General features: G+C 46.3%; 1 protein-coding gene across 1 annotated transcript; it reads left to right on the forward strand.

Annotated features, from left to right (window-relative positions):
- The first annotated feature begins 14,816 nt into the window (after positions 1 to 14,816).
- On the forward strand, positions 14,817 to 44,356 carry LOC143765024 (uncharacterized). The gene is made up of 7 exons (XM_077251251.1): positions 14,817 to 14,986; positions 28,377 to 28,526; positions 28,656 to 28,835; positions 28,914 to 29,037; positions 29,121 to 29,218; positions 31,285 to 31,375; positions 42,776 to 44,356. Exons 1-7 carry the CDS (start codon positions 14,903 to 14,905, stop codon positions 44,128 to 44,130), a joined length of 2,082 nt encoding a protein of 693 aa, XP_077107366.1. The 5' UTR covers positions 14,817 to 14,902; the 3' UTR covers positions 44,131 to 44,356.
- The last annotated feature ends 27,733 nt before the right edge of the window (positions 44,357 to 72,089 follow it).

Here is a 72,089-nt window from a genome sequence, read left to right on the forward strand (position 1 = left end):
AATACGGCAAATGTTCATGTTTTCCTTCCACATTGCTTCAATTCTAGTGAAGCAGCTGAAGGGTTAATAAACTTCTTGAATGTGCTTTGGAACACCTTCAGGGGTGCAGTTTTTAGAATGGTGTCACTTTTGGGTATTTTCTGTCATATAGGCAACCAAAGTCACTTCAAATGCCAGGTGGTCCCTAAAAAAATGATTTTGTAAGTTTGCAGGAAAAATGATAAATCACTGGTCAACTTTTAACCGTTATAACTTCCTAACAAAAAAATTATGTTTCAAACATTGTGCTTATGTAAAGTAGACATGCGGGAAATGATATTTATTAACTATTTTGTGTGATCTAACGCTCTGATTTAGGGGCATAAAAATGAAAAGTTTGAAAATTGTGAAATTTTCACATTTTTTACAAAATTTACATTTTTTTTCACAAATAAACACAAAAATGTTGAAGTAATTTTACCACTACCATAAAGTACAATATGTCATGAAAAAACATTCTCAGAATCTATTCTGACTCATGGGTATGTAGAACGCAGTGGTGCCTGGATAGGCCAATTCTTTTGGGCGCTTCCGTATTGACCTGTACTCACGTTCATACCGATTTATCAGATAGCTTAACTCAGCCACGTTCTCATGTAAGAAGACTCCAGGAAAAGAGGATTGCTTTAACTGAAATTCTTGTATTATGATGAAAGCAGCAGGTAAAAAGGAATATTCAACAGAGGACATGTAATAGGATGCATACAGATATGGGGATGATGACAAAATGGAGAATAAGGGCGTGAACAAACATACATCACAGGACTACAGTGAGAGAGTTGGGACAAAATAAAGGGAAAGGCAAACTTCTGCCTAGAAAGAAAGGATGGAACACAAACAATGCAAACATTAAATGATTTCTCAAGTCGTGGGACATGACACTCCCCGTCTGAAATCCTTGGATTTCACGATGTCCGTAATTTTTCGAAGTCGTTCGAACCTGAAAAAACAAGAGGAAGAAAACATGCATGCAATAATAAACATAAAAGATTTTTAAGTCCAACTCGTTGTTGTTGACCCGTAGATCACACCGAAAGATAAGTTCAAGTATATAAAACCCATCTTCAGATTGGGGAAGCCGCAAACATGCAAACTCTTCCACCAACCCAGAATCCAATGGGAATGTTAAGGGTTCAATCCAATGGAAAATGTCAACATTCAATAAACTGGGGAATGAGGAGGAATGCTCCCCGCCGTGAACAACGTCCAGGAGCATGTTCAGTTCATGTGATGTCCTCCTTTCGTAGAAGCAGCACGAGTTCAGTGACCGGGCGGAAGAAGGTTCGGGTAGAGCCCCCTTTTGTCACCTTAACTTCTACCTTACGAGTCTTTCCGTCCTCACTGGGTAGGACCTTGGTGATAAGTCCCATTGGCCAGTCATTACGATGAGCCTCTGTATCCTTTAAGAGAACAAGGTCTCCTTCTTGGAGATTCGGACTGGGCGTCTGCCATTTGTGACGGTTTTGAAGCAAGTGTAAATATTTGGTCTTCCATCGATGCCAAAACTCGTTAGCCAGGTGTTGTACTTGCCTCCACTGACGTCTGTAAATGTCCTTATTATCGAAGTTCGCAGGCGGAACTGTAGCAGCTCCAATCTTCTGTGTGAGAAGTGTGGCTGGAGAAACATCAGAACCCAAGTTGAGGTCCTTTAGGTTTGTGGCGTGGTCCTCAGATGGAAACGCGTTCATTACGTCTTGTACAACTTCAGCAATTTCTACTGCCAATACCGCAGCGCAAAGCTCAAGTCTGGGTACAGAGTGTGCAGGCTTTGGAGTTAACTTGGCTTTACCCAGGATGAAACCACAGTGTACCTTGTTAGCTCCTAAGGTCATCAGATAAGCTACTGTGGCTATGGCTTCTGTAGATGCGTCAGAGAAAATATGAACTTCTCTTCTGATTGCAGTCAAAGGTGATCTTGGAGAATAACAACGTGGGACTTGGAGTTGCTCTAAGAACTTCAGAGACTTCTTCCACGCCTCCCACCTTTGCTGTTTCTGAGTTGGGAGCGGGGTGTCCCAATCCGTGTTCTCGGCCGTAAGCTGTCTTAACAGTATCTTGCCTTGAATAGTGATGGGTGCTACAAACCCGAGAGGATCATAGATGCTATTTATGACAGATAGGACTCCTCGTTTGGTAAAGGGTTTGTCATAGGGTGACACTTGGAAAGTGAAGGTGTCCCGTTTGATATCCCACAGTAGACCAAGGCTGCGCTGAGTTGGAGGAACATCGGAACCCAAGTTGAGGTCCTTTAGGTTTGTGGCATGGTCCTCAGATGGAAACGCGTTCATTACCTCTTGACTGTTAGAGATAATCTTGTGGAGTCTGAGGTTTGATGTGGATAGCATTTCCTGTGTTCTGGAGAGTAGGTCAATTGCATCTTCGCTTGTGGGCAAGGACTTGAGCCCATCGTCCACGTAGAAGTTCTTCTCTACAAATTGCCGAGCATCGGAACCGTACTCTCTCTCACCTTCCTGGGCTGTCCGTCTCAGTCCATAGATCGCCACAGCGGGTGAGGGACTGTTGCCGAAGACATGGACCTTCATCCGGTAGTCTATGACCTGATTGTTGACGTTGTTGTCCTTGTGCCATAGGAACCTAAGATAGTTTCTGTTGTCTTCTTTCACAATGAAGCAATGAAACATCTGCTGAATGTCGGCCATTATGGCAACAGGTTCTTGTCTGAAGCGGATCAATACTCCAAGGAGGCTGTTGTTCAGGTTGGGCCCAGTTAGGAGCAGGTTATTGAGAGAGAGGCCTTCAAACTGAGCACTGGAGTCAAACACCACTCTGATCTGATTAGGCTTGCGAGGGTGATAGACACCAAAGGATGGAAGATACCAACATTCTTCTCCCTCCCTCAGTGGTGGCGCAGGTTCAGCATGATTTCTGTCAAAGATGTTCTGCATAAAGTCAATGAAATGCTTCTCCATCTCTGGTTTCCTCTTTAGGGTACGCTTTAAGGATGAGAACCTTGCAGTTGCTTGCTGCAGGTTGTTCGGCAACCTCACTCTTGGGAAACGAAAGGGTAAAGGAGCTACCCAACTGTTGGAGTCATCTTGAACAAATTCTTTATCCATAACCTTTATAAATTCTTTATCTTCCCTTGTGGGTGCCAACTTGTTGTCATTACTTGTGGAATCGAACACTGATGACCCGAGGTTTTCTTCCCAGGACTGGAGTGTGTTCATGTTGTTGAAGGATTCCTGTTGCCACTTGGTGTTGCTCACTTTCTCTTTCACCCAGTAGTGATGTGGGCATGGTTGGAAATGGGTGCTGCGACCATTTGACAAAATGTGTGTCTTGTAAGAGGAGATGTTGTTAGGTCTCTTCATCTTGTGTATGCAAACATTGCCTATGATTACCCAGCCTAGATCTAAGCGTTGGGCAAATGGTGCATCGTGTGGTCCATTAATTTGCTGACGCACCTTGTGCAGCCGGAGGATGTCTCTGCCTAGCAGAATCAGGATATCTGCACTGTTGTTGAGGGCTGGTATCTTGTTTGCTATCCCCTTGAGATGTTGGTGATGAAGAGCAGCCTCTGGCGTTGGGATCTCTTCTCGATTGGATGGAATCTGGTTGCACTCGACCAGTGTAGGTAACGGTATCTCGACGGTGTTCTCGAGAGATGTCGCTGTAAGACCACTGGCCCTTCTCCCATAAACCTCTGTAACACCACTGCAGGTACCTAAGGTGTAAGGGTAGGCATTTCCCTTTAAGTTAAACATATCAAAGAGTTCTGACCTTGCAAGTGATCGGTTGCTCTGATCATCCAGAAGGACGTACACCTTCACGGCTTTCTCTGGGTGACCGTTGGGATATACGTTCACCAGGCAAATCTTCGCACAGGACTTGTCCCAGAGGTCTTCTCCGCAGACTTCTGTGCATGAAGAAGATATTGTGGTATGGCTTGCAGTTTGAGCTGCGTCCTCCCCGCCATGGCTCGTGGTGGGGGAAGGAGTAAGTGTAGAGTCAGGACGGAATGGGTGGAGTGCTTGTACGTGGTCCTCACTGTCACACTCCATGCACTTAATTGTAGTTTTACAGTCTTTAGCAAGGTGTTCAGTAGAAGCACAACATCTGTAGCATACCCCGAACCTCTTTAGAAGCTCCTTGCGTTCCTGGAGCGGTTTCTTCCTGAAGCCGATGCACTTTTTTAAGGGATGTGGCTTCTTGTGGATGGGACATTCACGATTTGGGTTCTCTATCTTTTCACCTTTGTTACTCTTGTCTGGGGCTGGTGTTGGTAAGGGAAGAATATCCGTCTTCTTCACTGACACTGGACCTCTGCGGTTTCTGTCGTTCGAGCGTGCGCTGACGTATTTAGAAGGAGGTGAAGCTGGGCCACTGGATTCTTGGTAAGAAAAGCTTGGGTCGTTCTTGCGCTCTGCCACGTCTTTTATAAACTCACAGAAGTAGGAGAATGGAGGAAATGACACTTGATGGTCTTTCTTGTATTTTGACCCTAGTGTAGTCCACCTTTCTTGCACGTTGTACGGTAGCTTGGAGATAATGGGATTTACTCCACGAGCAGTGTCCAGGTAGCTGAGGCCAGGTAGGTGGGTGTCTGCCTTGGCCAGCTGGAGCTCTAACAGCAAGTCACTGAGCTCTAGGAACTTTGAACTGTCCTTGCTTGATATCTTTGGAAAACTCTGTAATCGCTTGAACAGTGCGTCCTCTATGGCTTCTGGACTGCCAAAGTTTTTCTCTAGTCTTTCCCATGCAGCCATGAGACCAGCCGTTGGATTACTGATATGTACAGACCTGAGTCTCTTGACACGCTCGGTGGATTGTGGTCCTAGCCATCTGATTAGCAGGTCCAGCTCTTCGGCAGCAGTGATGCCGAGGTCACTAGTTACGGTTCTAAAGGCATTTTTCCAACCTCTGTAATTTTCAGGTTGGTCGTCAAACCTTGTGAGACCGGTTTTAGTAAGTTTGCGGCGAATCATGTACCTTGCGAAGTCGGACATGTCTGTTCTTTCTGACTTAGGATGCACGAATGTGGGCTGAGCGGTGTTGTACATAGGAGTGGAGACGTCTTGGACTTGAAACGTGGGTAAGTATGGAGTGGCATATGCATTTAGTCCAGCAACCGGTTTGGTGGGTATAGTCTCTGCTACATGCGGAGCTGGCACTGTGCGGTTGTCGAGAGTATAATGACCTGCCGGTATATTGGGTTGCGTGTAGATAATAGCCTGTGGAGTTTGATGAGATGCAGGGTCTTGGCGCATACTGGAATACGAAGGAAGTTCAAGTTTGGGAGCATTGTACTGACCTTGAGTGTAGGGTTCTGTAAGTTGATCGGCATCCTGGTGTCCTGGAGAAGCATGAACGCCATCAGAAGTGTTAGTGATGATCTGCGGTTCGCCATTTTGGCTTAGCACGTAGTCTCTTGTGCGTTCAATAGGGTCCTCCGCCTCCACTTCACACAAACTGATGCTGTCTCTTTGACTCCCACTGATAGCTCGCTCCAGGATCCTTAACTCCGCCATGGCTGTTGCGTGCTCACATTCCTTCTCCAGAGCTTCCTTGCGTGCTGCATCCGCATCCATTTCTGCTCTCTTTTGTGCTGTGGCTGCATCCATTTCTGCTCTGGCTGCTTCTATTTCTGCTCTCTTTTGTGCTGTGGCTGCATCCATTTCTGCTCTGGCTGCTTCTATTTCTGCTCTCTTTTGTGCTGTGGCTGCATCCATTTCTGCTCTCTTTTGTGCTGTGGCTGCGTCCATATCTGCTCTCCTTTGCGCAAAGGCTGCTTGTATCTTAGACGTTTCTGCCTTAGCACGTGCCCTTATAAGCTGCTGGCTGAGAGTGGAATATTTTGATGAACTTGACCTAGATGAGCGTTTTGAGTGCTTAGACGATTTGGATGAGCGAGATGATGCATCTGGTGTCCGTGCAATTTTAGCCTCTATCTTTGTCTTAATGTCGCGTACGGTGCAGTCCCTTTCAGAATTAAGCTGCTGGAAACTTTGCAATTCTTTTAAAGTCTCTGGCAAATTCAGTTTCTTCAGGAGAATAATGTATTGGTCAGTCTTCTCCATATACCTTTGGTATGCTGTGCATAATTGTTCTAGGGCTCCCTCAAGTGGTAACTCATGAGAAGCAGGCCTTGATACAGTGTCTATGTGACTCAGCACTTTCTCCCACAGTGAAGACACATCACTATATACAACACATTTTTCAGTCTCTAAATTCTCCATGACTTTCCATGTAGGTTTAACTGTACGTTTTCCTCTTTCACTAGCTGGTGGATGGGGATCTGGGTCTCTGTCCTGTGTTTGTAAGTCTGGTAGGGACATTGTATTCCTTGCTTCAGACATGATTTGCTTGCAGGCAGGAAGAGTGGATGATGAGGGTTATACTTCTCACTGTTTATCTGCAGTGTGTGCTTCTATGCACACTGGGGTCTGGCTGGGAACTGGGTTACTGTGTATCTGGGAAATGTCCTTTTCCACTGAGGTTCAGCACAGACCTTGAGTTACTGTCTCTGAAGGCAGGCTATTCCTTTTTACTATTCTGACTCATGGGTATGTAGAACGCAGTGGTGCCTGGATAGGCCAATTCTTTTGGGCGCTTCCGTATTGACCTGTACTCACGTTCATACCGATTTATCAGATAGCTTAACTCAGCCACGTTCTCATGTAAGAAGACTCCAGGAAAAGAGGATTGCTTTAACTGAAATTCTTGTATTATGATGAAAGCAGCAGGTAAAAAGGAATATTCAACAGAGGACATGTAATAGGATGCATACAGATATGGGGATGATGACAAAATGGAGAATAAGGGCGTGAACAAACATACATCACAGGACTACAGTGAGAGAGTTGGGACAAAATAAAGGGAAAGGCAAACTTCTGCCTAGAAAGAAAGGATGGAACACAAACAATGCAAACATTAAATGATTTCTCAAGTCGTGGGACATGACAGAATCAGTGGGATCCATTGAAACGTTCCAGAGTTATAAATATATAAAGTGACAGTGGTCAGATTTCAAAATTAAGGCCTGGTCATTAACCTACAAAGTGGCTTGTTCCTTAAGGGGTTAAAACAGAGAATTATGTGACACAAAAAAAGATAGTAAATAACAAATATTTTTTGGTTAAAAGAGTTAAAAGTTAAATTTACAGAACCATTTTTTAAAGGGACACTGTCACCCCCTCCAGCCGTTATAAACTAAAAGAGCCACCTTGTGCAGCAGCAATGCTGCAGTCTAACAAGGTGGCTCTTTTAGTTTTTGTTGCTGATATTCCCACAATAAAGGTATTTATAATTTTGCTCAAATACCTATCTTTGTACCTGGAGGCAGGTCTGAAGCCTCCTCTTTGAAGCGCCCAACTGACGTCAGTCATCTCTTCTGGGGCGATTGTCGCCGCCCCCTCAGCGCTGTTTTCGTCCGAAATCTGGCGCCTGCGCTCTGCTCTTCTGCCTGGAGCAGGCGCAAAGAGCATTGGCCGTCCTAGCGCTGATGCCGGGTTCCGGTGCCTGCGCTGTGTACTACTGTGCTGCGCAGGCGCAGTAAGCTCTGGCCGTCTGATGTCCCAGCCAGGCTTGCAGACTGCGCCTGTGCGGGCAGTGCGGCCACCCACCTTTGGAATCCCAGCCCCGCACAGTATTATGCACTATGCAGAGTGCGGGGCTGGGATTCACAAGCAGGGCGGCCGCACAGGCGCAGTCTGCAAGCCTGGCTGTGACGTCAAATGGCCAGAGCTCACTGCGCCTGCGCAGCACAGTAGTACACAGCGCAGGCGCCGGTTTTGAAGCGTAAACAGCGCTGAGGGGGCGGCGACGAAAGCCCCTGAAGATTGGAGTGACGGCAGAGTAGCGGTTCAAGCTGGGGAGTGAGGACCCGCCTACCTGGCTAGAGACAGGTATTTTGGCTAAGTATCAAAACGCTTTATTTTGGGAATACTTGAACCAAAAACTAAAAGAGCCACCTTGTTAGAATGCAGCATTACTGCTGCACAAGGTGGCTCTTTTAGTTTATAACGGCTGGAGGGGGGTGACAGTGGCCCTTTAAGCTTTGTAAATTAAATCTTATCATTTTTTTTCACTAAAATGTTGATTGGCCCCAAGTTTGTTATTTTCAAAAAGAGCAATGGGAAAAAACAAACAGTACAGTTTGTTATGCAATATCTCCTGAGTACGCTAATACAGCAGCAGAACCCCCTATAAGTGATCCTATTTTACAAACGACACCTCTCAATTAATTCATATAGGGGTACAGTCATAATATTGACACCACAGGTGTGTCACAGAATTTTATACTATTGGGTGTGAAGAAACCATAATTACATTTTTACCACAAAATTATTGTTTTAGCCCCAGAGTTTACATTTTCACTAGGGGAAATGGGTAAAAATAGCACCAAAATTTGTCCACAATTTCAACTGGATGTGGGAATACCCCATATGTGGATTTACAGTACTGCTTAGCCACACAGCGAGACTCGGGAGGGACAGAGTGCTATTTGACTCTTGAAGAGCAAATTTGATGACTCCATATACAGAGCCCCTAAGTTACAGATTCCCCCCCTCAAGTGACCCATGGGTAACTCCATGGGTGTTTTCCAGAAACAAGCAACAATCGATGTTGCATAGTGAAAATTGCAAACTGCCATTGTACTGTCCTTACATTGTGCGCAGCTCATGCTTCTGGAGATGCACCCGTAAATAAGTGCTACAGAAATGCCAAACAAGTGGACGCTAAATGTGATTTAGGCACACTGGGGCTCAGAAGGAGGTGGGGGAAGACCTATGGCACTTTTCCAGAACCTTTGTACTACTATTAATGTGAAAGCCTCCTATATTTCCATTGACATATGATGCGCCAGAGTGGTGGCTTTTTTTGTTAAAGCTTTTATTGTGAACATTTTACATAACATTTGGCATCACATGTATTCGGCGCTCTACGCTGAGCATTATATTGGGGTTTCCATCTAAATCTCTGAGTGATGTGACTCAGATGAAACCTCTGGGATCGTCCATTCATTATAATGAGACAGCAGAGCTAGTTTGGACTTTGTTTGGCTTCTGTTAAGCGGTGTCCTTCTTTTCAGAAGTGCACAAAATTGTGGTCAGCCGCACTATTATGCACTCCTAATAAAAAGACGGACTCCTCCAGATCATAGGCCAGACAGAATCCACTCTGTCTCCATCTACTTCATTGTATTTCAGAGATTTACACGGAAACCGCGGTGTAAGCGTTCATTGAATTGTGCAGGATAAATGTGCACCGAGCATTACTGCTATCTTTAGGAGGCAGAATGAACAAATCAACAGTAGGTGAAGAATTGGTTTTATTTTTTTTTTACATTCTTCCTCATGTGGTATCAGTGATTAGACGACTTCATTCTTTGGGTCGGTGTGATTACATCGATAACTGTTTTTTACGTTAGGCTGCTGTCACACACTAAAAAACGCTTTTTTTTATACAGCTATAATTTTTCAGTATTTTGGCCAACAGTCATGGAAGGGCTTGTTTTTCACATGAAGAGTTGACATTTTTATTTGGTATAGTTTTCAGTCACATGACATTTTTTGATCAATTTCTATTCTGATTTTTGGGAGGCAGAATGAACAAAAACCAACAATTCAGGAATTGTTTGGAGTTTTTTTTAATGTCGTTCACTGTCTGATAAAAGTGATAAGGCAGCTTTATTCTTTGGGTCAGTACAGTTACAGCGATACCACATTTTTTAATCAGTTTTTTTATGTTTTGCCAGTTTTATACAATAAAAACAATTTTATAGAAAAAAAAAGAATTGTTTTTGCAATGCTATATTTTGACAGCTGGAGCTTTTTTTGCTGATGGAGCTGTATGTAAGATGACGTTTTCAGCTATACCATTTTGATTTACATTAAACTTTTGAATTAAATTTTATTATACTTTTTCTTGGCAGTATGATGAAAAATCATAGGTTTATTCCACTTTTCTTTTTTTTTAAGGTGTTCACTGAAGTGGTTCACTAGTGTGACAGTGTTATAGAGGAGATCATTCCAGACGCAGAGATACCAAATATGAACTTTGTTTATTTTTGTTTTAACATAAAAGATATGTATTTATCGGTATAATGTTTTTTCCCTTATTTAATTACAGTGTTATTTTGTGATTTTTTTTTTTAATTTTTACTATTTTTTTTTCATACTTTTTTACTTAGACTCTCTGTGGGATGGGTTGCCATGACAATCATCAGGCCCTCGTGATGATGTCACAGGGCACTGATCAGATAGGAGAGAGAACCCACTCCCTCTCCTAGCCTCCTAAATGTTGCGATTGTTAGAGATCGTGGTCTTTCATGGGTTAAACAGCCGGGACAGTCCAGACACCGCTCCTGGTTGTTAGATCTGGGACGCGGCTATCATGTAGCCGAGCTCCCAGAGATGGTCACGCTGGCACAGCTCCTGTGCCATGCACGATAACCATTATGTACCTGTCAGGACTCTGAACATTTTTTATTGCCTTTTGTGCATTACTGCCCTTTTCCAAGATGGCGTCTTTGGTCTCATGTGCACTGTGTCTTCCTGCTATAAAACTCCACCCCAGCCTTCAGTCTGTGCTAGAGTATTCTGCCTTGCATCCAGCTCCTGACTCTGGTGACTCCCTGGCTATATACCTGCTCCTGTGAACCTGTGTGGTGATCCTGCTACTCTGCTCTGAGTTCCTGCTGCATACACCAGTTTCCAGTAATCCTCCTTCATCTGCTGCTCGTGTTTACTTCTATCTGCATTTGCTGGACATGTAAGCTGTTGCTGCTCTGCAAAAACCTGAGACTTTTACCCAGGCCTCCCTGGTTGAGCTAATATATTATTTGAACTGCCTTATATGCATATCTATCTGTGTTTGGACTAAAACAAGGACTTATTCGTGTCAAGTATCCTCAAGAATAATTGTGCTTCATAGACTTTCTGCGTGATTGCCTTTTCCTCTGAAGTTTCCTATAGACTGCTAAGCTGCGTTTAATATTTACACCAAGTGTTGTAGACTTGAGTTTCTCTCTGCACCTGTTTGAATCACCGTGTTATAATATAGACTTTACCACTTATAAAACTGTGTCCTGTAGTTGTCTTGTTCCACGCAAAAAGTCTCCTGAGTTATCTCCTATAATTATTACAGTACCTATACATCATCGGTCGGGAACCCCATCTGACCATGATGTATAGGTAAGTCAAATGTTGCAATGGGGTTAATGATCACACGCCCCTTGAAGAAGCTGGTTGCGAAACGTGCTTTGGGGTGAGGTGGGACGCTGGGTCTGCTGCAGGTAGTTATCATTGTTGTTTCTGGTTACACGTGTATATGTAATACTATTGTACTCTATGCATGCTGAGGCAGCTAGTAGTTCACCAGGCAATATATAGGAATACATTTACTACTCTGCAGTGTGTTTTACTTTTGTTGTATTTATACTATACATTATCACTCAGCCTCCCACCTTATGTTAGGGTGCTTGTGCACTTTTTTGCACTATTATTTATATCTTCACAATAAAGCTTTTTGGAATTGTATTCATTTCTGGATCTCTTCAGTTCGGCTCCCTATTAGGGGTACACCGAATAAGGTTATCGGGGTTAATGATCAGTAGATGTCTAATAGCAGCTTTCAGACTAGGTCTTTGTTCTTTTTATGCATGGGGTGATATAGCGTTCAAATATGCCAAAACAATAAAACTGACTATTTTACATTATCTTCATTAAAGGGTTCTCTGGGAATGTGACAAAATGACCTTTGTCACATATTTCAAAGTGCAGCACATCCGAGTCACATGTCAGGGTGGGTTGCAGACTGAAGAAACGCACCTTGACAAGTGTCTCAACTGTCAGAGAAGCAGCATCATGAACAAACAAACCTCACTCAGCTGCAGAGCAGGGCTGTAACATGAGAAAAAAATAAATCCCCTTGCTTTCTGAGCAACAGGGTTGTTTTCTCCTCCTTCCGCCTCATCTACGCTTAATTGTATTCCCGTTCTGTTCAGTCAGCCTGACGACGTTACAACAGGAATGGTGACGGACAGAGCACACAGGACTGAGGCTGGAGAGAAAAAAACCCTGTTGTGCTCAGTCAGCAGGGAGATTACATTATTTCTCATGTCACAGCCCTGCCCAGTGGCTGAGTGACATATGATTGTTTACAATGCTGCTCAGGGTCGGTGTCGTAACCCGGCGCACCCGGGAAAGTACTGGGGCCTTGAGCAAGCGGGGAGTCCAAGTCGCCTCAGTGACACCAGCACGTTATGGTTCACGCCCCCCTCATCGTGCTTTAAAATGTTTGAAATACCTCCCCTTGTTCTCCGCTGCCCGGTCTCTTTCGTGTCATCTGACTCTCTGACGTCTCAGGTCAAAGGGCGTGATTTTGTCACTACAGCGCGCCCTCTGCTGAGCAGCGCAGAGAGAAGACGGTGATGAGACAGGAGTAGTGGCATAAGGGAACAAGGATAGGTAAGTATTTCATTATTTATTTTTTATGTATGGAGCATTATATGAGGCCCATTATTCTGTATGGCGCATTATATGAGGCCCATTATTCTGTATGGAGCAATATATGGGGCCCATTATTCTGTATGGAGCAATATATGGGGTCCATTATTCTGTATGGCGCAATATATAGGGTCCATTATTCTCTATTGAGCGCTATATGGGGCCCGTTATTCTGTATGGAACAATATACAGGTCCTTCTCAAAAAATTAGCATATAGTGTTAAATTTCATTATTTACCATAATGTAATGATTACAATTAAACTTTCATATATTATAGATTCATTATCCACCAACTGAAATTTGTCAGGTCTTTTATTGTTTTAATACTGATGATTTTGGCATACAACTCCTGATAACCCAAAAAACCTGTCTCAATAAATTAGCATATCAAGAAAAGGTTCTCTAAACGACCTATTACCCTAATCTTCTGAATCAACTAATTAACTCTAAACACATGCAAAAGATACCTGAGGCTTTTAAAAACTCCCTGCCTGGTTCATTACTCAAAACCCCCATCATGGGTAAGACTAGCGACCTGACAGATGTCAAGAAGGCCATCATTGACACCCTCAAGCAAGAGGGTAAGACCCAGAAAGAAATTTCTCAACAAATAGGCTGTTCCCAGAGTGCTGTATCAAGGCACCTCAATGGTAAGTCTGTTGGAAGGAAACAATGTGGCAGAAAACACTGTACAACGAGAAGAGGTGACCGGACCCTGAGGAAGATTGTGGAGAAGGACCGATTCCAGACCTTGGGGAACCTGAGGAAGCAGTGGACTGAGTCTGGTGTGGAAACATCCAGAGCCACCGTGCACAGGCGTGTGCAGGAAATGGGCTACAGGTGCCGCATTCCCCAGGTAAAGCCACTTTTGAACCATAAACAGCGGCAGAAGCGCCTGACCTGCGCTACAGAGAAGCAGCACTGGACTGTTGCTAAGTGGTCCCAAGTACTTTTTTCTGATGAAAGCAAATTTTGCATGTCATTCGGAAATCAAGGTGCCGGAGTCTGGAGGAAGACTGGGGAGAAGGAAATGCCAAAATGCCTGAAGTCCAGTGTCAAGTACCCACAGTCAGTGATGGTGTGGGGTGCCATGTCAGCTGCTGGTGTTGGTCCACTGTGTTTCATCAAGGGCAGGGTCAATGCAGCTAGCTATCAGGAGATTTTGGAGCACTTCATGCTTCCATCGGCTGAAATGCTTTATGGAGATGAAGATTTCATTTTTCAGCACGACCTGGCACCTGCTCACAGTGCCAAAACCACTGGTAAATGGTTTACTGACCATGGTATTACTGTGCTCAATTGGCCTGCCAACTCTCCTGACCTGAACCCCATAGAGAATCTGTGGGATATTGTGAAGAGAAAGTTGAGAGACGCAAGACCCAACACTCTGGATGAGCTTAAGGCCGCTATTGAAGCATCCTGGGCCTCCATAACATCTCAGCAGTGTCACAGGCTGATTGCCTCCATGCCACGCCGCATTGAAGCAGTCATTTCTGCCAAAGGATTCCCGACCAAGTATTGAGTGCATAACTGAACATTATTATTTGATGGTTTTTTTGTTTGTTATTAAAAAGCACTTTTATTTGATTGGACGGGTGAAATATGCTAATTTATTGAGACAGGTTTTTTGGGTTATCAGGAGTTGTATGCCAAAATCATCAGTATTAAAACAATAAAAGACCTGACAAATTTCAGTTGGTGGATAATGAATCTATAATATATGAAAGTTTAATTGTAATCATTACATTATGGTAAATAATGAAATTTAACACTATATGCTAATTTTTTGAGAAGGACCTGTATGGGTCTCGTGCTGTATGGAGCATTATATGGAGCCCATTATTCTGTATGGAGCAATATATGGGGTCCATTATTCTGTATGGAGCGCCATATGGAGCTCATTATTCTATACGGAGCAATATATGGGACTCATACTGTATGGAGCAATATATGGGGCTCATTATACTGTATGATGCAATATATGGGGCTCAGTATACTGTAGGCATAATGTATGGAGCTCATTATACTGAATGGAGCAATATATGGGGTTCATTATACTGTATGTAGGATTATGTGGTGCTCATAATACTGTATGGAGGACTATGTGGTGCCCATAATACTATATGGATTCGCTGGTTTCTGAGCTATTGTATAATTTACAATAGAAGTCACTCATGTAATGTAAGAAGTACGGTAAGTGAAATCTTTGGCATTGCAAGATACCTATATTTCTCTGACGTATCTGTGAATCGTGGTATGTGTTAAAGGTGCTCACTGAGGCTCTTTTGCCCGGGGCACTTGAAAACCTGGAGCAGACCCTGATGCTTCTCCTCTGACAATTGTTACATTTCTTGAGCTGTGTTTATTAAGTCTGGTTGCATAAGCGAATATCATGTTTTGTTTTGTTTTTTTAAAGATGCTGCTGAAGACAGAAAAATTGTCAGCAAGATCTGAACGACTTAGTGCTGGTCTACTGGTGAGGACTTTGCTGCATCATTTCCACAACAGATCACAATGTGTGAACATACCCAGATACAGATCCAACTGGCAGTTACTGTTCATTAATGTCACTCCATTGATAGCAATAGGGGACGCAGGACTGTGGGACGTTCCACAGCAGTCCCAATGGGTAGAAAAAATAACAGCCAACCATGCATCCTAAGATGGCATTGGCAAAAGCTGTGGAGCGGATTTTATAAACATTTATTGTCATTATGATTTAAAAAGAGAAAACACAGTAGTTTGACAATAAATGGCTTCACCCAACCACTAACCATGAGTGGAGAAAAATTTTTGGTGCTATCGTTCATATTCTCTGAAAAAAGGCCAAGAAAGCAAAAATTATTTTGGGGTATGTAAACTTTTGAGCACAACTGTATATGGCAATTGGAGCACTCGATAGGACCATGGGGTACTCGGGCTGGGTCCGGCGGTACTTAAATGGGTTGTCACGGAGGAGGTGACCCGGTCGGTGGCCCTGGGCATCCAACACAGGATAAGGAGACACAGGACTGGATCTCAGGAGAGCAAGGAAAACAACCAAGTCAGGAAGCAAGGTAACAACAAGGTAAACGTGCGGCCAAGAACACTTGGAATCACAAATGATCATCAGGCACAAGGGAGAGGAAGGAGCCGATTAATAAAGGAGCGCTGCGCGGTACTTCCGGGTGGGAGTCCTCCAAGGTGATAGAGAGGACAGGAAGAAAGTGCCAGAAGAGAGTTTAGAAGTGGGCGCGCGCAGTACTGAACCTGGCGTGCGCGCGCACCTGACAAGCAACAGAAGCCGGGAGCGAGCGCAGAGGAAAATTTTCTGCAGCTGAGGAGATGCGCCGGGACGCCGAGGACACGTGAGTATGACAGGGCGCGGGAAGTGGCAGCGGCATGACAGTATCCGCGTCTTTACGCCCCCCTTTTTTAAGGCTAGAAAGGAACCTAGCTAAAGTTCGAGGAGCCTGAATGTTTGCCAGAGGCTCCCAGTACCTCTCCTCAGGACCGAAACCCTTCCAGTCGACCAAAAACAAAGTTCCTCCTCTAAGTTTTTTCGTGGCCAGAATGTCCTTAACCTCAAAGACATCATCCGCAGAAATAGGCGAGGGCGAACAGAAAGTCGAGGTATGAAACTGATTAAAAACCACTGGCTTAAGAAGAGACACATGAAAGGAATTAGGAATATGAAGAGAGGCAGGTAACTTAAGCTTGTAAGAAACATTATTAATGCGAGTCAAATCCTCAAAAGGACCAATGTAGCGAGGACCCAGCTTATTCGAAGGAATTTTAAGATGGATAAATTTAGAAGAAAGCCAGACCTTATCCCCAGGATGATATACAGGAGAATCGAGACACCTTTTATCCGCAAGTCTTTTCATCCTCTGCTGAGCTAATTCGAGAGCGGACTTGGTCTCCTGCCAGACCCTGGAGAACTCTGTAGACAGAAGATCAGCCGCTGGCACAGCAGAGACAGGAGGAACCGGTAGAGGAAAACCAGGATGGTGACCATAGACGATAAAAAATGGAGACTTGGTAGAAGCTTCGCTGGTATGGTTATTATAGGCAAATTCGGCCCACGGTAGTAAGTCAGACCAATCATCATGATGAGCATTGGTGAAATGACGGAGATAAGTCACCAAAATCTGATTAGTATGCTCCACTTGGCCGTTGGTCTGCGGATGGTAGGCCGAAGAGAAGTCAAGCGAGATGTTCATCGACTTACAAAGAGATCTCCAGAATCGAGCGGTGAACTGGACTCCTCGATCAGAAACAATATGTTGAGGTAGACCATGAATACGAAAAATATGATGGACAAAAATTTTCCCCAATTCAGGAGCTGAAGGTAAACCAGGTAGGGCAATGAAATGAGAAGGACCTGGAGAGAGCGTCGGCCTTGAAGTTTTTATTATCAGGCTGGAAGTGAAGCTCAAAGTCGAACCGAGCGAAGAACAAGGCCCACCTGGCCTGACGGGGATTTAGTCTGTGCGCAGAACGAATGTATGCCAAATTTTTATGGTCCGTATAGATTACAAAGGGATGTAAAGCTCCCACCAACAAATACCTCCATTCCTCCAGTGCCAATCTGATGGCCAAAAGTTCTCTGTCGCCGATAGAATACTTCTTTTCAGAAGAGGAGAAGATCTTGGAGAAGGAGCCACAGGGAGCAAGGCGACCAGAAGAGGACCTCTGAGAAAGCACAGCTCCGGCTCCGATAGCAGAGGCATCAAATTCAAGGACGAAGGGTTTATTAGCTTCAGGGCGGTGGAGTATAGGAGCAGAAGTAAATGCTTGTTTGAGAGACTGGAAGCCTCTTTGGCCTCTGCTGGCCAATGGTGAGGGTTAGCACCCTTTGGTATCAAAGAGGAGATGGGAGCAGACAACGAAGAAAAGTGAGGAATAAACTGCCGATAGTAATTCGCGAATCCTAGAAATCGCTGAATTGCCTTCACCCCAAACGGACGCGGCCAGTTGAGCACGGCAGAAACCTTTCCCGGATCCATACGTAAACTAGCATCAGAGATGACAAAACCCAAGAATGGCAGAGACGACTGTTCAAAGGCGCACTTCTCAAGTTTTGCGTACAGACGATTCTCTCTTAGACGCAGAAGTAATTGCCGAACATCTCTCCTATGAGAAGGCAGATCTGGTGAAAACAAAATAATATCGTCCAAGTACACCACTACACAGGTGTAGAGTAGATCCCGAAAAATATCATTCACCAACTCTTGCAAGACTGCGGGTGCATTGCAAAAACCGAAGGGCATAACAAAATACTCGTAATGACCCTCTCTGGTGTTAAAGGCAGTCTTCCACTCGTCTCCCGAGGGGATACGGATCAAATTATCGGCCCCTCTGAGATCCAGTTTAGTGAAGATTCGTGCTCCTCGCAGATGATCGAAGAGTTCAGGAATGAGAGGAAGTGGATACTTGTTTTTATTTGTGATATTATTGAGGCCACGGTAGTCAATGCAGGGACGAAGAGAACCATCCTTCTTCTTGACGAAGAAAAAGCCAGCTCCTGCAGGTGAGGAGGATTTCCGAATAAAGCCTCTGGCCAAGTTCTCTTGGACATATTCTGACATGGCTTGAGTGTCGGTAGGAGACAGAGGGTAGATACGACCTCTGGGAGGAGTAGAACCAGGAACAAGGTCAATCGGACAATCATGGGCGATGCGGTGGTAGAATCTCCTCCTCCTTCTTGTCAAAGTCGTCCAAAAAAGAGTAATAAGCCGAAGGTAGGTTCGCTGATTCCGGAGCTGGCTGAGAGGGACTTGCAGGCTTGACGGAAAGCAGGCACCTATTCAGACAAGACTGTCCCCAACGTAGAACGTCTCCAGTACGCCAGTCCAGAGTAGGCTCGTGATTCCTTAGCCAGGGAAGTCCCAAAAGAAACGAATGAGACAGAGAGGGCAGAACATAAAAAGCCAACTTCTCTCGATGTAGAGCTCCAATTTGAAGTTCAACTTCCTCTGTGACCAAGTTGATGGACTCCCGCAAAGGCTGACCATCGACAGAAGCTATTTACCTAGGAGTCTCCAAGGGTCTGACAGGAATCCCAAGTCTACTAGCAAGCTCTAGTTGAACAAAATTCCCAGCCGCACCCGAATCAACATAAGCCTCCAGAGAGAAGCGACTGGAACCCAAGTGCAATAAAACAGACAGAATCAGAGGTGGAGAGGAATCATAGCTACCTAGGGTGGCCTCTCTTACCTGTCCTAGGCGGAGGTGTTTCCCGGCTTCTGGGGACAGGAGTGCAGAAGATGAGAGGCACTGCCGCAATAAAAGCAAAGACCATGTGCGAGTCTCTCCTTGTGGCATTGTTCGGCGGACTTGAGGCGATCTACCTGCATGGGCTCAGGAGGAGAAGGAGAAGAAACTGAAGCGGTTTGGGAGAAAGAAGCACCACGTGTAGCAGAGGACAAACGAAGAGGTCTTCTCTCTCTGACCAATTCGCGAGAACGCTCCTGGAAGCGCAAATCTATGCGAGTCGCCAAGGAAATAACATCATCCAAAGAAGTGGGCGTGTCTCGCCCTGCCAGCTCATCCTTAATCCGGGACGATAGACCTCGCCAAAACGCTCCAACCAAAGCCTCATTGTTCCAACCTAGATCTGAGGACAGCGTACGGAAACGGATAGCGTACTGACCTACGGAAAGAGTACCCTGGTGGAGGTTGAAGAGGGACTCTGTGGTAGAGACCAGACGGCCGGGTTCATCAAATACCTTGCGGAAGGTATCTAAGAAGGGAATGAGTTGGGAGACCAAAGGATCGTCTCGCTCCCAGAGGGGATTCACCCAGGCCAAAGCCTCACCCTCCAAATGGGAAACCACAAAAGCTACCTTAGCTCGATCGGTAGGGTATAGTAGCGGAGACAATTCAAAATGTAATTGACACTGGTTAAGAAACCTGCGATATAATTTAGGATCCCCACCATACCAAGGGGGCCTGGCTAGATGGGGCGAGGGTTACAGAGCGGGCGCCTGGATAGGAGTAGAGGCGGCATTCTGGAGAGAGAGAAGCCGGTTATCCACAGAGGCCATATAATTCAAAATATGAGACTGAGTGTCCCGCTGTTGGCTAAGCTCCTGCTGAAGGGTAGCCAACTGAGAAGTGTTACCAGGATCAGTAGACTGCGAGACGAGACTCCATGTTTTTTAGAAAGGACAAGATCTTAGTCTGGTTCTCCCGTAAACAAAGTAATTCCTTTTGAGTAGCAGAGACACCAGCGGGGTCCATGGCCTGATGATACTGTGAGGATTCTATAGAAAAAACGAAAGCGGCAGCGGTATGACAGAAGGGAAGTGGAAAATAAAGTCTATGGGGGACAATTCATGATGCCACCTGTGGTTTTCAACCAGAATGGCCGACGCTGCTTAAAGGGACCGCTGGGGCAGATGGTAACGCAGCAAGGATGGCTCTGCTCCCCACAGGTGGAGCGGGGCCCCAGGGCTACCGGTGCAGTTGGTAAGGGATCATAATTGGTGGGGTGCAGAACTGAGGGTACAGGAAATAATTGGAGGACACAGGGATTGCAGTTTCCTTTACCTTTTACTGGTGAATTGCAGGTGCAGTCTGGGGCACAAGTTACAGGTGTGGATGGGGTTCGGGTGGCCTGGGAGTAACTTGGGATCCACCTAGGCACCCCAGGAGTTCAGGTACCATAGTGGTATTGCCTTCCTCTCTGGGAGGGTAATGCCATGCCTGGAGACAGGAGGAATCCCTTTGGCAGGTAACCTTACATGCAACACATTCTGACTCCAGGCCAGAAGGGGGAGCTCTACATCCGACTTGAGGGGAGCTGCGTTCTCTGGTCGGGAGGAGGAGTCAGTTGCTAGGCAGTTGCTAGACAGTTGACAGTTGGTAGCTGACAGTGAAGGAGCACAGAAGGACTTAGGAGCTATAAAAGGGCTGCGACTGGGCCTTTCTAAGCTGAGCACAGAAACCGGGCACCGGGAGCCTGAGGATGTGAGGAACTACAGGTCCCACGGCAGAACCGGAGGGCAGGAAACTAAAAGGGACTTGCCCACATAATACTTGAGGTACAGCAGCAATCAGAGTCCGGAGTCAACGTGGACAGAGACCCCAAAGAGATGGCTCAAGTTGCCTGCCGTGCAGGTACTGTCCCTGGACAGGGGAAGAAAGAGAACCTTGTTAGACAGCAACAGGCAGCAAGGGACTACAGACCAGCGCATAGTGGAAGGCTCCCAAACTGACCTGTCAAGGGGATTTCTACTTGTTTTCAGGCTGCCTGGACTCCATCCACACCTGTTGCCGGTACCCTGGAATGAGGCTGCTTAACATTAGTAAACCAGGTAAAGATTGCAACCCTGTGTCCTCCATTTATTTGCCGGAATTCACCATCCCTGCCAAATACACCGGGAGCCCTGGGGACACCGCTTCACCAGTGGGAAGTGACACCATCTTTACTGGAACACCATCGCCCACAGAGGACCACTTTAAGCAATGTCGGTCACCTCTGACTGAGAACCACAGGTGGCATCACGAACTCTCACTATTTTCACAACCCCTTTAAAGACCGTGCCTTTTACTTGGGCGCCTATGGCCACAGACCGGGTCACTTCCACCATGACCACCCCTTTAATTGAGACCGGAACCGGTACAGAGTACCCCACTGCCCTGACGGGCGACTCACCAGGTGGGTTCGGAGGCCTTCCTTTTGCGCTGTATTCACTGTCCCTTGCTGCCGGAAGCTTTACACAAGTTCCTCTCAGTATCTGTTACTCCTAACCTGTATGGTTGACAGCATGAGCCTTTCATGGGCACTGTATTCTCACTGGCAGCCCCAGGCTCCTGACCTGCTCTGGTGCCTCCAGGTGTCAGATGGGCCAGGAGACCTACAATCTCCTGACCTCCGGATCTAGTTACTGGGCCTTTAGCAACCACGGACTCCTGTGTCCAGTTCCTTTTGCGCTTTATCCTGGGAAGAGCTCAGTCACAGCTCCACTCCCAGTCTCTCTCCTCACATCCTTCCTCTCCCTTCACTATCTCACACTTCACTCACTAACCACGTCTCCAGACCAGAACTTATAGGGAAATTCCCCAGAAACAGGGTTTAGAGCTCCCCCTTCTGGTCTGGAGTCAGGAAGGTGTTGTATGATTGTGTTACCTGCCAAGGGGATCCCTCCTTATTTCCAGGCATAACATCACCTCCCCCCCCCCCCCCCCCCCGTGAGGAAGGCAATGCCATTGTGGCAACCGGACTCCAGGGGTGCCACACAATGACCATAGAGGGAGCCCGGCTGAACATATGACAGACATTTGTCACAGCGCGACAAAACAAAATAACTAACCAGAGCAACAGGAGGCCAGCTACAGCATATTGTTTTCACAGTACCGCCATACCTCCAATGCACAGTATAATGATCCCACAGTAGCATCATCCCCCCACACAGGACAGTGTTCCCACAGGACTGCTATCCCCCACTATCTAATGTTCCCACAGTACTGTCCCCTACACACACAATATGGTACCTTCTACCACGCCAACTACCCCATGGCTAATTAATAAATACTCACTTAGCCCATTCTTGGTGCAAATACTAATGATCCCATGATCCCAGGACTTATGAGATATTTTCCACACAATAGTTGGATAGACAGGGGCATATCATCCATAGCGGCAGCCCACGTGGAGACACAGTGTTCACACCATGCAGAATAGGATGGACCATTATTTTGGTCAATAAAAAGTAAAAACTAATGACACCAGTCTTGTTTTGCTCTGGCATCGACATGAACTTAAATCTGTGGTGACACTATATATGAAAAAAAAAAAAGCTCAGAAAATCTATCAGCCAGAGGCAGTCAGTTTTAGAAGGGGAGGCAGATGAGTTTATGAAAAATCTTCAGAGTATTATTGAGCAAATTCAAACGATTTTCAACTAATTTTCATCCATTGTAGATTGTAAGCTTGCGAGCAGGGACCTCACCCCTAATGTCACTGTTTAAATTGTCTTAACTTGTATTGAATTTATTGTCTGTACATGTCCCCGCTTAATTGTAAAGTGCTGTGGAATATGTTGGCGCAATATAAATAAACATTATTATTATTATTATACTGGCCTCTTCTTCCCCATCAACACAATTTCAGCGATATCCACATTCCCATAATGGTGAAACCATTGCTTATAATAGTGAATGAGGTAGGCGAAAGCTCCTGATCCACCAATCAGCCTTTGCTCGTGAGTCTGAGACACTGTGCACTGCAGGTACAATGACGTCACTACATCACACCTGTAGTATGGAGCCTCAGTACTCACACTGTACAGACTGGAGCAGCGCAACTCGGGAATGGGGTTGGTTGAGTAGTATCTCTCAGGGGCTGTAGCGACACATCTTGACTCTTATGGTCCCCATAGGGAATCATGGGCCTTCCCATAATGATTTTCTGGAGTGTTGCAGCTTGTAATAACAGTTATGTACTGCCACATGTAACCGGAAAGTTCCTGACTCTGCATAATGCAGAAGCAGCATTCATAAAGTGTTGTGCCTGCTATCTTATATACTTCTCATCAAGTTTTTGTTAAGTAAAGAAAAGTTTATTTTCGGACTTTGTTCTCCCTCATTCATCTCCATACAATCTTGTCTGGGCCTGCCAAGTACAGCGGCAGGGTGCGGTCTGGGGATTCTGGAGATTTGACTATTTTGTTTTTCCTTTTGAGGTCAGGAGACCCTGTTACAGCTATTACTGTGGGACCTGTGATTTCTATCTACACCACTGTTTATAGGATAATAGAGTATAATAAAGTTGTTATGGACGTGACCTAACTGTAACTCTGTTTTCCATATAGTGACGGATATTTCTTGTTGCTAAAACTGTGATATTTTTTTTCACTTTACATTTTTTTTTTAAACTTTTTTAAACACCTCTGATTAGTGGGATCATAAAACATACATGCCTGATTGCTTCGGAGATGCACTGTACTACTGTAGTGCCGTGTATCATCACTGCCTGTCAGTGTAACACTAACGGCCCCATACACATGAGATAAGTGTTTCCCTGAACGATCATTTGGCAGACTGCTATCTCTCCCGACTCCCCTATACACACAAATATTCCAGCTCTCCTGTGGTCTATATGAGACCGTTGCTTCCAGACTCCTCTAGTGGAGGATTATCTACAGCAGGGGTAGGGCCATTTATGGCCCTCGATAACCTTTTATCAGGCCCCCGAGCAGATTCTAAGGGACCACATTCTTGGGCTGGGAAGTGTATTTTGATTACAACCAGCTCATTAATTTCTTCTTGCTCTGTTAGCACTCACATGCAGTGTTCACTACTGAACACTGAAGGGCATGCAATGAAAGATTACGTCCTTACACCAGTGCCAGAGTCAGGATGTACTTTGTGGGCAGAGTTTCTATGGCCCCTGAAGGATGGTATAAATATCCAAATGGCCCTTGGCAGAAAAAAAGAGTCCCCACCCCTGATCTACAGGAAGGACAAACGGATTAGCCTCTGAAATTCAGGATGCCAGATCTTTCTCTGCCCTGATATCATCTGTCGGGGGCCGCCAAATATATTATATAGTCGACCAAACCCTCAAATTCAGTGCGTTGATGTAACTTTAGTCTAATGTGTATGGTGGCGTTAAAAGGTAATTTATTGTCTGTCTGTCTGCTATCTCATCCTTCTTTGCTAGATTTCTAAAACTTAACATGGACAAAGCAGAATTCATCATTTTTTCCTCATCTCACTCAACCCCCTCAACAGACCTATCAATCAAAGTCAGTGGCTGCTCACTCTCCCCAGTCTCACATACTCGCTTCTTCAGGGGGTTAATCCTTGACTCTGATCTCTCATTCAAATCATATGTCCAAGTCGTTTCCACTTGCTGCCAACTCCAGCTCAAAAATATTTCCCGTATACGCACATTCCTTAATCAAGAATCTGCAAAAACAATAGTGTGTATCTCCCGCCTTGACTACTGCAGCCTCCTGCTTTCTGGACTCGATTCTAACACTCTCACACCCCTCCAATCTATCCTAAACTCTGCTGCCCAACCAATCAGCCTGTCCCCCTGCTATTCTTCGGCCTCTCCTCTCTGTCAGTCCCTTCACTGGATCCCCATTGCCCAGAAACTCCAGTTCAAAACCATAACCATGGCATACAAAGCCATTCATAACATGCCTCCATACATCTGTGACCTCGTCTCCTGATACTTACCTGCACGTAACCTCCAATCCTCAAAAGATCTCCTTCTCTACTCCCCTCTTATCTCCTCTTCCCACAATTGCATACAATATTTTTCCCGTGCATCCCCCCTACTCTGGAACTCCCTACCACAACATATCAGACTCTTGTCTACCATCGAAACCTTCAAAAGGAATCTGAAGACCTACCGCTACTGACAATTGTAGAACCTGCAGTAACCCTCGCTCCACCAAACCGCTGTACAATCAGCTCTACCCTCACCTACTGTATCCTCACCCATCCCTTGTAGACTGTGAGCCACCTAGTGCAGGGTCCTCTCTCCTCCTGTACCAGTTTCACATGTAAAGCACAATGGAATCAATGGCGCTATAATAATAAATAATAATAATTGGACACTGCATATGGCCCGGACTAATAGACCTTCTTATATTGCAGGCCCAGACACCATTATTAGGCATGTAAGTATCGTAGTAACTAGGCCGCCCTATACTATCGAGTACTTGGGGGAGGAGGGCATGCAGCCGAACTCTGTCACACCTTCTTAGGCTACTTTCACACTAGCGTCGTGCACTGCACGTCGCTATGCGTCGTTTTGTAGAAAAAACGCATCCTGCAAAAGTGCTTGCAGGATGCGTTTTTTCTCCATAGACTTGCATTAGCAACGCAGTGCTACGCATTGCCACACGTCGCAACCGTCGTGCGACGGTTGCATCGTGTTGCGTCGGTCCGTCGCCACCAAAAAACGTTGCATGTAACGTTTTTTGGTGCATCGTGACCGTCTTTTCCGCCCCCGCCTCCCCGCACATCACAATGGGGCAGCGAATGCGTTGAAAAACAGCTTCCGCTGCCCCCGTTGTGCGGCGCTTTCACTGCTTGCGTCGGTACGTCGCAACGACGCAATTCGTCGTGCGTCGTACGACGCTAGTGTGAAAAGTAGCCTTAGTCCTCTTTCACACTTCCGTCTTTCAGCTCCCATCACAATCCGTCGATGCAGAGATCCTGCATTTTCTCATAGACTTTTATTAGTGACGGATTGTGACGGATGGCCGTTATAGTTTTCATCGCCTCAGTTGCATGATTTACGGCTTCCAGAAAAGGTGAATACATACCGTGTTTCCCCGATAGTAAGACAGCGTCTTACTTTCTTTTACCACTCAAAAGTCCCACTATGTCTTACTATCGGGGGGGTGTCTTACATTGAAAAAAAAACCTGTGTGGTCGCTGGAGAGCTGTCACACAGACAGCTCTCCAGCGACCAACTATGCAAAGTCCCCTGGTAACCAGGGTAAACATCGGGTTACTAAGCGCAGGGCCGCGCTTAGTAACCCGATGTTTACCCTGGTTACCAGTGTAAATGTAAAAAACAAAAAGTGAGGTGTCATATCTTGTTTTTTCCAGAGGTGATTTTGGAGTTTTTGGGCTGTCAGAAAGATACTGTTGACTTCCATCTCCGAGGGCGCTCCAGTGCAGGCTGCAGTAGGCCGGCTCTGGCGGCGGGTCCATGCGGGGTGGAGTAGATGAAGCTGGCCGCTGCTTGCTGCTCCGGAGCGCACAGTCCGTGCGGGGGATGGTGCACCGGGCCGGGGGAGGACAGGACGTGCAGGTATCCGCCGCCCCCTGCGCCAACCACAGCGCCGCCCCCGGCCACGAACCCCCCGGAGAAGCTGGAGCATTTGTCGGGGAGCAGCAGCTGGTCGTGCCCGAGGTGGCTTCCCTTTCTCATGGTACGGAGCCGCCGCCTTCTCCGCTCTCCTCCTTGTGACCCCAGTAATCCGCACTGCCCGGCCTGCACCCTACAAATAGCCGGGGCTGCAGTTAGAGCAGGTGCTGAGGTGAGCTCGTCGGAGGGCTATCGAGCACCGGGGGAGGCGGATTGTACGGATGTGTGTGCTCGGGCCCCAGCTCCGACCTCCCTGCCACCGCCGCGGCTGAAAAATGGCTCCAGGAAGCTGACAATGAATGAAGGGATGTGGTTTACGCGCGAAGGTCGGAGCTGGGGCCCGAGCACACACAGCCGTACAATCCGCCTCACAAGGAGGAGAGCGGAGAAGGCGGCGGCTCCGTACCATGAGAAAGGGAAGCCACCTCGGGCATGACCAGCTGCTGCTCTCCGACAAATGCTCCAGCTTCTCCGGGGGGTTCGTGGCCGGGGGCGGCGCTGTGGTTGGCGCAGGGGGCGGTGAATACCTGCACGTCCTGTCCTCCCCTGGCCCGGTGCACCATCCCCCGCACGGACTGTGCGCTCCGGAGTAGCAAGCAGCGGCCAGCTTCATCTACTCCACCCCGCATGGACCCGCCGCCAGAGCCGGCCTACTGCAGCCTGCACTGGAGCGCCCTCGGAGATGGAAGTCAACAGTATCTTTCTGACAGCCCAAAAACTCCAAAATCACCTCTGGAAAAAACAAGATATGACACCTCACTTTTTTTTTTTTTTTTTACATTTACACTGGTAACCAGGGTAAACATCGGGTAACTAAACGCGGCCCTGCGCTTAGTAACCCGATGTTTACCCTGGTTACCAGTGAAGCCTTAGCTGAATTGTCTGCATCCCGCAGTTAATGCAGCAAAAGGTATCGGTACGGCTTATATTTTTCCAACATGCAGTACTATGTCTTACTTTTGGGGGTGCGTCTTACATTAGCCGACCCCGCTAAAACCCCCACTACGTCTTACTATCGGGGGTGTCTTACTATCGGGGAAACACGGTAGGTGGAATGCCTGTTTGTTAGGGAATTCCCACATGTATTCAGCGTATCTGGAAGCCGTAAATCATGCAACTGAGGCGATGAAAACTAAATCTCCAAGCAATAACAAATACTCGGAGGTCACCCGAGCATGCTCGGGAAAACCCGAGCAACGAGTACACTCGCTCATCACTAATTTTAATCTCGGTTTTTTTTTCTGGTGTTTTTCTTGTAATGTAGGAAAGTCTAAGGCCAGAAATAAACCCCATAAAACACTGTACATGGAGACTTTAGGATCAGATCATTTCTGTCCTCGGTGTTTGTGGAAACAAAAAATCTTTTATAAAAGCCTCAAACTTCTGTGTGTGAATCAGACATGAGATCTAACGTGATAGAAGATTACAGTGTGGGGAAGACGGGAAACATTTATATAGACCATTGTTTCCCAAACTCCAGTCCTCACGGACCCCACGGGTCATGTTTTCAGGATTTCCTTAGTATTTCGCAAGTAGTGGGAGTATCATCAAGGCATCAGGAATTGTCTCACCTGTGCTGTGCTATGGAAATCCTGAAAACATGACCCGTGGGGTCCGTGAGGACTTGAGTTTGGGAAACACTGATATAGACGGTCGGTGGTGATGGAGTCAGTGACGAGCTCTGGCCAAATATGTTTCTAGAGCTGAAGTAAAAGATAAAGATGTCATCCTCATCATGAAGTAGTTATTTCTCATGTCAGGTGTAATGAATATCTCCTGCTAATGGCGATTCCAGAGTCGGTAAATGAGACAAGAATTAGCGTTATGGAAGATGAGTCTATGAGAAACGTATTCAGCTGCCAAGTCCGAGGAAGAAACTGCTTGATGTCTGTGGCCTAAAATATATAGGTTTTATTAGTAGATGTAAAGAAGAAAACTAAATACTGGAAAATAATAAATCTACTCATATGTTTACCTTATTATCTCCAGTAATTGTATTATTACAGATTTTTATGATGTTACATCGACTCATCTTCTCTTTCAGATCTCTAAAATATCAAATCCTGTCAGTGAAGATCTTCTATGCAAAAGAATTTTCCTGATTTACCCATCAAAGATGGATATGGACAGAGACAAGATGGCAGAGAAAATATTACACCTCACCCTAGAGATCCTCTCTCGGCTTACTGGAGAGGTGAGAGATTCTGATGATGTCTCATTACATCATTCTTATCTATGAGGCTAACACATAGACAGAGCTGGAGAGGTGAGGACTCTGGAAATGTCTGTAGTGAGATTTATTAATGTGTCTCTCCATAACCAGGATTACACAATAGTGAAGAAGACCTCTAGTGAGCGGTGTCAGGCCCCTGTGTCTGAAAGATGGGGAAGACCACTAAGCCCAATCAAAGGACCTTCACCTTACCCCCTGTTACATGAGGACATCAATGACCAGAAGATCCTAGAGCCCACCTACAAGATGATTGAGCTGCTGACTGGAGAGGTGACACTGCTGGGAATGCTGGGACATTATACAGGGAGGAAGGGATCTGGGGAATGATGGTATCATTGTATGTGTCAGGTTCCTATAAGGTGTCAGGATGTCACCATCTATTTGTCCATGGAGGAGTGGGAGTATTTAGAAGGACACAAATATCTGTTCAAGGACATCATGATGGAGGTTCTTCAGCCCCTCACATCACCAGGTAATAGACAGGACTAAATAGACACCCCCTATAATTATCTGTATGTAAAGATTGAATTCAGTCCGTGTTTGTGTTTCCTCCAGATCTATCCAGTAAGGGGACAAAACCAGAGATATGTCCCCATCATATTCTTCCACAGGACTGTAAACAAGAAAATCCCAATGTTCCTCAGGATCATCAGGTAGATAGAGTGAAGGTGTCATGAGATGTCCACTATGATATGTAAACGGCTGTGAAGGTCTTGTGCTCAGTCTTGGTTTATCCACCTGTATTATAAAGTTATGGCCGAAACTGTTGGCACTGTTGAAATTGTTCCAGAAAATGAAGTATTTCTCCCAGAAAATTATTGCAATTACACGTTTTGATATACACTTCTATTTCCTTTGTATGTATTGAAACAGCACAAAAAAAAGAGAAAAAAATGGCAAATTTTATATAATTTCTCACAAAAAAACCCAAAATGAGCTGGGCAAAATTGTTTGCACCCTCAACTTAATATTTGCATGTACACCCTTTGGAATAAATAACTGCAAACAATCACTTCCTATAACCATCAACAAGCTTTTTACAACTCTCAACTGGAGTTTTGGACCACTATTCTGTTGCAACCTGCTACAGGTCTCAATATTTGAAGGGTGCCTTCTCCCAACAGCAATTTTAAGATCTGTCCACAGGTGTTAAATTGTATTTAGACTGGAACTCATAGCTGGCTACTTCAGAACTCTCCAGGGCTTTGTTTCCATCTATTTCTGGGGTCTTGCTGAAGTATGTTTGGGGTCATTGTCCTGCTGAAAGACCTATAACCTAGGATTCAACCCAGCTTTCTGACACTTGGCACTAGATTGCAATCCAAAATAATTTGGTAATCTTCAGATTCCACGGTGGCTTGCTCACAGTCAAAAAATCCAGTGCAGAGACCCCAAAACATCTTTGAACCTCCACCATATTTCACTGGAGGTACTGTGTTCTTTTCTTTGTAGGCCCCATTCAGATTGTGGCAAACAGTAGAATGATGTGCTTTGCCAAAAAGCTCTACCTTTGTCTCATCTATCCACAAGACTCTTTCCCAGAAGGATTTTGGCTTACTCATGTACATTTTGGCAAACTGCAGTCTAGCTTTTTTATGTATCTGTCTCAGCAGTTGGGTCCTCCTGTGTCTCATGCCTTAACATTTAATTTCATTAAAATGTTGACCGATAGTTCTCACTGACACTGATTCACCTTGAGCCTGCAGGACAGCTTGAATTTTTTGGGAACTTGATGGGGGCTGCTTATCCACCATCCGGACTGTCTTGCTTTGCAACTTTTCATTAATTTTTCTCTGCTGACCATGTACAGGGAGATTAGCTACATCACCATGGGTTGTAAACTTCTTGATTTATGTTGCACACCATGGACAAAGGAACATCAAAATCTCTGGAGATGGATTTGTAGCTTTTATATTGTTGATATTTTTCAACAATTTTGATTCTCAAGTCCTCACACTGTTCTCTTCTTCTGTTCTCCATATTTAGTGTGGCACACAAAGACACACAATGCAAAGATTATGTCAACTTCTCACATTTTTATCTAGTTTCAGGTGTAATTTTAATATTGGCCACACCTTTTACTTGCCACAGGTAAGATTAAATGAGCATCACATGCTTGAAACAAAGTTATTTACCCGCAATTTTAGAAAGGTGCCAACAATTTTGTCCTGCCCATTTTTGGGGGTTTGTGTGAAATTATATCAAATTTGCCTTTTTCTCTCTTTTTTTTGTGTTGTTCCAAAAAAACCACAAAAGAAATGAACTTGTGTATACCAAAACATGTGTTTTTTTTTTTAATCATGTATTTTTTATTAAAGCATATGAAACGCCAATAACACAGTCCGATACCATTTCCAGACAAATACCCTACTTTAGATACATGACCTGATAATACATTTTCATTTTACTAAACAACACCCTTACCCCTTAACCAACCCCCCTCCCCCTCCCCCCAATCTCTTGCCCATTATCCAATACAACCATCTAACAACATCACCTCTTGAGAAGTCCCCCCAGAATCAACTAACCAAAACATGTGTAGTTGCAATAATTTTCTGGGACAAAGACTTCATTTTCTGGAACAATTTCCAAGGTGCCAACACTTTCGGCCATGACTGTATGTTTTATACTTGTGTAATAGGAACAGTGGAGATGGCAGGATTAGAGCTGATCATAGATGTGACTTCTCCATCTGTGACTTTTATAATATTTGTTTCAGGGTGAAGGTCTGACCCATATTAAAACTACAGAGACATATGTGAGGGGTGATGAGCCATGTAAAGAGGAGATTCCTACAGATAACCACCTAGGTGAGTAGTAACCACTAAATGCAGAGGAATCACAGATTCTTCCCAGTCACTGGCTGTGGCTGCTTTATCGATCATGTAGTCCGTCCGTATCACAATCGTGCGATCAACATTTTATCTCTAGTAACCCAATTAGATTCAATGCGAGGCAAAACCAAATGCATAGACAACACCTTAAGGGTTCACAAAAAGCTTCCCAAACAGACAAAATTAGGGATGCCAGGAAAAGTGGCATCAATTTCCTCAGAGTAGAAATATTATAATAGGCCTCTGACATACCTTCCACCACAAGCAACCCACCAGATGGAGACCTAACTTGGAGTCTCAACATTTCAAAAAATTGTTTGTAAAATCAGCAGGAGTACCAAATGCAAGCACAGAAGACACCACAAAGATGGCACAGACTGCAAAAACGCGAGATCAGTACATGACACTAAAAACTACACCATTGCCTAGTTTGCTCAATCTGCGACTGGGGTGCAAAAGTCATCGGAGATCCATGACTTGTTCATTTTAATGAAAGTTTTTTGCGGTCTACTCTTCAAGGGGGCATCTGGATGCGATTATCCATCAGGACACCACCAGCAGCGCTAAAGACACGTTCCGAGAGAACCAGCTGGGGGGCATGACAAAACCTCCAAGGCATGACATGCAAGCTCAGGCAACTCTTCCATTTTTGAAGACCAAAATGTAAAAGGGTCCAAATTACCCCGATGACATTGATATTGAGCTACAGATACTCCTACACCATGCTCTCCAGTTGTTCACAACGTGACAGACTTGTACTCTGTTCTGCTGGTGCACCGGCTGGTCTACAAAATGTGTTAAATGACTCACAGAAATTGCTTATGCCACTTACGCTGCTGCTGCTAGTGATTTGGCGATGACACCTTGACATTCCCGAGGTTGGATTTCTACAACTGGAATGCACACGGTGTGCCTCACTGCTGTTTTGGGGGAAAACCACTTTTAAGATTGTCTACAAGTGTATTTCAATACTCCAGCATACACGCGTCCCTTTCCAGTGGGGAAAGAATCTGGCTAAATTTACTCTCATACCGTGGATCTAACTGAGTGGCAACCCAGTACTCAGCACTATTTCTAACCCTAAGAATACGGGCATCATGTTGAAGATAGTGCAGCAAGAAGGTGCTCATGTGTCAGGCACTTCCCTGAGGTCAATGTCCATGCTGTGTTGGTGGCAGGGTAACACTTAAGATTGCTTCCTTCGTCCCCTCCCGCCAACCATGGACAACAGAGAGCGTATCATTATCCTCTTCATCTCCTGTCTGTTGCGTGTCCATCAGATCGCCCTTCTCAAATTTGTCCCTCGTCTCCTGCATGTTCACTAACAGTTTGTCTGGTACCAAGAGCCCCCCTTGATCGCTGTAAGCCACCCTCCCGTGGCACACACTTGTGCAACTGTCTGGAAATTTGAGATATTGTTATCCATTCTGAATCTTCCTCTGCTTCCTTATGGTACCATCACGTCCTCGCGCAGACTATTCAAATTGTGCTCTAGTATGTAGATGACCGGAATATAGTTATGCTAATGATGGCATTATCAATGTCCATGCTGTGTTGGTGGCAGGGTAACACTTAACATTGCTTCCTTCGTCCCCTCCCGCCAACCATGGACAACAGAGAGCGTATCATTATCCTCTTCATCTCCTGTCTGTTGCGTGTCCATCAGATCGCCCTTCTCAAATTTGTCCCTCGTCTCCTGCATGTTCACTAACAGTTTGTCTGGTACCAAGAGCCCCCCTTGATCGCTGTAAGCCACCCTCCCGTGGCACACACCTGTGCAACGACAGTCTGGAAATTTGAGATATTGTTATCCATTCTGAATCTTCCTCTGCTTCCTTATGGTACCATCACGTCCTCGCGCAGACTATTCAAATTGTGCTCTAGTATGTAGATGACCGGAATATAGTTATGCTAATGACGGCATCGTCAGCGCTAACCATCTTAACAGCCATTTCAAAACTGTGCAGAGATCCTACCTGTGCCCACTCCGTAAACGGCATTTACACCACGTACGCACTGCATTGGCCCAGGCTATACAAAAGGACATACTGCACCAGAGCTCGTTGCAGCGGCTGTGGCAGCAGCGGAATTCCAGAGAGGAATTCCACCTTGTCAGAACATCGCTAATCAAATGGTTAACCGGTAGGCCAAAAGACCTCTGTAACGATGCAAGTCAAACACCTGCGGGGTGCGATCGGCGAAAGTGAGCACAGAGCTACTGTGCTTTCTGCAGCAGCACATCCATGCTGGGATAGTGGCGGAGAAATTTCTGTACCACCAGGTTGAGGATGTGAGTCATGCAAGGCATGTGTGTGAGGTTGCCACGGCATAGGGCCGCCACCAGGTTTGCACCGTTATTGCACATGGCATTCCCTGGCTCCAGCTTGGTGGAGACAGTAATTGCTCTAACTCGACCTGCATACCTGTCCACAACTGTTGAGTTGTGTGACTGCAATCTCCAAGCAATATGAATTTAAACACTGCTTGATTGCAGTGAGCCATGGCTGTGCAGTACGGAGGTGGGGTAGATTCTATCTGCAATGTTGGAACACGTGTCTGATTAAGGGAGAGGTTTAGGACACAGGTGGAGGCCCTAGAGTAGGTGGAGGAGGCAGAAGCAGTGGAGAAACTGTCGGTTACAGAAGTTTGTCCTGCAAACCTTGGGTATTCAAAGACTTGTGAAACAGCCCCTTGACCGTCTGCCCACAGCTACCAGAGTCACCTAGGGCCCAGTCAGTGAGACGTAACGCCCCTGCCCATGTGACTGGGCAACTGGTACTGGGAGACTGCGACTGCTATCAACTTTCGGAAACAGTCTGTATCCATCAGGCGGAAAGGCAGCATTTCTGTGACCAACAGATTGGAGATGGTGGAGTTCAAGCTCTTAGCTTTGCCATGCGTAGGAGGAAACATTCTTTTACGTGACCACAACTGTGAGACCGAGACATGGCTGTTGTGCTTAGAGAGGGCGAAGTGCGGAGAACAGGACAAACTGCTGGACTGTGACTGAGATGCAGGTGGAGATGTTATGGTGGATTGAGAAAGATTTGTTGTGCTAGGTGACTCAAAAGCAGCAGTCATGTCTACTAACAGCTGACCGGCTCTCACTCACCCCGACTGTGGTGGGTAAACAATTGTTGTTTCTGCTGGCGGAGACCTGTATAAGAACACTTGGAATGGTGACGGAAGAGGAAGAAGCAGCAGATGGTGTTGATGAGATGACCGGTTGTTGGCGAGGCACGCTAGTCTGCATTTTAGTGAGATTCTCACACTAAGGCATGTTGATCGCGCATGTGCCGGTTTATGTATGTAGTTGTCAAATTATTGCAATTTTTGCCTCTACTGAGCTTTTTTTTGCAAATTCGACAGATAACATGTGTTGGGTCATCCTTTGCGGTCTCAAAAAATGCCCCAGCTAGGCAACCCTTGCCGCTCCTTCAAACTGTACTTGCGACTGGTGCTGGCCACAGCCAGAGTTGGGGCTGAGGATGCAGTGCTTGTCGTGGTTGCATCACTTCGTGTCTGTATGGGAAGCTGCAATATAACCTACTCATCTTCCACCTACTCCAGCTCCTCTGCTGAGCTACTCAGCTGCGTATCTCTGGGTTCACACCAATTGGGATCTACAACCTCATAGTCATCCTCTCTGTTCTCACACTCCTCACCCTGAGAGAGACCCTCCTCTTCATCCTGCCCTGACACCACAGTACAGTCCACATGCACCTCTGGTATCTTAGTCTCATCAGGATCACCTCCACCCTTCGTGGTTAACGTCTGGTGACAAGGGTCTGAATTCTGCTCGGACCCTACTTTGTCCAGCCATGGATCCAACATGAAAAACTTTTGGGCATCAGTGCAGATGCTTTCCTCCTCTGGATTCTGCGGAGCAGACCTCTAATGCAAATGGAATACAATGTGTGAACAGCTCTTCAGAATAGCCCATCTTAGGTTCCCCACAGTCAGTTGGACGTTTGGAAATATTTGACGCGAGGGAAAACAAAAGTAATTGGGGTGCCACCTCTGAGGATTGTACTGTGTGTGATGTTAAGGTGGAGGAAGAGGAGGAGAGGCCACTTGATGCAGTGCTTGCCATCCAGTGGAGCACATGGCACTCATCTACAATCCGTACTGCTCTGTGACTGCCAAAGAAAGGGAGTCAAGTAGGCTGGCCAGTAACAGATGTCAGTGGTCTTTGGATAGGAGGAGACGGTGTTTGTTTAGTTGAGATTTCATTCACATTAACACCTAACCCATCTACACGTCGAACATCACAACCTTGCTTTTTCCCACTCATGTTGTAATGAGCCTTCTCCTCTTCTACCTTGCTGTTTCACTACCTTAAGCCGACAGCTGTCAGTTACTTGTCACTAAATCAACAATCACTGTTTATTTTCGTAGATAGTGTGCCTGAACAACACTGTTATACCTAAAGATTTTACGTGGAAATCTGGCCTTCTGATTTGAAACTGAAACACAGTTTTAGCACAAATGATTTGGAGTAGCTAATCGTGCCTAGTGACTGCAGCACTATATTAGGCCTAACAATTTTTAAGTGGAAATCTGGCCTTCTAATTTGCCACTGAAACACAGGGTTAGCACAAATGTTTTGGAGTAGCTAATGGGGCTTCCGGAGACTGCCACACAGTTTTTGCACAATCTACTTCGATGCTGGAAGATCGATTTCACACAGGATAAGTATGCTTTCTGCACCAGCACTTGCGCAGGAGCGACCTGTGCACTGTGACACTGAGCATATTGCGCCAGCAAAACAAGATGTCCGCTTTTTCTATGGCCAGGGACGACTTCGGCAACCAATCACGGAAGACCTTGTGTCATGACGTTGTGGATGGTTTCTGCACCCAGACTGGTAGCCAGAACCGACACACAAAAAGTACTGCAGTGCGCAGGCGCCGGGAAAGGTCAGAGTGGCCCGGCGCCTGCGCACTGCAGTACTTTGCTCTGCCCTCAACAGAGCAGATAAAATATGCCTGCGCAGGAGCCGTGGCAGTAAGCAAAGAAGAGGACATCATCGTATGAAGATGGGAGGCCCCGGACCGGACCGCGACGCCCATCGGACCGGACCGCTTCGGGACCGCCCTTGGGTGAGTATAATATAACCTGTTTTTCTTATCTTTCAGGTGACATTGGGGGCTTATCTACAGCATTACAGAATGCTGTAGATAAGCTCCTGATGCAGGTGACCTTAGCTTATAGGCGAATTTTGGGGTGACAGATTCCCTTTAAGGGAAGGAAAAAAAAAAAAGCGCCCGCTGCTGCTGTAACCTCTTCACATTCTCTTTTGACCTAGACACATCTCCTCCCCTCATGAAACATGTCCCCCCGCTCATCATACATCACCACTATCCGAGCCAAAGTAATAACAAAAGCAGTAGTAGAAACGCTATTATTTACCGAACTCTGACCGACTTTTGACGACTTTTACGATGAGTAAAAATGCTCTTGAAAGCAAACACGAATACGAAGGTATATATTCATGCCAAATTTGAGATAGGCAAACGTTTTCTGAACATGTTCGCTCATCTCTATACAAGGCCAGGTCCAGTCTTTCTGGCCAAACTTCGCTTTTAAGATTAACACCATTAAATGTGCAGTGGGGCCAATTGAGAATTTCTGTACAATAATAACCGTTTCCTTTTATCCTGACTTTTCAATTTTTTTTTAAAACCAACTAACTTCAAACAGGATTCTGATAAACTATACAAAAAACATTACATCTGTGCCATGATATATCTCTAACTGTTTGTGGCTGATGACTGTAATATACATTTATTCACACCTGCAGGAGATGTGTTGGCATGGCTCAAGCGCTGGTTTCATGGAATCACTCCATGTCATAAATTATGTTTTCAATCCTAAGGAATTCTGATAACTGCACAATCTATTAGGGCTAGCGGAACGCACCGAGTAAATATAAATGTTTTATTGAAGTAGATGCGTTCGCAGCCCAGGGTCCACCGTGCAGGAGAACCTGCTGCTAGTAAACGGCGGCACTATATGGTGGTATGAACTAGCTCTGTTAGTTTCACAGAGTAGCCGAGAAAGCAAAGCTCTGTGTCCTGTTTGACTTCACAGAGGCACAGGCTAACTACCCAAATGAGAGCAGTCAGTGGTCATGCATGCACACATAACTACTCGCCGGAGGTGCCAGCATTCTAGGGGCTTATTTCGGCCAGGTCCCTGAATACATACACACACAATCTCCTCGCCGGAGGTGCCAGCATTCTAGGGGCTTATTTCAGCCAGGTCCCTGAACACACACTCACATGACCACACTGGCGCAAAGCACATAACTTTAGAAAGACAATAGCGCATGGCCGTGCGGCCATGCGAGCCTTAAATAGTTGCAGCACGTACAGGACCTTCCTATGAAGACCAATGAGAGGCTGGTACAGAGCCTGCGCACCTACAGGACCTTCCTAGAAGGACCAATAGATTAGACTGCAGTATCTGAACATGTGACCCTCGATCTCCACTGAGAGATCTTACCCTGGGCATGCTCAGAACGGGAAAAGCAGGACTTAGTCCCAGAAGCGTCTGCTTGCCGCTGCCCAACACTGGCTTCAATGGCAGAAGCAGGAGAAGCAGCAGTAACTCTTTGTACAGAGTCAGCCTGAGCGAGACGCTGGGACCGACGTCTCCGCTGAGCAGGCTCCACTGCGGCAGGAGAAGAATGGGAGACCGCAGCGGAGATGGCCCGAGATTCCCCCTGTGCAGAGGGGGAAACTCGACCCCTAACACAATCTCCCCTGAAATGGGGGCACTAATACTTTCTCTACTCTTCTGGTCAGGACTCATAGTAGCTCCAATATTCCACAATAAATGAGTGCAACTCTGGTTTAGTGTTGGAGCTCTCCCCTCATACTGTATATACATTGTTCTTGGGGATGTAATAAAAAAAATTTTTTTCTGTATCTTATTTTACAGGTTCATTTAGTATGATCATTTGATTGTGGTGGGATCAGCCTGCCTCATTTATGTGAGTCTGTAACTCCTTGGTAGTCTTTAAAAAAAGGTCTCCATTGCCTCTTCCAAATGCCCGAGATTTAAATTTAAGACACCTCAGTTCTGCACTATTGTAAAAAGTTATTTTTAAATCTCTAATATTTCTTCTTGAAACTCATCTGCCAAAAATATTAGCCCTTACGACAGTTTAGATTGCGAAGATCCACCAAGCCACATACTTTAATTACTGCATAGAGGTTTCACCACTAGTTACTAATTTTTTACTGATGAAGTAAATGTAGATGTGTTATTGTCTATACTCACAGTTTGACTACAGTAGTTAGTGCCCAGAATACTATAGTTTAAACAATTCCTACAGCCAATTTTGTGTTCCTAATCAGGCCCATTTTTCAAATCTGACGTGTGTCACTTTATGTGTTGATAACTTTGGAATTCTTCACAAAGGATAACAGGAAACAAATGGACCTTACAAATTATTTTCCAACTTCTCTTGAATCCGACAATACTTAAATACGGTTGTACACTACTTTCTGGTCATATGGCAGGGTTAAGAAGGGAAAGAGCGCCATTTAGCTATTTAAATGCAGATCTTGCTGTAAGAGTTTGCAGACACAATATATTGTGAGCACTGTCCGGGGTCAACTGGCAGCTTAAAAGATGGCCACCATGAACAGACTTCTTCGTTTTCCAGATCCCAGGGATCGTCTTGCTCATAACCCTTTAACCTCTCTACATCTGGATTTGGATCTGGATTTACAGAAAGACCCCTAGGCTTGGGCCACAGTGTTACCTACTGTTCAGTGGTGTAAGATGGTGTGGAGAAGGGGGGGTCAGTGGGCGCCCCAGTCTGCTAGCTGTAAACGCGTGGACCATGGATCGTCCCACTGAACGCCCACTCTCCCTTTAACATGGGCATATTGCTACTCAGACAACACAGGATGAGAGTAAAACAGTGTGGCAATACTTTATTGAGCCACTAAGCAGGCAAATAAGACATAGAACCATCACAGCAAAATGCCCCAAAATGGTGCACCTTACAGAGTCTCATCCTTCCGCTGAGTCGCTGGGATAATAGCAGCCACTACTTCAGGTCTTCCAGGGCTGATTACTCCACCTGTGGCACGAACGCAGAGAGGAGGTAACGACAAGCGTAGGAAGATGACAGTCCATTCAGGTACAATGCCAGTTGACTGGAGGGTCACAACCTGGCTTGTCCAAATATCTCCATGGAGCCAGGCAACTAGCAGGTCCTAATCCTGGCTTTTTCCAAACATATCCATGGATTTGCAATGGTCAGTGGAGCAGATCTGTATTTTTCCCGCCGAGGTTGAGGACCCCTAAGCTCGCATCCTGTAGAATGATAAATCTGTGTCCCTCGTGATGGAGCCATGATGTTTTGGCTGCCGTCCTGTAGAGTCCCCTAGATGTTTGAATGTCTTGGCTGAATCTCTGGCTCTCTGTCTCTACAGAGGCATATAACTTCTTTTTATAAATAACAAGTGTCTTTCATCCAGTATTCACAAATAAAAGAGGAATAATGGAGATCTATTTGCATAGTTTTTCCTCCTCTAAAAAGTCAACAAACTATCTGGCCTAGACAATGTATAATTAGAATATCAGTAAATATCACTAGTCATCAAGGATAAGAGCACAATATGTTACATCAAAGGTCAACTTACAAGTCAATATTGCAGGCTTACACAAGCAAAAGTCTGTTTTCTTTACCAATCAGAAAGAAACACATTAATTAAAAAGTCTACAAATAGATAAGTCTATTCTTTCTGGCTTGCTAAAAATAGACGTCTGGTTAATTAACCCCTTAACGACCAGAGGAATTTTTGATTTAGCATTTTCATTTTTTGCTTCCCTTCTTCTCAGAGCCATAACTTTATTATTTTTGGGTCAATATGGCCATGTGAGGGCTTGTTTTTTGTACTTTTGAACGACACCATTAGTTTTAACATATCGTGTACTGTAAACCGGGAAAATAATTCCAAGTGCTGAGAAATTACAAAAAAAAAAAAGTGCAATCCCACAGTTGTTTTTCTTTTTTTTTTCATGTTCACTAAATGCTAAAACTGACCTAGATTATAATTCTCTAGGTCATCACAAGTTCATAGACACTAAACACGCCTAGGTTCTTTTTTTATTTAAGTTTTGACAATTCCAAAGTGGTGAAAATTCCAAAGTTTGTTAAAAAAAAAAATTGAGCCATTTTCCAATACCCGTAGCATCTCCATTTTTCATGATCTTGGGTTAAGTGAGGGCTTAATTTTTGCGTGCCGAGCTGACGTTTTTATTGATACCATTTTGGTGCAGATATGATCTTTTGATTGCCCGTTATTGCATTTTAATGCAATGTTGCGGAGGCAAAAAAATTTAATTCTGGCATTTTGACTTTTTTCTCGTTGCGCCATTTAGCCTATCAGATTAATTCTTTTTTTGTATTGATAGATCGGGCGGTTCTGAACTCGGCGATACCAAATATGTGTATTTTTGAATTTTTTATTGTTTTATTTTGAGTGGAGCGAAAGGGAGGTGATTTGAACTTTCATAGTTATTTAATATTTAAAAAATTTTTTTTTTTTTTACTTTTTGCATGCTTCAAAAGGGTTAACAACCACGGGTGGATCACGATTCAACCCTTGGCTTTTAGGCACATGTCAGCTGTTCAAATACTATTACACCCGATGTCGGAAAGGGGTTAAGATACAATGAAAAAAAGAAGAAGATCCAGCTCAACGATGCAGTGAAAAATCCATAACTTTATTCCACTTCCAAAATAGCGTGTAAGGATAAAACATCAGCACATTTAAAAACCAAGATCAACGCGTTTCTGGTGGCTAAGCACCCTTAATCATGATACCTGGTACTAATTATAACACCGGTGTGTCGACCGGATATCAGTATATAAGCATGAGACCTGACATGTACCAGGTATCATGATTAAGGGTGCTTAGCCACCAGAAACGCGTTGATCTTGGTTTTTAAATGTGCTGATGTTTTATCCTTACACGCTATTTTGGAAGTGGAATAAAGTTATGGATTTTTCACTGCATCGTTGAGCTGGATCTTCTTCTTTTTTTCCTGTTCGTCTACGCCTTGACACAGCGGTTCCGTGCTCCGAGCCTTGGGAATGTCGATATGGTGAGCTGGACTTTGTTTTTTCTTACTTCGTTAAGATACAATGCCGTGTCTCCACAGATGGGAAGAAGAATAGTCAGGTAGTCAGGTCAGAACCAGGATGGCAGAGAAAATACAAATCAGAACACGCAATAGTCAGTAAACGAGCCAGGGTCACAACCGGAAATAAATACACCACCCTGGAGCGTAGCACAGATGACTGAACTAGAGAAGAAAAAGGCTTTATCTGGCAGCTTCCAGAAAAATGCTTTTAGATTTGGTAGGGTGTGGTGCTTTCCAATTGGCTGAAGCATGGAGCAGATTACTCCAGCTGGACAGCACACACACCCATACTGCCAGACTGTATGGTACTACAGGTCCCAGGCACCCTAATCTTAGTGGCTTGAGCTTTTGGTTTTGACGTCTCCTCCACTACCAGCCCTGCATGCAGAATCAATAAGGCGGCTCCTGGTGACAGATGCAGACGTCTCAGGAGCTGATCCCAGAGGAGATGGGACACACCATTTGCAGAAGCCCCAGTATAAGAAAATGGCAGAAAACCAGAGCACTAGAAATCACCATAAAGTGACTCCATTTTGGAGATTACAACCCTCAGTGAATTAATCTATAAGAGTAGTGACTATTTTAACTCCACAGACAATTTCCTGAAATTGGCATGCAGTGGAAGTTGGAGAGTGAAAATTGCATATTTGCCATTTTATAACCCAACACAGTGCCCAGATTGTGCTCAAAGAGACACACACACCGTAAATTAAATGGGTTCTTCACACTGTGGTAATGCCAAATGCATAGATGTTAAATGTAGTTTGGGCACACTATATGCCTCAGAAGCGAGGGGGAGATTTGACTTTGATAGAGTGAATTGTGCTGGATTGGTTAGTGGATGCCATGTTGCTTTTCAAGATTTTGAGCCACTAATAATGTGGAAACCCCTATTTTTCCATTGACAGATGATGGACATGAGTGGGGACTTGTTTTATTGCAAGATGAGTAGAAGTTTTTAGTGGTATTATTTTTGCCTACATAACATTGTTTGGTGGCTTTTTATTCCATATTTGGGAGGCAGAATGAACAAGCAGTTGAACACCATGCTCTACTGGATCATCTAATTAGGTTTGCTATTAAACTGTGAATAATTCAATATTTTTACATAAACTGTCTGTAGAAATGGCAAATTTAAGTAGAAATGTTAAAAAATATAAAATTCCAAGATATTTTATTAAAAATAATTGCTTTTATTCTTGGCAGATGACTGTACCAGGAGATCAGAGAGACAGCTGACATCTTCAATTTTTAAATCAGATGATCTTGAGATCCCACAGGATACAACTGAAGTGAATGCCATTACTCCAGATATACCATCATCCTTTCATAGCAAAGATTTATCATCTGATCCTTTGAAAGAGGTCCGGTCTTCTGATTCATTACTGACTACTAAGGAAAATCCAAGTCACAAAATAAGTATTAAAAAAGGAACTGCTCTTAAAGCAAAGAAGCCATTTTCACATTCAGAAGATGGAAATAGCTTTCCCCTCGAAAAGTCTTTTCTTAAACATCCAAAAATTCACATAGCAGAGAATAGATTTTTTTGTTCCAAGTGTGGAAAATGGTTTAACCATAAATCACATTTAGTTAGGCATGAGAGAATTCACACAGGGGAGAAGCCATTTTCATGTTCAGAATGTGGGAAAAGTTTTAACCAGAAATCAGATGCTGTTATGCACCAGAGAACCCATACAGGGGAGAAGCCTTTTTCATGTTCAGAATGTGGGAAATATTTTACCCAGAAATCAAATGTTGTTAAGCACCAGAGAACCCATACAGGGGAGAAGCCTTTTTCATGTTCAGAATGTGGGAAATGTTTTAGCCATAAATCAGATATTGTTGTACACCAGAGAACCCACACAGGGGTAAAGCCTTTTTCATGTTCAGAATGTGGGAAATGTTTTAACGATAAATCATGTTTTGTTAAGCACCAGAGAACCCACACAGGGGAGAAGCCTGTTTCATGTTCAGAATGTGGAAAATGTTTTAGCCGAAAAGAGCATCTTGATAGGCACCAGAGAATCCACACAGGGGAGAAGCCTTTTTCATGTTCAGAATGTGGGAAACATTTTAACCAGAAATCAAATGTTGTTAAGCACCAGAGAACCCACACAGGGGAGAAGCCTTTTTCATGTTCAGAATGTGGGAAATATTTTAACGATAAATCATGTTTTGTTAAGCACCAGAGAACCCACACAGGGGAGAAGCCTTTTTCATGTTCAGAATGTGGGAAATATTTTAGCCATAAACCAGATTTGGTTACGCATCAGAGAATTCACACAGGGGAGAAGCCTTTTCCATGTTCAGAATGTGGGAATTGTTTTACACGGAAATCAACTCTTAATAAGCATCAGAAAAGTCATACAGGAGAGAAGCCTTTTTCATGTTCAGAATGTGGGAATTGTTTTAGTCAAAAATCAGATTTGGTTAAGCACCAGAGAACCCACACAGGGGAGAAGCCATTTTCATGTTTAGAATGTTGGAAATGCTTTACACGGAAATCAACTCTTAATAAACATCAGAGAAGTCATACAGGAGAGAAACCTTTTTTATGTTGAGAAAGTGGAAAATATTTTAACCGGAAAGCGCATCTTGATAGCTACAAGAAAACCCACTCAGGGGAGAAGCCTTTTTTCCTGTTTAGAATGTGGAAAATTATTTGTGAAGAATTCATCTCTTCTTAGTCAGCAAAGAATTCACACAGGGGAGTAGCCTTTTTAATGTTCTTAATGTGGGAAATGTTTTACTTGGAAATCAACTCTTAATAAACATCAGAGATGTCACACATGGGAGAAGCCTTTTTTTATGTTCAGAATGTTGGAAATATTTTAACCAAAAATTATATTTTCTTAAAGGGATTGTCCATTACCCCGGCAATCCTTTGTCATTCCTCATGCTTGGCCTTGTTAAAATAAAAACACTCATACTCGCCTTCTGTGCCAGCGCCATTCCAACTGTGTCGGCACTCGCGTTCCCTATGCTCATGTGAGGTTGTTACATCACACAAGTCTTGCGCCCAATCACTCTATCTGCCTTCGGACGTATTGAACATCAACAGGAAGCCAGGGCAACAGCTGCTCTCTGACTTCCTTTTTTTTGTTTGATTTGTCGGAAGGTGGGGACAGTGATGCCAGCGCTGATTGGTTGCTCACATGATGTAACAACGACGTCACATGAACCCCAGGAACGCAAGTGCCGACATCGCTGTAACGACGCCAGCATGGGAGGTTTATTTAAGTGGTGTTATTTTAACAGAGGAATGAGAAGGGGTTGTCGAAGTAGTGGACAACCCCTTTAAACCCTTACCGACATGCGCCGTTATATAGTGACAGCGACATCAAGGAGCATAGCAGTGGGAATGAGCTCCATGTCTGCTCCCTTCAGCACAACGCAATGCAATTGTTTGGACCGATGGTCTCAATGGTCACCCTGGGCCGCAAGATGACTGCAGGGTTCTTCAGGGAAGGTGGCCTATGAGCCCCTGTGAATAGGAGCTGACACGCCTCCTCCCTGCCTGGCAGATGCTGCTCTGATGTCCTGCAGTGCAGAAGCATTGCAGAGTATCACATCAGCGATCTGTCAGTGTAAGGAAAATGTCCATAGTGGAACAATGTAAAAGTTATTAAAAATTGTAAAAATAGTTTAAAAAAAAAATATATAAAAATAAAGAAGAAAAAATATTAATCCAATAACTACATTTATGTAAAAAAAAAGTACAAGTATATAACGCCGACACAACATATAAAACTGTTATACTAGTTAACCCTTTCAATGAACACCGTCAAAAATACATTAAAAAAATGAGAAAAAAAACTATGCTTTATCATCATACTGCCGAACTAAAAGTGCATTAAAAGGCAATCAAAAAGACGAATGTAAATAAAAATGGTACAGCTGAAAACGTAATCTTGTCCCGTAATGAACAATCCGCTCAGAATAAACTGATGCAAAAATATTTTTCTATAAAATAGTTTTTATTGTGTAAAAGCACCAAAACATAAAAAAAAATATAAATGTGGTATCGCTGTAATCGTAATGACCCGAAGAATAAAACTGCCTTATCAATTTTACCACACTCAAATCAAAAAACAATTCCTCAATTTCTGTTTTTCCATTCTGCCTCCCAAAAATCGGAATAGAAAGCGATCAAAAATAGTCATGTGCCAGAAAATGGTACCGATAAAAATGTCAACTCGTCCCACAAAAAAGAAACTGTCACATGACTCTGTGGACCGAAATTTGGAAAAATTATAGCTATCTATATATGGCAAATCAAAAACTAGTTTTTGCAATAAAAAGGGTCTTTTAGTGTATAACAGCAACCAAACATAAAAACCTGGTATAAATCTGGTATCGCTGTAATCGCACTGACACAGAAGAATAGTCTTCTAATCATTTATACCGCACGAGGAACGGCGTAAAAAATAAAAACAATTCTTTATTTGTTGTTGACTTGTTCATTCTGCCTCACAAAACAGGCTCGGCACTCATATATCCTGCGACCTACAAAGAGCACTTACACAGGGTTTCCATGTAAATCTCTGAAAAACATGTTTCAGACTTAACCCCCGGCGGAAGATTCCCTATAATGAAGCAGATGGAGGCACTGTGGACGCCATAGGACCAGTGATATGGCTGTGTCCCTCTTTTTAGGCGGGCATAAAAGCGCTGTCTACCACAGTTTTGTGCACTTCTGAAAAGAAGGACACTGCTAAACAGAGGTCAGACAGAGTCCAGAGTTACTCTGTTGCCTCATTATAGTGAATTGATCCCTCGGGGGTTTCATCTGTCACTCGGAGACTTAGATGGAATCCCTATAGTAAGTGCTCAGCGTAAAGCGCCAGATAAATGTGTTCCTAAATGTTATGTAAAATGTTCCCAATAAAAGCTTCACCTCAATCCACAAAAGAAAACAAGTTCCCACTCAGGTCCATCACCTGTTAACAGAAATATAGGGGACTTCCACGATATTGGTAGCACAAAGGCTCTGGAAAAGCGCTATAGCACGTCACCCCCCCAGAAGAAATCCATTGAATTCTGCACTACCAAATCTAAATGCCCCCTCCCTTCAGAGCCCCACAGTGTGCTTAAACCACAATTAACATCCACATGTTTGGCATTTCTGTATCAATGAGAGCCCTCCTAATTTACGGATGTGTGTTTCTAGAATCACAAGCTGGGCACAACGTACTGGTGACTGCAACATACTAGGCACTACAATGTATGGGCACTACAATAGCAGATTAGCAATTTTCACTCAGCAACATCCACTGCTGCTTGTTTCTGGAAAAAATCGTCACAGTACAGCGCCCCAGAGTCCTGGTCGTTGCAGTACTGATGCTCCGCCGCTAAGGGGAGTGATGGTGCGTCTGATGGCACTTAAGCAGTTCACCTGACCAGGTATCACAGACACCAATACACTTCACAGTCTGGCCTCCAGGGGGAGCAAAGGGTACTATGTATTAGGCCACTCCTCACAATCTGGTAAAACTGGGGGTTGGATAGGAAGTTAGTTAGAAGCTAACTGGGTTGGAACCAGGCAACATCCTGTGGCAGGGGGTGTTGCAGGGGAAAGATTCAGGGGGGTCCCTGTCAGGGGTGGGATCCTGACAGAGGCCTAGCGAACAAGACAGAGCGTTAAGGAACCGCACCTGCACTACATTGCGGCGGTATCTCAAGAAAGGACAAGAAGCGAGGTTTATTGTGAAGAGCGAGAAACGAGATCACAGCAAAAAGGAGATAACACCAGTAGGAGTCATGCCGTAAGATCGAGGCAACATCCTACTGAGGCGCGTAGCCGGTGGCCGGAACGCCGAGGAAGTATTGGGCTCCAAGCATTACTTCAAACCAACGGCAGGACAGTTAATTATAGGTTGGCTGTCTCACCTAAATCACCTAAGCAGACATAGGGGGCAACTGTGGGAGAGGGGCGTCACTAGGGTCCCGGAAGAACTCCAGGCCTACCCTTCATACGGGTGCGTCCTAGCCATATCATCTGGGGGACGGAGAAGAACATCAGAACAGATATAAGTTGTGAGAAAGAACATCAGAAACAGACACAACAGTTGTGAGGACTATCCCGTGGTGCTCAGCAGGGAAGTACTACAACACACAGGCGCTAGAAGGTAGGCACAGATTTCCACCTGTAAAGGGAACTCTGGAGGTGCCTTCGGACCGGCCAGTCTCAGCCAGCCCTGTTAACAGTACTCTGGATTGAGGATCCTGAAGCCTTCAGTAAAGAGGTAAAGAGACTGCAACCCTGTGTCCTCGTTATTCACGGCGACCTACACCACGTACCATCATCTCACCTTTCATTGGACGCCCCCTAGCAGGGTCACGGACCGGGTCTAGCCACCGTGACAACCCCAGAACTGAGACAGAGAGGCCCGGTACTGAGTACCCCGCGGCCCTGCGTCTGGGGGCGCTCCAAACTTGGCGTCACGAACAGGATCTACTTAAGCCTGAAGAATCAGGTCATGTGTGCCTTGGAACTGTGTCTGAATTGTGCTTGAACTGTGATTTATTGCAAAGACTGTGTATTGTCACTTGCCGCCAAAATGCCCGCCAAAACTGCCGCCATTGCAGCCCTACGAGGAGCGCAGGAGAAGAAGAGGGGCGTGGAGTGGGCATACATGAGCTGGAGAGCGCGAAAGACGATGGCCGCCCAGTCTAAATATTTCTGTATCCTGAGGACGTGTCCGTCAGCAGTTGAGACCTGCCTCCTGATCTTCTATGGCGGGCGGAGACCAAAGAAACAAAACTATGACTCAGATGAGGTGGGACTGGAGACCAGAGAAGGCCTAAGGAAGAGGATAGCCCCGCACCGACCCCCATCACCGGAGCATTACCCCAACATGCCCCTGTTGGAGGATTTGGATCCATGGGAGCCGTCGATGGGGCATCCTGTACCTGAACGGTCCCCAGTCTGTACGCCTCCCTCAGGAGAGTGGAGTGGCGCCAGAGGAGTTACCTCGAACGAAGGTACTCAGTGCCGCGACCCCCAGGGAGGTCGCCTCACCTCCGCACCAGACCCGGCCGCCGCTGCGGCCACTGGTGCCCTAGTGTCCCCACCGCCTGGCCCCAAAGCACCGGGGGGCATGACCTCGGGCCCTTCCCTTGGGGAGAATATAGGAACCATCTGATCGTGGTGTTCCAGCGGGAAGTAGAGCAGGAGGCGTGAGGTGAGCTGCTGGAGGGCTCCCTGCCGAAATGGGGCGTTGTGATTGTCTATCAGCCCCAGGAGGGGAAAGGCTTCGTCCAGGAAATTGGAGCGGCCCTGAGAGTCCGCATCACTCGGGACGAGGTGGAGCCCTGCCTGTGCGGAGATGGTGCAAAGTCCCTCCTGAAACCTGGAGACGTGGTGACGTATCGCTGGCGCCTGAAGGGGAGCAGCTGGTGGGCCCGGGACATGCAGCTCTGTACAGCCGTCCTGGCGGTATCCAGAACCGAAGTGGAGGAGCTTGCCGCTGAAGCAGCTGCCGCAGCCACTGCCGCCGCCAGCATCATCCACCGGCCCACGCAGACACTCATCGCGGTGCACGACCTGGTCGTGCAGAAGACCCAGACCTATGGGGTACACCTGGCAGCGGGAGTAGACTTGGAGTCGAGCCTACCTGGGCCGCAGAGGGCCACCTGTCAGGTAAAACCTCGGTGGAGGCCGCCAGAACCAGAGAAAGCTACTAATGCTCTGCAATTGTATATAGTTGACTGTTTATTTCCTTGCTTTTTGCTGCTAGTACCCGACCAGGGTTGTTCTTAAAGGGATCCCTTCGTTTACCCGGGATCCCTATTGCCTTTTATTTTTGTTTTTATTTCCCTTTTTACTTTTTGGTTCACCCCTGTTGCAAAGACTACCGAATCATGGACGGTGAATGGTTCACAAACTGTAATGTAAATAGTTCGCACCCTATTAAGGGTGCCCCCTACTGGTTTTACAAGAAAAATAACTTTTTTCAAAGAAGCTGTTCCTGGAAACAGTACAGGAGTTTCTGCTGTGGACAGACTTGCAACTTGAGCAGTTGCACCACTCAAAGAGACTTGGTTCCCTCTTAAAGGGGAGGTGCACCAGTTGCACTTAATGTATAATGTTGCCTTAAAAAGAGAGTGAGTAGTAATAATGTTTTACATAGGAGTATTATGTAGTTAGCTAGACAGTTATAGAAAATGTTTGATAATGTTGTTAAAGATTGAGGACAGGAAGTAAACCCGTAGGGGTTAGTGGGTGAGTCCTCCTAGGAGCCATAGAGAGATGGCTCAGTGATTCTGTACTAAAAGAAGAGGCAGTAGGCCTGGGCAGATAGACAGGCGGTCCTGCATAAGACAAATCAGAGAGTAAGAAGAAAATGTTGCACTTAGAGGAGAAAAATAAAGAAAAAGTTAATTTATACTTAGAGTTTTATAATAAGCCTTTAGTGGATCCAGCTTATACATCCTTAAAGGCAAAGTTAAATTATTGTTCAGAATTTGCACTTAGTAGAATACCCGGCTGGGTAATAGAAGTTATTTATAGTATGTTATTTAAAATATTTAACCATGTTTTGTTTGTAACGTTCAAGAGTCCTCACCTCCCATAAAGGGAAGCACTGTTATTATTACTTATTACTTGTTTATTGCATTTCAAATTTTGTATGTCTTTTGCTGACATGTATTGTTGTTTTCTTCCCAGTCCGGGAGTACTGGATTTAACCGGGGGGGAGTGCAGCGCCCCAGAGTCCTGGTCGTTGCAGTACTGACGCTCCGCCGCTAAGGGGAGTGATGGTACGTCTGATGGCACTTAAGGAGTTCACCTGACCAGGTATCACAGACACCAATACACTTCACAGTCTGGCCTCCAGGGGAGCAAAGGGTACTATGTATTAGGCCACTCCTCACAATCTGGTAAAACTGGGGGTTGGATAGGAAGTTAGTTAGAAGCTAACTGGGTTGGAACCAGGCAACATCCTGTGGCAGGGGGTGTTGCAGGGGAAAGATTCAGGGGGGTCCCTGTCAGGGGTGGGATCCTGACAGAGGCCTAGTGAACAAGACAGAGCGTTAAGGAACCGCGCCTGCACTACATTGCGGCGGTATCTCAAGAAAGGACAAGAAGCGAGGTTTATTGTGAAGAGTGAGAAACGAGATCACAGCAAAAAGGAGATAACACCAGTAGGAGTCGTGCCGTAAGATCGAGGCAACATCCTACTGAGGCGCGTAGCCGGTGGCCGGAACGCCGAGGAAGTATTGGGCTCCAAGCATTACTTCAAACCAATGGCAGGACAGTTAATTATAGGTTGGCTGTCTCACCTAAATCACCTAAGCAGACATAGGGGGCAACTGTGGGAGAGGGGCGTCACTAGGGTCCCGGAAGAACTCCAGGCCTACCCGTCATACAGGTGCGTCCTAGCCATATCATCTGGGGGATGGAGAAGAACATCAGAACAGATATAAGTTGTGAGAAAGAACATCAGAAACAGACACAACAGTTGTGAGGACTATCCCGTGGTGCTCAGCAGGGAAGTACTACAACACACAGGCGCTAGAAGGTAGGCACAGATTTCCACCTGTAAAGGGAACTCTGGAGGTGCCTTCGGACCGGCCGGTCTCAGCCAGCCCTGTTAACAGTACTCTGGATTGAGGATCCTGAAGCCTTCAGTAAAGAGGTAAAGAGACTGCAACCCTGTGTCCTCGTTATTCACGGCGACCTACACCACGTACCATCATCTCACCTTTCATTGGACGCCCCTTAGCAGGGTCACGGACCGGGTCTAGCCACCGTGACAACCCCAGAACTGAGACAGAGAGGCTCGGTACTGAGTACCCCGCGGCCCTGCATCTGGGGGCGCTCCAACTACACCTGTACATAAATTCCCAAAGGAGTATAATTTCCAAAATGGGTTCACTTGAGGGGGGATTCTGCTTTTCTAGAACTTAGGGTCTCTGTATGAGAAGTCTGAAACTATTCTAAGAAAATCTGCACTCAAGGAGGCATATAGTGCTCCATCCCTCCAGAGTGTCGCCATGTGGCTAAGCAATACTGTACAGCCACATATGGGGCATTTCTACCGTCAGCAGAAAATGGTGCCATTTTTACCCATGTCACAATATGAAAATTTGGAGCTAACACATAATCTGGTAGTAAAAATGTAAATTATTTTTTTTTCACTGCCCAGTGGTATAAAATTAGGTGACACACATGTGGCATCAATATAATCACTGCACCCCTAGATGATTCCATTGAGAAATTTAGTTTTTAAAATGTGGTCACTTATGGGGGGGTTTCGTCTGTTCTGGACACCTCAGTGGCTCTGCCAATGTGACATGGCACTCTCAAACCAGTGCAGCAAAATCTGCATTGTAATATGGCGGTCCTTCTCTTCTGAGCTTTGCACTGTGCCTCAAAAGTAGTTTCCAACCACATAAGGGGTATTGGTGAACTCAGGAAAAATTGCACAATAAATGTTGGGGTCCATTTGCACATGAGCGATTGAATCTAGAAAAAAATAAAGACCATCTAGTCTGTTTTGGGGTTAAACATGTAGCCGATTCAATATAGGCAAATTTTTCTTATGATCTGACACCACCATGACTTGATGAACTGACTCCTCCAAAAATATCTCCATTCTTCAAAAGCTAACTTAACCACGAGCAGCTCGCAATTCCCAACATCATATTTTCGGTCACGGGCGAACATTTCCTAGAGAAAAATGCACATGGTGCAAGTTGGTCAAAGTTTTGGAACCTTGTGATAATACAGCCCCTACCTCGACCTCTGCAACATCCACCTCCACAATGAACAGTTTCTGGGCATCAGGTTGGGTTAAAAACGGAGTAGACATAAAATACTCCTCTAATTTATTGACTTCTCCAATAGCATCCAGCAACCAAAACCTAAGATTCGCCCCTTACGCGTGAGATCAGTGAGAGGTTTTACAATCTGTGAAAAACCCCTAATAAGTTTTCTGTAGAAATTGGCAAATCCTAAAAAACATTGTAATGCTTTAAGATCATGAGGTTGAAGCCTGCACCTACCCAGGATCCATTTTTATCCTTTCAGCTGACACAAGAAACCCAGGAACAATATTTCTTCGACAGTAAAGGAACATTTCTCAAATTTAGCAAATAACGAATTCTTTCTAAGCTTTCATAAAACAAAATGGACATGTTCATGGTGCGAATCCAGATCGGGCAAAAAAATTAGAATGCCATCAAGGTATACCACAATAAACCTTCCAAAACAATCAGAAAATATATCGTTCATAAAATTTTGAAATACCGCTTGTTAGGGCTGGCGGAATGCACCGTTAATTGAGAGATATTATTTGGTGCGTTCGCAGCCCGGGGTCCACTGTGCAGGAGAGGACCTGCTGCTGGCAAATGGCGGCCCTTTATGGCGGTAGAAGCGAACTCTGTTACTTCACAGAGACGCTGTGCCAGGTCTCACTCTGACCCTCGGTGGCTTTTGAGCCCGCGCCTGAGGACACCCCGAGTCAGCAGCTGAGACCTTGGCAACTAAGAAACGCGGAACCTTGTTGACTTCACAGGAGTATCCAGCAACTGCCGAGCTGATGGCAGTGTGTGGCAACACAAACATACAATCTCCTCAACGGAGGAGCCGGTATTCTAGGGGCTTATTTCAGCCGGGGCCCTAAATCCACGCACACAATCTCCTCGCCGGAGGTGCCGGCATTCTAGGGGCTTATTTCAGCCGAATCCCTGAACACACATAAATGTGACCACACTGGCACATGCACATAACTGATTCAATACTAGCACATGGCCATGCAGTCATGAGAGCCTTAAATAGCTGCAGCAAGTACAGGACCTTCCTAAAAGGACCAATGAGAGGCTGCTACAGAGCCTGAGCACCTTCAGGACCTTCCTGGAGGACCAATGGATTTAGCTGCAGTATCTGAACATGTGACCCTCGATCTCCACTAAGAGATCTTACTCTGGGCATGCTCAGAACAAGAAAAGCAGGACTTAGTCCCAGAAGCGTCTGCTCGCCGCTGCCCAGCACTGGCTTCAATGGCAGAAGCTGGAAAAGCAGCAGTAACTAGTGTTGTGCGATACCGTCCGATACTTGAAAGTATCGGTATCGGAAAGTATCGGCTGATACCGGCAAAGTATCGGATCTAATCCGATACCGATACCCGATACCAATACAAGTCAATGGGACACCAAGTATCGGACGGTATCCTGTATGGTTCCCAGGGTCTGAAGGAGAGGAAACTCTCCTTCAGGCCCTGGGATCCATATCAATGTGTAAAAGAAAGAATTAAAATAAAAAATAGGGATATACTCACCCTCTGACGCGCCCTGGACTTTACCGCCGTAACCGGGAGCCGTTGTACCTAAGAATGCGCGCTTGAAGGGCCTTAGATGACGTCACGGCTCTCTGATTGGTCCGTAGCGGTCGCGTGACCGCTACGTGACCAATCACAAAGCCGTGACGTCACCTAAGGTCTTTCAAGCGCTTGAAATACCTTAGAAGACGTCCGCAGCTTCTGATTGGAATGCGCTTGAAAGACCTTAGGTGACGTCACTGCTTTGTGATTGGTCGCGTAGCGGTCACGCGACCGCTACGGACCAATCAGAGCGCCGTGACGTCATCTAAGGCCCTTCAAGCGTGCATTTTTAGGTACAACGGCTCCCGGTTACGGCGGTAAAGTCCAGGCTGCGTCGGAGAGGTGAGTATATCCCTGTTTTTTATTTTAATTCTTTCTTTTACACATTGATATTAATCCCGATACCGATTCCTGATACCACAAAAGTATCGGATCTCGGTATCGGAATTCCGATACCCGCAAGTATCGGCCGATACCCGATACTTGCGGTATCGGAATGCTCAACACTAGCAGTAACCCTTTGTACAGAGTCAGACTGAGCGAGATGCTGGGACTGATGTCTGCTGAGCAGGCATCACTGCGGCAGGAGAAGAATGGGAGACCGCAGCGGAGATGGCCCGAGATTTCCCCTGTGCAGAGGGGGAAACTCGACCCCTAACACAATCTCCCCTGAAATGGGGGCACTAATACTTTCTCTACTCTTCTGGTCAGGACTCATAGTAGCTCCAATATTCCACCATGTGCAGAGGTGGGAACTCGACCCCCAACATGGCCTCCCCTCCTTGGGCCTAGCTACGCTCGAAGGCAGCAATGAGCTGCAGAGCCTGAATGTGCTCAGCAGGCTCCCAGGACCTGTCCTCAGGACCATAACCCTTCCAGTCCACCAAATAACATTTTTTGCCACGTACCACCTTGCACCCCAAAATAGCGTTCACCTCGTAATCATCCGTAGACGAACCCGATGTCCCGGGAGATGACTCAGAAAACCGGAACATGTATACGGGCTTAAGGAGGGACACATGAAAGGTGTCAGTGATACCTAGGCGTGGAGGTAGGGCCAGACGGTAGACCACAGGGTTAACCTGTTCGAGGACCTTGAAGGGACCCAAGTAGCGAGGTGCAAACTTAGTGGACTCAACACGCAGCCTGATGTTACGGGCGGAGAGCCACACTGAGTCACCAGGAGCAAAGGTCGGAGCAGGGCGCCGATGTGCATCGGCAGAGGACCTCATTCTCTCCTTGGAGGCCCGGATGGCATCCTGAGTGCGGTCCCAAATGTCCCGTGCCTCCACTGCCCATTCTGCCACCCTGGAGTCAGCAGAAGACACGGGCATAGGCACAGGAACCCGCGGATGCTGGCCGTAATTAAGGAGGAAAGGAGTTTGACCGGTGGAGTCGGCTACAGCATTGTTAAGCGCAAACTCCACCCACGGTAGCAAGGATGCCCAGTCATCCTGCCTGGCAGAGACAAAATGTCGCAGATATGTGACCAGGGTCTGGTTGGCCCTCTCTATCAACCAATTTGTCTCGGGTTGATATGCTGAGGAGAGATTCAACTCAGTGCTGAGTAGTCGACAAAGCTCTCTCCAGAATCGAGACGCAAACTGGGGACCCCGGTCACAGACAATTTTGTCCGGCATACCGTGTAGGCGAAATATGTGTTTGATAAACAACACCACCAGAGCCCGTGCAGAAGGTAGCCGTGGAAGAGGCACCAAGTGCACCATTTTGGAAAAATGGTTGGTGATCACCCAAATAAGGAGGAAAGGAGTTTGACCGGTGGAGTCGGCTACAGCATTGTTAAGCGCAAACTCCACCCACGGTAGCAAGGATGCCCAGTCATCCTGCCTGGCAGAGACAAAATGTCGCAGATATGTGACCAGGGTCTGGTTGGCCCTCTCTATCAACCAATTTGTCTCGGGTTGATATGCTGAGGAGAGATTCAACTCAGTGCTGAGTAGTCGACAAAGCTCTCTCCAGAATCGAGACGCAAACTGGGGACCCCGGTCACAGACAATTTTGTCCGGCATACCGTGTAGGCGAAATATGTGTTTGATAAACAACACCACCAGAGCCCGTGCAGAAGGTAGCCGTGGAAGAGGCACCAAGTGCACCATTTTGGAAAAATGGTTGGTGATCACCCAAATAATGGTGCAGCTACGAGACTTGGGTAAGTCCACCACAAAATCCATCCCGACCATCTCCCAGGGCCTATCTGCCACCAGCAGAGGGTGAAGCAACCCAGCTGGCCGTTGACGAGGAAACTTGTTCTTCGCGCAGGAGACACATGCCTGAACATAGTCTGCGACGTCACGGACCATATGAGGCCACCAATATGTCCTCGCCAGTAACTCAGATGTCCTTTTGGTCCCGAAATGTCCACCCACCCTAGACGAGTGAGCCCAAGAGAGAACCTCTGGACGCAAACTGGATGGTACAAAAGTCTTGCTCGGAGGCACAGACTCTAGCAAAACCGGGGCCACAGTTCTCAGGCTCTCGGAAGGGACAATAAGCCGAGGCTCCTCTTCCTCCTCAGATGATACCACAGAGCGAGAGAAAGCGTCGGCACGAATGTTCTTCTCCCTGGAAAGAAAATGGAGGGTGAAATGAAACCGAGAGAAGAACAAGGACCATCTGGCCTGGCGAGAATTTAGCCGCTGGGCAGTCTGTAAGTAAACCAAATTCTTGTGGTTTGTGAATACTTGAAAGGGAAAGCGAGCCCCCTCCAAGAGATGTCTCCACGCAGAGAAAGCCAACTTCATGGCTAGCAACTCCCTGTCCCCGATAGAATAATTCCTCTCCGCCGGTGTGAAGGTCTTGGAGAAGAAGAAGCAAGGTTGCTTCCGACCTTGAGCATCCTTTTGGAAAAGGACTGCTCCAGCACCAACGGATGAGGCATCCACCTCCATGATAAATGGCTTATCTACATCGGGGCGATGTAGGATGGGAGCGCTAGCAAAATGTGACTTAGTAGAAGAGAAGGCCTTGGAGACCTCTTCAGACCACAATTTGGGATTTGCTCCCTTCTTGGTGAGGGCTACCAAGGGAGCTACCAAAGTGGAGAAGTGGGGAATGAACTGGCGATAGTAATTAATTAACCCCATAAAGCGCTGCACCGCTTTAAGAGAATGGGGTTCTTGCCAGTCCATCACAGCCTGTAGTTTGGCAGGATCCATAGCCAGTTCCTGGGCGGATATGATATAGCCCAGGAAAGGTAAAGACTCCTGCTCAAACATACACTTCTCCAACTTTGCATAGAGGGAATTTGCCCGTAAGATGTCGAAGACTCTGCCAACATCTCTCCGGTGGGAGTCAATATCTGGAGAGTAGATGAGAATATCATCCAGATAGACTACGACCGAGGTGGAGAGCATATCCCGGAAGATATTGTTAACAAAGTCTTGGAAAATGGCTGGGGCATTACAGAGCCCGAAGGGCATCACCAGATATTCATAGTGCCCATCCCTGGTGTTAAAAGCCGTCTTCCATTCGTCCCCTTCACGGATGCGAATCAGGTTGTAAGCACCCTGCAGATCTAATTTTGTGAATACCCTTGCTCCCCGAAGCCTATCAAAGAGCTCCGATATCAGGGGCAGAGGATACTTATTCTTAACGGTGATGGCGTTAAGACCCCTGTAATCTATGCATGGATGTAGTTCCCCGTTCTTCTGTACGAAGAAGAACCCAGCCCCTGCAGGTGACACTGACTTCCTGATGAACCCTCTTGCCAGATTCTCTTGAATGTACTGAGACATTGCCTCCATCTCCAGGAGAGATAACGGATAGACTCGACCCCGGGGAGGCTCAGCACCAGGCAAGAGATCAATAGGACAGTCATAGGGGCGGTGGGGCGGAAGGGTCTCCGCCGCCTTTTTGGAGAACATGTCCGCATAGGGCCAATATTGCTTGGGGAGAGAGGATAGATCTGCGGGTACCTCAGTAGTAGCAACCTGAACGTATTCCCTCTGACACCTACCCCCACAAGATTCACCCCATCCCAGAATTCTGTAGGAGGACCACTCGATGTGACGTCACCGCTGTGCTCTGCTTTACGGCCGGCGCTGACACATTCAGTGCAGGGAAGCTCTCGGCAGCAGCGCGTGCTTTACCAGCGCTCCTGCCGAAAGCAGTTTTAACCCTGTGGACGCTGGGGGACGTGACAGACATCAGAATGTGAGTATGTACTGTTTTTTTTTAACTTTTACAATGGTAACCAGGGTAAATATCGGGTTACTAAGCGCAGCCCTGCACTTAGTAACCCGATGTTTACCCTGGTTACCCGGGTGCTGCAGGGGGACTTCGGCATCGTTGAAGACAGTTTCAACGATGCCGAAGTCGTTCCCCTGATCGTTGGTCGCTGGAGAGAGCTGTCTGTGTGACAGCTCCCCAGCGACCACACAACCAGGGGCGTAACTACCGCGGTCGCAGCGGTCGCCATTGCGACCGGGCCCCGCAGGTCAGGGGCCCCGGGCCGGCAGGTCTGAGCAGGGCCGGGCTGGCCAGCGGGCACTTCTGGCAAATGCCAGAAGAGCCGATGCCAGTAGTGGGCCGCTGCACTGTTCCTCCCCCGGAACCCCCCCCCAGTGCCGCCGCCGCATTTAACTATACCGGCGTCTATGACACCGGTATAGTTCAATGCAATGATGAAAGAGAGAGCGTCACCTGACGCTCCCTCTCCCATCATTCCCCGCTCTGCCTCTGACAGTACACTGCGGGTGCGCGATGACGTCATATCATCGCGCACCTGCAGTGTCCTGGGCAGACTTCAGCCGCCAGGAGCAGCGCGGGCAAAAGGAAAGGTGAGGAGAGTTTTTTTTTTCTTTTTAACTGGACTGTGGGGCCATTATCGGGGGGGGGGGGGGATGAGATGTGATGTGGGCTGTGCTCTATATATCCCTGTGCGGGCTGTGCTGTATATACCCCTGTGCGGGCTCTGCTGTATATACCACTGTGCGGGCTCTGCTGTATATAACACTGTGCGGGCTGTGCTCTATATACCACTGTGCAGGTTCTGCTGTATATACCACTGTGCGGGCTCTGCTGTATATACCACTGTGCGGGCTCTGCTGTATATAACACTGTGCGGGCTGTGCTCTATATACCACTGTGCGGGCTGTGCTCTATATACCACTGTGCGGGCTCTGCTGTATATACCACTGTGCGGGCTCTGCTGTATATACCACTGTGCGGGCTCTGCTGTATATAACACTGTGCGGGCTGTGCTCTATATACCACTGTGCGGGCTGTGCTCTATATACCACTGTGCGGGCTGTGCTGTATATACCCCTGTGCGGGCTCTGCTGTATATACCACTGTGCGGGCTCTGCTGTATATACCACTGTGCGGGCTGTGCTGTATATACCCCTGTGCGGGCTGTGCTCTATATACCACTGTGCGGGCTGTGCTCTATATACCACTGTGCGGGCTGTGCTCTATATACCACTGTGCGGGCTCTGCTGTATATACCACTGTGCGGGCTCTGCTGTTTATAACACTGTGCGGGCTGTGCTCTATATACCACTGTGCGGGCTGTGCTCTATATACCCCTGTGCGGGCTCTGCTGTATATACCACTGTGCGGGCTCTGCTGTATATACCACTGTGCGGGCTCTGCTGTATATACCACTGTGCGGGCTCTGCTGTATATAACACTGTGCGGGCTGTGCTCTATATACCACTGTGCGGGCTGTGCTCTATATACCACTGTGCGGGCTCTGCTGTATATACCACTGTGCGGGCTCTGCTGTATATACCACTGTGCGGGCTCTGCTGTATATAACACTGTGCGGGCTGTGCTCTATATACCACTGTGCGGGCTGTGCTCTATATACCACTGTGCGGGCTGTGCTGTATATACCCCTGTGCGGGCTCTGCTGTATATACCACTGTGCGGGCTCTGCTGTATATACCCCTGTGCGGGCTGTGCTCTATATACCACTGTGCGGGCTGTGCTCTATATACCACTGTGCGGGCTGTGCTCTATATACCACTGTGCGGGCTCTGCTGTATATACCACTGTGCGGGCTCTGCTGTTTATAACACTGTGCGGGCTGTGCTCTATATACCACTGTGCGGGCTGTGCTCTATATACCCCTGTGCGGGCTCTGCTGTATATACCACTGTGCGGGCTCTGCTGTATATAACACTGTGCGGGCTGTGCTCTATATACCACTGTGCGGGTTCTGCTGTATATACCACTGTGCGGGCTCTGCTGTATATACCACTGTGCGGGCTCTGCTGCATATACCACTGTGCAGGCTCTGCTGTATATAACACTGTGCGGGCTGTGCTCTATATACCACTGTGCGGGCTGTGCTCTATATACCACTGTGCGGGCTCTGCTGTATATACCACTGTGCGGGCTCTGCTGTATATACCACTGTGCGGGCTCTGCTGTATATAACACTGTGCGGGCTGTGCTCTATATACCACTGTGCGGGCTGTGCTCTATATACCACTGTGCGGGCTGTGCTGTATATACCCCTGTGCGGGCTCTGCTGTATATACCACTGTGCGGGCTCTGCTGTATATACCACTGTGCGGGCTGTGCTGTATATACCCCTGTGCGGGCTGTGCTCTATATACCACTGAGCGGGCTGTGCTCTATATACCACTGTGCGGGCTGTGCTCTATATACCACTGTGCGGGCTCTGCTGTATATACCACTGTGCGGGCTCTGCTGTTTATAACACTGTGCGGGCTGTGCTCTATATACCACTGTGCGGGCTGTGCTCTATATACCACTGTGCGGGCTCTGCTGTATATACCACTGTGCGGGCTCTGCTGTATATAACACTGTGCGGGCTGTGCTCTGTATACCACTGTGCGGGCTCTGCTGTATATACCACTGTGCGGGCTCTGCTGTATATACCACTGTGCGGGCTCTGCTGTATATAACACTGTGCGGGCTGTGCTCTATATACCACTGTGCGGGCTGTGCTCTATATACCACTGTGCGGGCTCTGCTGTATATACCACTGTGCGGGCTCTGCTGTATATACCACTGTGCGGGCTCTGCTGTATATAACACTGTGCGGGCTGTGCTCTATATACCACTGTGCGGGCTGTGCTCTATATACCACTGTGCGGGCTGTGCTGTATATGCCCCTGTGCGGGCTCTGCTGTATATACCACTGTGCGGGCTCTGCTGTATATACCACTGTGCGGGCTGTGCTGTATATACCCCTGTGCGGGCTGTGCTCTATATACCACTGTGCGGGCTGTGCTGGATATACCCCTGTGCGGGCTGTGCTCTATATACCACTGTGCGGGCTGTGCTCTATATACCACTGTGCGGGCTGTGCTCTATATACCACTGTGCGGGCTCTGCTGTATATACCACTGTGCGGGCTCTGCTGTTTATAACACTGTGCGGGCTGTGCTCTATATACCACTGTGCGGGCTGTGCTCTATATACCACTGTGCGGGCTGTGCTCTATATACCACTGTGCGGGCTCTGCTGTATATACCACTGTGCGGGCTCTGCTGTTTATAACACTGTGCGGGCTGTGCTCTATATACCACTGTGTGGGCTGTGCTCTATATACCACTGTGCGGGCTCTGCTGTATATACCACTGTGCGGGCTCTGCTGTATATAACACTGTGCGGGCTGTGCTCTGTATACCACTGTGCGGGCTCTGCTGTATATACCACTGTGCGGGCTCTGCTGTATATACCACTGTGCGGGCTCTGCTGTATATAACACTGTGCGGGCTGTGCTCTATATACCACTGTGCGGGCTGTGCTCTATATACCACTGTGCGGGCTCTGCTGTATATACCACTGTGCGGGCTCTGCTGTATATACCACTGTGCGGGCTCTGCTGTATATAACACTGTGCGGGCTGTGCTCTATATACCACTGTGCGGGCTGTGCTGTATATACCACTGTGCGGGCTCTGCTGTATATACCACTGTGCGGGCTCTGCTGTATATAACACTGTGCGGGCTGTGCTGTATATACCACTGTGCGGGCTGTGCTGTATATACCACTGTGCGGGCTGTGCTGTATATACCACTGTGAGGGCTGTGCTCTATATACCCCCTGTGCCGGCTGTGCTGTATATATCCCTGTGCGGGCTGTGCTGTATATACCACTGTGCGGGCTGTGCTCTATATACCACTGTGCGGGCTGTGCTCTATATACCACTGTGCGGGCTCTGCTGTATATACCACTGTGCGGGCTCTGCTGTATATACCACTGTGTGGGCTCTGCTGTATATAACACTGTGCGGGCTGTGCTGTATATACCACTGTGCGGGCTCTGCTGTATATACCACTGTGCGGGCTGTGCTGTATATACCACTGTGCGGGCTCTGCTGTATATACCACTGTGCGGGCTCTGCTGTATATACCACTGTGCGGGCTGTGCTGTATATACCACTGTGCGGGCTGTGCTGTATATACCACTGTGCGGGCTGTGCTGTATATACCACTGTGCGGGCTGTGCTGTATATACCACTGTGAGGGCTGTGCTCTATATACCCCCTGTGCCGGCTGTGCTGTATATATCCCTGTGCGGGCTGTGCTGTATATACCACTGTGCGGGCTGTGCTCTATATACCACTGTGCGGGCTGTGCTCTATATACCACTGTGCGGGCTCTGCTGTATATACCACTGTGCGGGCTCTGCTGTATATACCACTGTGCGGGCTCTGCTGTATATAACACTGTGCGGGCTGTGCTGTATATACCACTGTGCGGGCTGTGCTGTATATACCACTGTGCGGGCTGTGCTGTATATACCCCCTGTGCCGGCTGTGCTGTATATACCACTGTGCGGGCTCTGCTGTATATACCACTGTGCGGGCTCTGCTGTATATACCACTGTGCGGGCTGTGCTGTATATACCACTGTGCGGGCTGTGCTGTATATACCACTGTGCGGGCTGTGCTGTATATACCACTGTGCGGGCTGTGCTGGATATACCACTGTGAGGGCTGTGCTCTATATACCCCCTGTGCCGGCTGTGCTGTATATATCCCTGTGCGGGCTGTGCTGTATATACCACTGTGCGGGCTGTGCTCTATATACCACTGTGCGGGCTGTGCTCTATATACCACTGTGCGGGCTCTGCTGTATATACCACTGTGCGGGCTCTGCTGTATATACCACTGTGTGGGCTCTGCTGTATATAACACTGTGCGGGCTGTGCTGTATATACCACTGTGCGGGCTCTGCTGTATATACCACTGTGCGGGCTGTGCTGTATATACCACTGTGCGGGCTCTGCTGTATATACCACTGTGCGGGCTCTGCTGTATATACCACTGTGCGGGCTGTGCTGTATATACCACTGTGCGGGCTGTGCTGTATATACCACTGTGCGGGCTGTGCTGTATATACCACTGTGCGGGCTGTGCTGTATATACCACTGTGAGGGCTGTGCTCTATATACCCCCTGTGCCGGCTGTGCTGTATATATCCCTGTGCGGGCTGTGCTGTATATACCACTGTGCGGGCTGTGCTCTATATACCACTGTGCGGGCTGTGCTCTATATACCACTGTGCGGGCTCTGCTGTATATACCACTGTGCGGGCTCTGCTGTATATACCACTGTGCGGGCTCTGCTGTATATAACACTGTGCGGGCTGTGCTGTATATACCACTGTGCGGGCTGTGCTGTATATACCACTGTGCGGGCTGTGCTGTATATACCCCCTGTGCCGGCTGTGCTGTATATACCACTGTGCGGGCTCTGCTGTATATACCACTGTGCGGGCTCTGCTGTATATACCACTGTGCGGGCTGTGCTGTATATACCACTGTGCGGGCTGTGCTGTATATACCACTGTGCGGGCTGTGCTGTATATACCACTGTGCGGGCTGTGCTGGATATACCACTGTGAGGGCTGTGCTCTATATACCCCCTGTGCCGGCTGTGCTGTATATATCCCTGTGCGGGCTGTGCTGTATATACCCCCTGTGCGGGCTGTGCTCTATATACCCCTGTGCGGGCTGTGCTGTATATATCCCTGTGCGAGCTGTGCTGTATATATCTCTGTGCGGGCTGTGCTGTATATATCCCTGTGCGGGCTGTGCTGGATATACCACTGTGCGGGCTGTGCTCTATATACCACTGTGCGGGCTGTGCTGTATATACCACTGTGAGGGCTGTGCTGGATATACCACTGTGAGGGCTGTGCTGGATATACCACTGTGAGGGCTGTGCTGGATATACCACTGTGAGGGCTGTGCTGGATATACCACTGTGAGGGCTGTGCTGGATATACCACTGTGAGGGCTGTGCTGGATATACCACTGTGAGGGCTGTGCTGGATATACCACTGTGCGGGCTGTGCTGGCACCCAACACCTTGTTGCAGTGCAGGAGATTCCTGCAACAGTCCGAGGCGTATCTAGGGGAAGGTGGGGGGGTAGGGGGGGGCCCCATTTGGAAGTTCGCACCGGGGCCCATAACTTTGTAGTTACGCCACTGCACACAACGACTTACCAACGATCACGGCCAGGTCGTATCGCTGGTCGTGATCGTTGGTAAGTCGTTTAGTGTAACGGTACCTTTAGCCGATGTGGAGAAGGTTGTGTACTGGCCCTACATAGCACCCCTGCTGTACACCTACCTTTTTGCGGATGTTGGCACCCTAAGAATGCGAGAGATGGCGCCCCAGCTTGTGCGTCGACTGCCCCTATGCTCCTACACAGCCCTGATGCAGATGTATAGTGAGAAACAGAAGGACAGTTGGCATGTAGCCACTATTAACAGTGTGTAAAGTCACAGATAAAAGTATCAAATATTGTGAACTTACAAATCTCACATCGTATGTGTAAAAGATGATAGATCACAGGAGCAGACACACTTGCATACACACCGCATAAATCCTGAGTGCTTAGATTAATATGGCACACAATAAAGTATTGAAGACTGCTTAAGAACAGTTACCATGGTAGAAAAATACAAGGACAATATATAATCCTATAATCTGCTGATAAATCATGAGCACTATACACATTCACCAGCAGATATGTATATATATATATATATATATATATATATATATATATATATATATATATATATATATATATACCACCAATTGGCCCACTGGAAACAAGATGTGACTGTAATAAAGGGTCATAATTGGTAGCTTATCTGCTTAGATGTGTTGCTCCAAGTAAGAGATAGTCATGCCAGATGTGATCTCGACGCATTTCCCCCGTGTTGGGTTCATCAGGAGATGTTTAGAATGTCGGCGTATGGCAGTGGAACAATGTCCTGAAAATGAGGCTGCTTGTTTTTACATGGAACTTAATAAAAGTTATATTTTATAAGGGTTTATTTCAGTTAGTGGACAGAACACTTCTCAGACAACACAGTGAGAGAGTACCACATTCCGGAAAGAATTTATTGGGTCACCACCATTTAAAAGCATATATTACATTCCCGGCAAGTACACAAGACATGACAGAGTCTCATCCTTCCGCGGTCTTGCTGAGGATTAGAACCTTCATGGCTTTCGGGCATCCAGGGCCAACTATCTCAACAAGTAGCACCCCTCTTGTGGCAGGCACCCACAGAGAAGAGGTAGCAGCTGCTTAGGTAGCTGACCAAGCACAGCGAGGTATGTGGCCAGGCGACCAATTTGTCCCAATATGGGTTCTCCAAATTACTTTGTGGGCTCAGTGATGGGCAGTGGAGCAGATTTGTATTCCACCAGCTAGAACCGAGGTTACTGGGCTGACGTCTTGTAGTCAGAATAGTGACAGGGGCACACCCCATAAATATCCCACAACACTCATTTTAGGGCACTGTCTCACAAGATTGGGGGATGTTAGGGGGAGGTAATCCTGCATTGTTTTATTGTTCAATTAGACTGCATATTTGTCCTCCAAGGTTTGCAGACTAGTACATCGCAGGGGGCTAATGCAGTACATACTCAACAGACATTCCACAAATTAACATAGAACAAGGGTCGACAGTCTCACATTAAAAAAAGTGACTAATTTCTTCTGACCTACTGAACAAAGGAATAATATGTCTGGCATAACTAAGAATAATACACCCTCACACCAGTGGCGAGTTTGACTCAGTGTCATCACAGCCACCATCTTTCTTTCTAACAAAGAAAAATCCAATGGCTAGCGAGGAGGAAGGACGGATTTGGCTCTTCCATAAACTTCCATTTACATATTCTATCATGACTGTACATTCAGGTCCAGACAAATTATAAAGGTAAGATTTAGGTAATTTGGCAGTAAGGACAAGATCAGTAGCACAATAATAAGGACATATCTCCGAAGTAATTCAGGTACCCCGTCAGACTAGCGAGGCAAATTTATACAGAACTTAAATATTTCATATGACAATTGAGGCTCCACTTAACAATATCCTTTTAATATCCAATTAATAACAGGATTGTGAATACAAAGTCATGGAAGCCCCAATACCAACCCAGTGTCACGGTTTCATATCGGTCTGTGGCCTAGAGACACATTGAGTGACAGCTCAGCTACCCAATGGGATCTCAAATGTACTATACTGTCAGTGTTGTGAGTGACTGTCCAGTCATCCAATCTGATACTGGGGGCTGTCAGCTTTTTGATTGACAGCCCAACTGTTCAATCTCCTCTTGCCTGTAGATGTTTCCACAGGTGCCTTCTATCCTTCATTATTTGCTAGTTATTTACTTGGATTGCTGTCTACAGTCAGTGTCAGTTGTAGCTTTGCTTAAGTTAGGTGTTTGTGCTTGCTATGTCTGATGTCTTGATCTTATTGCTGTCACCGCAGTTATTGTGACTATTCGTGTGGATTATCCCTTTTGCTTTTGATGCTCTCTGACTTCAGGTATCTGACCACGGACTTTGCCTCTGACTACCCATTTGTTGTACTCCCTGGCCTTGACATACCCCCTGCCATTTGACCCCAGACTGTTACCTTGACCACACCTTTTTCTTAACCCTCTGTACTATGAGCGCTCCTGGTATATGACCTTGGACTTCCTAACATGAGTAGTGACTCAGCAACACACCCAGCAGTTAAGTTGTCCAACAATAGCAGGAGATGGCCTCAGAGTGAAGTGTAACCGCTCTAAGTGTGAATTCCACTGTCACTAGATGGACAAGATTCCGTAGTGCCGGTGTCCTGTCAATGGCAAAAGTTTGAATGGGTCTGTCCAACCTATCTGTCCCTAACCCTAATTTCAGAACCAGTCCAGAATCAATAAAGTTGGCGGCAGACCCACAGTCAATAACCAAAGTAGTTCCAGTTTTATTGTGTTTGAGGAGTAAAAAGGTACCTGGGTGTCTGGGTGACCTCCTCGATAATCACCCAGACTTAGGTATTTCTCAACGGCTTGCTTGCTTGAGCTCGTGCCTAGCAGTCCTTAAGTAAGTGTCCAAAGCGACCATAATAGAGGCAGAGTCCGAGATCGCACTGACATCTCTTCTCAATGTCCTGAATGCTGGCAGCTCCAACCTCCATTGGTTCCGCCTCAGGTATGTGGATGGACTAGGGAAGAATGACCAAAATATGTGTCTCCCATATTCCTCTATCCATTCAAAGAAAAAAAAGTGCTGGAAGGTAAATTTAACAGCCACACTGGACACTAGCTACCTACAGTATCTGACTGATATGCAACCATCAATCTAACTAGCTAAAATGTGGGATACAGTACGCTTTTCAACATTTAGCTACTGAAATAATATTATTTAGAATGCTATAGTCGTGCATGGAGCACTATAGAAGCAGTGTACAACACACTTGTAGGACATGTGCCCTGCCGGCTTTGTCTGAGAACCTCAATTCCAGAAAAAATCTGGAAGGTAAATTTTACAGCCACACTGGACGCTATCTAGCTACACTATCTGACTGATATACAACTGCCTAACCAAATAGCTGAAAACTTGATGCAAACAGTGGTAGCTTCAGGAGCAGCCTCTCTGCGCTGTATCAGTGTCAAAATGGCGCTAAAACAAGATGTTCGCTATTTATATGCAGAGGGACATGCAATTTCAGCAGCCAATGACACAAGCCGTTGTGTCAGGACATTGTGGGTGGGTTTCCTGCGCCCTGATTGGCTAGCCACAATGTGCACACATAAAGTTAGGAAACAAAAATGACTGCTGTGCTGTGCTTACAAAAATGTGCGCCTCTGAGCTCTCCAAACCCCCTCCCCACATCAAACACGTGCCAAACACTCATAATACACCACCTTTATCGTTGCTAAAGTGCGGGAAATATTTTTATGGCAACGCAAATATTTTCCCACACTTTTACCGAATGTTACCGATTTTATGAAATTTTGCTCATGTTTACGATCAAGAATCCAAATGTGCCATAGTCATGTCAAATTTGTTTGGCAATCATTTTCCGAACAAATTCACTCATCTCATAAGTATTCATACCCTTTGCTCAGACACTCATATTAAGTCACATGCTGTCCATTTCCTCCTTGAGATGGTTCTACTCCTTCATTGGAGTCCAGCTGTGTTTAATTAAACGTATAGGACTTGATTTGGAAAGGCACACACCTGTCTATATAAGACCTCACAGCTCACAGTTCATGTCAGACCAAATGAGAATCATGAGGTCAAAGAAACAGGCCAAGGAGCTCAGAGACAGAATTGTGGCAAGGCACAGATCTGGCCAAGGTTACAACAGAATTTCTGCAGTACTCAAGGTTCCTAAGAGCACAGTGGCCTCCATAATCCTTGAAGAAGTTTGAGACCACCAGAAGTCTTCCTAGACCTGTAGTCCATGAGCCGGGCCAGATATCGGTACCACCCGGAGTGACTAATTTTCTTTGGTATTTTTAGGTAGATGCATGTCTGTAGTTTATTTTTTGATATGATAGCCCTTACATATACGTAGCTTATTAACCCCTTCAGCCCTAGGCCTATTTGTACCCAAGTGCCTAAGCCAATCTGACCTGTGCCACTTCATGGGCTAATAACTTTGGAACGCTTTCACCTATCCAAGCCATTCTGAGATTGTTTTCTCGTGACATATTGTACTTCACGTCAGTGCTAAATGGGAGTCAATATATTTTACCTTTCTATATAAAAAAATGCTAAATATTCGGAAATTTTGGAAAAATCGGCAATTTTTTAACTTTGAAATTCTCTGCTTTTTACAAAAATACTGATACCCCCCATAATAGTTATTAATTTACACTCCCCACATGTTTACTTCATATTGGCATCATTTTGAAAATGAAACCTTATTGTTTTACGACGTAATAGGGCTTATAGTTTTATGCGCAATTTTTCACATTTACAGCAAAACCCACTTTTCAAAGGACCAAGTCACTTCTGAAGTCACTTTAAGGGGCTTACATAACAGAAACCACCCATAAATTACCCCATTTTGCAAACTACACCCCTCAAGCTGTTCAAAACTCATTTTTAAAAACTGTTAACCCTTTAGGTGTTCCACAGGAATTTTAGCAGAATGAAGGCGAAATTTCAAAATTTCATTTTTTTTCCAGATATTACATTGTAATCCAATTTTACCTGCAACCTAGCAAGGGTTAACGGCAAACCCAAACTTGGTTACCCTAATTCTGCAGTTTATAGAAACACCCCACATGTACTCGTAAACTAAAGTATGGGCACACAGCACAGCTCAACACGGAAGGAGCGCTATGTGGTTTTTGGGTGGCGGATTCACTGGAAGAAATCTAGGGGGCCATGTCACATTTGAAGGCTGCCTGAGGTACCCCCACAGTGGAAACCCCAAAAAGTGACCCTATTTTGGAAACTACACCCCCAAGGAATCTTTTAGGGGGTATAGTGACCACTTTGACCCAACCAGTGTTTCACAGTAGTTGGAAACACTTGGTTGAGAAAATGGAAAAAGTGCATTTTTTACATGAAGGTGTCATTTTAGGCTCATTTTTTTATTTTTAAGAGGTGTACCAGCAAAAAATGCACCCCACTATTTGTTCACCAATCTCTCCCGAACACAACAACACCCGATATGTTGTCGTACACTGCAGTATTGGGGAACGGCAGGCCTCGGAAGGGAAGGAGCGCCAAATGACTTTTGGAGTGCAAATTTTACTGGAAGAAATCTAGGGGGCTATGTCACATTTGAAGACACCCTGAGGTGCCCCAACACACGCACACACACTGACACATACACGTTCTGTGCTGAACAGGACTCTCCGGTCTTCTCTGCAGAGCTCCTATCTCCCTCTGTAGAGGCTGACACCTCCCAGGCTTGTGACTGATCACATGGCCGTGACATCACCACAGGTCCTGTAGTCCTGTACTGTGTGCTGCTGCTGGTAAGGAACTTGTGGAGAGAGGGGGAACAGTCACCTAGCACCAGCGCTCCCAGCTCTAAGAACGAGCGCCTCATGAAGGTGGGCCCCTGCCTCCTCCTTCCCTGTGTCGCAGGGATCCTTCGAAAAGCTCTTGGATAATGAATCTTGCACACTTACCCTGAAGCTCTTTCAAGTTTATCTTGAGACCCTCAGAAATGAACAACTCTCAGCATTCTGGATGTCATACTTGGACATGGTCGAGACCATGCTGGCCCTGGTTCGAGCTTCAAGAGAAGGCAACTGGATGCTTCACCTAGGAGCAATCCGACAGATGATACCATGGTGTTTTGCCTATGACAAGGTCAACTATGCCCGATACCTAACCTATTACTATGCCACAATGTCTCGGCTGCCCATAGAACACCCAGAGGTCCATGAATACTTCATGCAAGGTGGCTTTTCGGTCCAGATCGGTAGCAAGAATCCTTTTGGACGAATTCCTGTGGACCAGACCATTGAAGAGACAATCAACAAAGACACCCAGACACCAGGGGGCACAAAAGGCTTCAGCCTCAAAGTTGGAGCTGTTTCCAGGTTCTACCTGACATCAGAGTACCGCAGTATGTACTTGAGGCAGCTGAGGGCCCTGGTAGGCCAACAATATACTGACTTCAGCCATTCAGACCTACAGGTGTCTAGGATTAGAAGAGATGAAGCCGATGTCCAATCTTTCGTTCAACTGCTGGAGACAGGTTGGGTGAACCCCTTCAACAAAGAGCATAATGGTGAACTTATCAGTTTGTCAACAGCGACTGTAGCACCACCAGATGTAGCCAAAGACCTTCAAGGGGCATACAGTATAGGAGAGGATGCATATCAAACATTCAAGGATGAGCGTTTGGGTACCGATAAGCCAACTACATTGTTTCATGACAAGATGACGAAGAACAAACTTAAAACGTTCTCTAACATCCAAATGAAGACACGCAGACAAGGTCTTGGCAAGGAGGTAATTTTGAAGGCTGACAGAAACCTATTTGGCCAGATGATACTTGTAGCTGAGAACAGAAAGCTACAAATGAGTGATGTCTTGACTCATCCCCTGGGTCCATTGCCATGGGCACTTGCCAATGGTGATGGGTCTATCCGCAAGACCAACAAGGCTGCCCTCGCAAGGGAGTTGGAGAGGAATGCTCGTCCTGCAGAAGTGATCCCCGAGCCCTCTGCAACCATCATTGATGGGATGAGCCTGGTTCAGAAACTGAAGGGAAACAATGCAACATTTGGCCAGCTAGCAGGCACAGCAATGAGTCGCGCTATCCATGAGGGTGCTAAGAGCAAGCGCATTGATATTGTCTTTGACGTCTACAAGGAGACATCCATCAAAGATACAGAAAGAGTCAACAGATATGAAGGCACAGGGATCCATTTCAAGAACATTCAACATGGGCACAACATCCAGCAGTGGAAAAAGCTTCTAAGTAGTTCCTCCAACAAGGCAAGTCTCATAAAGTTTCTGGTAGAAGAATGGAAGGCGAAACACCACAGGGAGAAGCTTGAGGAGAAGGAGCTGTATGTCACATGTGAGCAGCTCTGCTTTAAGATCACCAAAGAACAGTGGGAAGAGGCTGCTGACCTTAAGTCAAATCAAGAAGAAGCAGACACACGCCTCCTTCTCCATGCTCTTCATGCAGCAGAATCTGGTTACAAGTCGGTCATCATCACTTCGGAGGATACTGATGTCATGGTCCTGTGTCTGGGCATGTGCCACAAAATCCCATCCCACCTGTTCCAGAAATGCGGTACACAGAACCGGACAAGATTCCTGGATATCACCACTCTGAGCCGAACATTGGGAGGCAGCGTATGTGATTCATTGATTGGTATGCATGCATTTACAGGCTGTGACACCGTCAGTGCATTCGCTGGCCGTGGGAAGATGACGACACTCAAGCAGTTGAAGATGAACAAGACA

The sequence above is a fragment of the Ranitomeya variabilis genome, chromosome 4 (assembly GCF_051348905.1).
Source record: "Ranitomeya variabilis isolate aRanVar5 chromosome 4, aRanVar5.hap1, whole genome shotgun sequence".
Taxonomy (NCBI): domain Eukaryota; kingdom Metazoa; phylum Chordata; class Amphibia; order Anura; family Dendrobatidae; genus Ranitomeya; species Ranitomeya variabilis.

Excerpts from the sequence above, each read along its gene's own strand:
- LOC143765024 (XM_077251251.1), top strand. The coding sequence starts at position 14,903 with ATGTTTTGTTTTGTTTTTTTAAAGATGCTGCTGAAGACAGAAAAATTG. Across the intron at positions 14,987-28,376 it reads GACTTAGTGCTGGTCTACTG|ATCTCTAAAATATCAAATCC; the intron begins GTGAGGACTTTG and ends CTTCTCTTTCAG. Across the intron at positions 29,219-31,284 it reads ATGTTCCTCAGGATCATCAG|GGTGAAGGTCTGACCCATAT; the intron begins GTAGATAGAGTG and ends TATTTGTTTCAG.